The sequence below is a fragment of the Zosterops lateralis genome (assembly GCF_965231275.1).
Source record: "Zosterops lateralis genome assembly, chromosome: W".
Classification (NCBI taxonomy): Eukaryota; Metazoa; Chordata; class Aves; order Passeriformes; family Zosteropidae; genus Zosterops; species Zosterops lateralis.
Window position 1 is genome coordinate 20,884,474 of NC_139801.1, and position 69,862 is coordinate 20,954,335.

Below are 69,862 nucleotides of genomic sequence, written 5' to 3' on the forward strand. Positions count from 1 at the left end.
GCATTTGTAGTTTGTGTATTCAATACTCCTGTACATAAAAGACCCTGTGATGATCTGTAAATTGCGCGTGTGTTTTTGGGAGCAATCCCACACGCTGCCCGGCGTCGTAATAAACATACACTTTCTAACTTTAAACTGTTAGAGAGTCTTTGTCCCTCATAGTTGGATATTGGTATTAGATCAATATCCATAGTTTTTTAATAAATCATTTGGCGAGCCAGCCAGGAGAACTGCTCTCTCTGTCCGTGGGGCCGGTGGGGTCTAGGACCCCCTCGAGGCGCCTGCCCGAAGTTTTCGGGGTGAGGGCTCCTAAGACCTTATCGTCCACCCGGGGAAAGACCAGAACCTCCTGGAACTACGGACAAAAGGTATGTTTAAAGAAAAACTTATTGAATGCAGGTACCTTTGAATAGAAGTGGCTTATAAGTCATAAGAGATGTCTTATGCAAAGCAGAGGCCTGACTGGGTTTTGGAATCTCCGAGGAGTGTTGTATGGTTGTTGTGTTCCAGGTAAAGCTGGTCACTGTTGGCTGCATCCCGAGTGGGGGAGGCAGTGGCGGCACAGAGCTGCTGGTATTGGTTGTAGGAGCGTAGTGGCTCCAATTTTGGCTTGTCCAGGTAAAGCTGGTCACTGTTGGCTGCATCCCGGGGAGGGGAGCAGCGGCGGCACAAAGCTGCCGGTTTTGGTTATAGGAGCAAAGTGGCTCCAATTTGGCTTGTAGTTTAAAGGTGCACTTTGGTAATTCATAATCTGAGAGGCTAGCCTGAATTTTTGAGGTGAACAGGGTCCCGTTCTGAGTTGCGGTCGCGAGCACTGGATGTGTGTGTGTATTCGTGTCTGTTTGGGTTTTCTTTGTGATTGCGTGCTTATGAAGAGAATAATTTGTGTACCGTATGTGTGTGAATTGTGAAAGTTTGTGTTGTAAGTGTTTTTGTTTTTAAAGTGTGCTACTAACCCTTGTAAGTGTTACAAATTTAAAGTTGTAAGAGATTTTAAAACCCCCTGCCGATCCACAGAAAATACCTCTGTTTGAAAAGCGGAGGAATTCGGGGGGATGTGCTTGGGCCGTGACTGGAGGGTGTCACGGAGGGTGCTGTGAGTCCTGACTGCATAACTGATAGTGTGATTTTAATCAGTGTGTTGTTCAGTAAAAAAACATCTGTGGGTGAATAAACTGTTTATTGTTTATAAGAAAAAAAAAACAAGCAAGAGTAAAAGAGTTTTGGGTATTCTTTTGTGCTTTTTGCAAGCCTATTCCTGACATATCACAGTGATCGGGCAGGAATCTGAGTTGCCCTGGTGACCGGCATGGAGCCAGGATTTGTAGCCTCAGGCTGTCTTTGAAATTCTGAAAAATGTTTGATGTGTTTGTTTTAACTGTTGTTTGTTTGTGGAATGCAGTTTTAATTGTAAAAAGAGCCAGAACTGCCTGATCGGGAAACCCCCCCTTTTTTTCCTCAGTGCAGAAAAATTTGTGGAGTGTTTTTGATCGAAGACGCTGTGTTAAAATCTTTAACTAAGTGAGTTTGAAGTCGTCAGAACCCATTGTTTTGTGAGCTTAAAAAAATTGCTATCACACAAACAGGTTTTGGTGAAGGGGGAAAGGACCTAGTCTGGTAGTTTTGTTCAAGAAAAGCAGAGAACCCAGAACTTATGTCTAATGCCGGCAGAAGAAGATGAAAGATTTTTGCTGCTGAGATACACAGGCGAAATAGTTCACGCTGCGTTCTATAACATTAATAACCAGTAATTTGAATTAAGTGTCTGGGTAATTGTGTGGGGTTTTTCTTTTAAATAAAAATAATTTTTCCTTTTTTTATGTAAACATAAATTCTTTCTTCAACAGCTGGTGCTTTGAGCCTTGTTTACATATTGCTAACTTTTTTTAAGATTAACAAGCTGGTTTTTTTCCCCTTTTTCTGGTTAAACTATATGCCCAGGAATAGGAAGCACAAGAATTGAAAAGCTGGTTCAAAGAGTTCCCCTGCCCAGAGACGGAATTTCAGAAACCCTAAAAATTAATAACCAGTAATTTGGATTAAGTGTCTAGGCAATTGTATGGGGTTTTTCTTTTAAGTAAAAAGAATTTTTCCTTTAAAAAAAAAAAATTCTTTCTTCAACAGCTGGTGCTTCGACAAGCAATGACCTCTGATGGAGAGACAAAACTGATTAAGGTCCCCTTTTCCTCAATTGATTTAGAGATTTGGGAAAAGGGTGCTAAAGGCTATCGAAGTGATCCAATAGGGGTTGCTAAGAAAATGAAGTTTATAATCAAGCAGCATTTACCCGATTAGGCAGACCTCCAATTGCTGCTTGATGCCATAACAGAGAAAAAGAAATAGAATTCTTGAAAACCCTAACACCTGTAACCAGTAACTATGTAATAGTAAAAGAAGCGGCTGGCCAAACTAAAAAGGGCTTACTTTTACAAACCACTAAAGTTTAAATTGGGGAAACAATGAAAAATTCACCAATTTCTATATGCCTAAAGCTCCATCTGCACTTTTAGGCAGAGATCTGCTAGAGCAGCTGGAGGCAAAAGTAATATTTAAAAATAGAAAAAATATTTTGGAGGTAAAGAATCAACAATATGTAAAACTGTTAAGTTTAATGTAGATAACAAAAAAATTGAAAAAAAAAATAGATTAGGTGTTTCCTGGAGTGTAGGCTCCTGACATGCCGGCAGGGCAAAGAAAACTTTTTAAAGATAAAACTACTGAAGGAGTGTCAGTTTGATTTCAACACTCCTATCTTGCCAGTGAAGAAGCCTGACAAGTCATACAGGCTAGTACAAAACTTAGCTGTTAACAAGATAACTGAAGGCTTGTATTCAGTAGTTGCTAACCCTTATATCTTGTTAACTTATTTACTGTTTTAGATGCGCAGATGCTTTCTTTTGCCTCCCTCTCCATAAAGCCAGCCAGAAAATCTTTTCATTTGAGTCCTTTGAGGTGGTCCTTGCACAGGAGAACCTCAAACTGGATGGAAGAACCAGCTCACATAGTGTGTGCTTCGCCAAAATTATATTTGGGGAGCAGCTTGCAAACAGTTGCTCCAGTATGCAGAAGACCTCCTAATAGCTACCCAGATCCAGGGAACATGAGTGGACCGGACGGTAAGCCTCCTAAACTTTTTGGGCTTGCAGATCCCAGAAGAAAGCCCAGCTGATGAGGCAAACAGTCATTTACCTGGGTTAAGAAAGCTATTCAGGCCTTTGACCAGCTAAAGAAGGCCGTCATGTCAGCTCCAGCCCTCGGACTTCCAGACGTGAGTACACGGCTCCTAAAGGATGGCCAGAGTGCCTCAGAATTCACTCTAGGCCAGAAGATGCCTGTGCTAGTGTCCCATACAATGTCTGCAGTCCTTAAAGAAAAGGAGGACATTAGATCTCCCCACAGAGATTCCTAATGTACCAAGCTATACTGGTAGAACAAGACGATGTTAAGATTGTGGTAACTAACATTGTGAACCCAGCTTCCTTCCTCAGCGGGAGTATAGGAAAACCAGTGATCCACGACTGCCTGGAGACCATCAAAACCACCTACTCCAGTCACCTGGATCTGAAGGACACTCCGATTGAGGATGCTGAGACCTGGTTTACTGACAGAAGCAGCTATGTTGTCAGTAGAAAGAGGCATGCTGGGTATGCAGTTACCATCAACAGAGAGGTAATAGAGTCCGGACCATTGCCCACCAACACCTCTGCACAGAAGGCTGAACATCTACTCAAGGTATGCCTTTGAGGTAGTCCTTGCACACGGAGCCATTTGGAAAAAATCCTAAAGCTGCTAGATGCTGTGCAGCTACTTGAGAGAATGGCACAGATCGCATCAAAAAGTGAGCTCTAATTGGAAGAAGAGAATATGCTGGCGGACAGAGAGGCAAAAGACACAGCTAAAGGTGAGGTACTCGATGAGACAATTAAGGCAGCACTTATCCAGATGAAAAAAAATTTCAATTAAAGGTAAGCCAGTATATAATATGAAGGGTAAGAAACTTATTAAAGCAGAAAAAGCAAATTATAATCAGGAAGGGTGGGCCATGACAGAGAAAGAGAAGCTTGTAGCACCCTCCTATTTGTTATGGTCATTAGTGCAAAGAGAACATGAGAAAACACACTGGGGAATAGACATCTTGTATAGTTATTTGAAGGAAAGAATTGTGGCCAGAAAGTTACAAGGTACAGTAATACAGGTAACCCGTCAGTGTAGTCTTTGCCTCCAAACTAATTCCAAAAATACACCAAAGCCTAAATGGGACAAATTGGGAAAGGCTGTGGACCTGGGCAACAATAACAAATTGATTTTACAGAGCTGCCCAGGAAGGGAGGATATCGTTACCTATTGGTGTTAACTGATGCCTTTTCAGGATGGCCAGAAGCCTTGCCTACTAGAATGGCTAAAGCCCGAGAGGTGACCAAAGCACGGTTGCAAAAATAATACCGGGGGTAGAGTTCCAGCCACCATATCCCTAGATAGAGGGCCACAAGTATATGGTGGCCCTAAATAGACAACTTAGAGAAATTAAGAAATATGTGGCTGGAGCTCAAAACAAAAATTAGACAACCTAGAAATTAAGTCTTTTGCAGAAAGGTTCTTGGAACCACAGTGAGAAGGAGCATTCCAGATGCTTCTTACTACTTTCACTACAATCAAGATCAAAGAACAGAAGGCCTGGATCCATCACTCTCGAGTGAAGAACGCTCCAGAAGGAATCTGGAAGATCACACCAGGCGACGATGAACTAAAACTGAAACTCACTCGGAACCACAAATAGATGGACTAATAGTTATTATAGACACTATGTGGAAAGTTGTAATTATTGCAGTAATAAGCTTAACCATAACAAGGGTCAACACAATACTGCGTAGGTACAATGTGACTGAGATAAACAGGTGCCAAAGAAAAGCTTATGATGCTTACTCTCGTAAGGCTTTAAATAAGATGCTAAGGGTTACAAATGCAAGCTTATGAGAAGGAAATGTCTTCCATTTAGACTCAAAATAGAGGGGTGTGCAATAAAAAAAGTATGAACACCTGTAATAGAAAGGCTGTGATCCCCAGGTGCCATCTATCTCTCACTGGGGTGCTAGAAACAGGGTTGAGAGTATTTCACCTATAACCCTGTGACTAGTACAGTGACAGCCTTTGTTTTAACTCCACATGCCAATAGTCCCCTAAAGATTAAATCATGAGGGAACTGTATTGTACCCTTCTGAACACCGGATGTGAGCACAAGAAATTGAAGGAAAATGGCAAACTGTTAATCTAGAGCCCTGTACTGCAAGAAGACAGTTAGGATCTGTTACTTTGAAACAAACAAAACAACTTCACTGGTGTATACAGGGCAAGGTTGTGTCTGTCCAAAGACAGCATGCCGTATCATAGAAATAGACAACCAAGTTGTAACCCAATACAATTTGTGTGTTTGCAATTTTGTTAGAATTAAGGGATGTGATTTTTCCTATTGGGCACCTGTAAGATACTGCCTGTACCCATAGGAACATTCCAGATTGAAAGAAATCTTAAAGGAAATTAAAGAAAGGGGAAGAAGGACATTAATTACAATTCACCATGACACAGAGACCATCAAAAGAGTATTTAAGAGGCTTGAGGAACATTTGGTGGGATGTGCTTTTGGGTGGTCTCCAACAGCAACCGGTATACTAAATGCTTTAGTCCACCCTATAGTTGTGTTGCTTATTTTGGTTAGTATAAGTTTAGTTTTATCTGTTGTGATGCTTGTTTGGAATTGGAGGATGCTACGACAAATAGCAGCCTTAACCTCATTATCAAAAGCGTGTGGCTTGGTCTTGAGAGACACTAGCTGTACAGCTTGGATAGATGAGGAAGACTCTTTTGAGTAAAAGAATTTACTCACTTAAAAAAAAAGAAGTGGGAAATGAAGCATTGATTTAGAAGAATTAAAGACTTTAGTCAAAATAGATAGTGCTGAGGTAATATAGCTAGACTTCCCATTTTGTTAACAGAAGCCAGACTGAAGGAACTGATAAATCATGGAAGGAACTGATAAATCATGGAAGCTGTCAAACCAGGCTTTTGCATCCTGAATAATCAATAGACCCCATGAATACAACACAATCATAAATCAAACAGTCCTGGAAAACAGGATTCAGCTGTCAAAGGTTAAAAAGTCAAAGAGAGGAAGACCCATCTTTCTTCATCATTTTGGGACCCCACCCTATAAAAAAGACCCCCGACCCATTTTAAAGAACAAACTACGCATGCTTGATGGCTTTTTGGGCTAATTACCATACGAAGCGGGGAATGGGATGTACCAGAGTTATGAATATGCATTTGTGTTTTGTGTATTCAATACTCCTGTACATAAAAGACCCTGTGATCATCTGTAAATTGCGCATGTGTATTTGGGAGTGATCCCACACGCTGCCCGGCATAATAATAAACATACACTTTCTAACTTTCAACTGTTAGAGAGTCTTTGTCTGTCATAGTTGGATATTGGTATTAGATCAATATCCATAGTTTTTTAATAATTCACCACCATGAGGCCTGAAGTATAGAATTCCATTTTTGGACAGGCACATGGACTACCTTTTTAATCTTGGCTGCCAATCCCCTTATCATTTCTCCATAGTCATCAATTTCAATGCAACATTCCGATTCATTGAATTTCCCGCAGACTCCCCCTTCCTCTGCTAATAAGTAATCGAGGGCCAGTCGATTTTGGTAAACAAATGCCCTCATCTGGGAGTGTTGTTTAGCCAGTAATTGGTGTGGTTGGAGACTATTTCTACCAGTGCCTGTAGTCTTATTAGTCTGCTTAAAAGATAGATGGAGGTTCGATACCCCCAACTCCCATCATTGGCCCAGGTTGCAGGACCATAGTAATCTATTATTCTTTCGGCAGGCCATTCCTCGCTTCCCCATTTCTGACTTCCCCCTGCCAAAGGCAATTCCTTTTTCAAATCTCTTTTCTGTCTGTCCAAGGTTTCATATAGCGGGGCCCCCAACAAATTACTTTCTGTCCTGGGTAAAGTATAAAAGAAAGGCCTAATCATTCCCAAAGTGCAAGACCCTTTCCACTTTTGAGGTAGCTCACTGTAGGCTTTCTTTCCACAAACCCAATAGATACCATCAGGGGCTTTCCATTTTATGTTTACCTTTTCAGGCTCTTTCCAATACTCTCACAAACCTTCAAGGGACTGGTAGGGGTTAGCTCCGGGACTCTTATACCAACACAATCCAATTGATTCAAACCACTCACAATCATCCTTTTTCTCTTGGCTCCAGAATCCAGCTGGGGGTTCAGGCTGCCAGACTTTTGAATTATTATTTGAATTTATTGCCAGTGTGGATATGCAGGGAGTATAGCCTACCAACTCAGTGTATTCCTTACCTTCCCTGCTGATACAAATGGTTCCAATGATCCTTTTGTCCAGAATCCACCCCTCGGGTCCCTGAATAGTCTTTGAGATCCGAGTATTATCCCATTTTAAGAGTTGTTCCATAGTTAACCGTTCACCTTCCCATGGTCATTTCTCTGCTGACTTCAATCCTCTGCAAATCCAGCAACTGGACAGACCTAATTCAGTGGCAATTTCCTGCATCAGATCTATAAACAGATTTTTATTTGGGGCAGGCAATCCCCAGTCCTTATATTGTTTTTCCAATTGCTCATAGTGTTCACTTAATGTTTTTAATCTTTCCTGTTCAATTCTTTTTCTCTTTGCTTCTGCTTCCTGTCTCCTCAATTCTTGTGTTAAAATCTGCATCTTACTTTCAGGGTCTAGTCCTTATTCTTTGAAAAACAGAAGGTCTCATCAAATTGCAAACATGTTCTATCATCATGTCTGAGGAGATCCAATACTATGGGTTCATTTCCTGAAAGAATTTTACCCTCATGTTTTAGGTTCTTTCCTACCCAATACATTTTCCCACCCATAGTACACATTTCTAATTTGTTTTTATCATAACACAATCTATTGATTTGGTAATACCCCAGAAAAGTGGATTTCTTTCTCCCACCTATCCACACAGTCCTGTTATATCGGTCACAGACAGGGATAGTTGGCATTTTTCCTGTCTCCCATTTGTGGATCTCATGTGCTTTAGACTGCTCGGTTTTAGTAATTGCCTTTGGGTCATAGTGATAAAAATAAAATTTAAAATGTTTATCCTATAATGTAACAGTAAAAAGCCACCTCAGTGGCACCTTTCCTCCCAGACCACCTTAAAAACAAAAGGAACCCGTTCCCTTCAAAGACGCCGGGCACCGCGCCCCCCCACCCCAGGTCGGAGACGGGGCGAGGGAGCCGCCTGCCTCAATGAGGCTCAGCACAAAGAGTTCCAGCCGCGGAGCCGCCGGCTCTGCCACCGGCGGAGAGAAAAGAAAGAGCCGGCCGCCCGCCCCCCCCCCCGGTTCGGCACGGAAAAACCCCGTCCGCCCCCCCGGTTCGCTGCGGAAAAGCCCCTCCCCAGCCCCGTCCGCGGCCGGGAGCCGGCGGGGGAAAACTAAAAGTCTGCGAAGCCTCCCGCCCCGGCCGTCCAGCCGCCATGCAGCCCGCCCGCAGTCAGCCGCCGCCGGTTCGGCGTGGAGAAACCCCGGCCGCGCCCCCCCGGTTCGGCGCGGAGAAGAGCCCCGGCCGCCCCGTCCGCCCGCAGCCGCCATGCGGTCAGCCGCCGCGGCCAGATGGCGCGTCCCCGAGCCGGCCGGACCGCTGCCCCGTTTCAAGAGAAAAAAAACCCCACACCCGCCACGTTCCACCTCCCACCGCACAAGCCCCGGCCCAAACCCCCACAACGTTGCCGCCGCTGTGAAGCAGCGTGAGACCGAAACGCCATGGCTGCGGCAGGACCACCACGTGGCCACAAAAGCTCCAACCGCCCGCCCCGGCTGATCCCGCATGCAAATTAAGGACTCCAAGAGGGTCTCGGGATAAAGTTTAACATCAAAAAAACCCTTATCAAATAAAAACCAAGTAAAATTAAAACGGATAAGAACTAATGCTCAGCCATGTGGACCCTGGGGAATCAGAAGAGCTAATTTCTCCGGTTTTGCTTACTAGCCGTAAGTTAAAAAGACCAAACCAGAGATGAGACCACAGGAGAAAACAAAGAACTGTCAGGACTCTGAGGTTGCTCCAGCGAGGGCCAGTCCTCCAGCTCTGTTGAATTGCCTGCAGCAGAGCTGATAAGACCCTCCTCCTCCACGGCGACCACGGGCAGCCAAAAACCCCTCGGGCAAATATTGAAAGAGCTGATCAATAAAGGCGTTTATGGAGATTAATATTTTCTCCGCCCATTTTTATTCATAACAATAGCACGCCACCCCTTGGTCTGATTCACAAATTTGATATTGAGTGCCATTAAAGAAACAGTATCCCCTTTTCTTATCCTCTTGGCAATCATAATGTGTTTGATACTTCAGGTTCCTTGTTGTTGCTTGTACCTTTGGTGTAATCTCCAGGCATGGTTCACACTCTATCATAGGGGTCAGCCTCTGCGGGTTCTCAGGATGGAATCCCCCCACTTGGCTCAGGACTATGAGGACTTTTCACCAGAATGCTCCTCTGCCTTTCCCTTTGCCCACGGGGTAGCAATTCGCGGCGGGGTAGCTCATCTTCTTGGCAGCAGGCGTATGGTTCTCAGGTCCTGTTGGTCTTAGCCGCAAACCTCCTTTTAAAGACACCCCACTGGGACAGCCTGACCGTATCTAAGTAGCAAGGTACTTTGATTGCCCTCCGGCACTCAACATCGAGCACTTCTGCCTTTGCATCCAATTGCCCTTTTATTCCCTGTTTGTATATTGAATACCACTCTGGAGAATCTAACTCCAGTAGACCCAAGTTAGAGGCAATTACCAAGAAACAGCCAGTCTCTTTCTGTTCTTCCTCCAAACAATCGGTACACAGCCCGCTTGGCCAACGCCCCCCTCTACAATGAGCTACCCAAATCAGTTTACAGTATGCACACTTAAAATAAACAAAGGGAAAACATTCACAATCCGGCTTTATACAACTTATCTGATCCCCTCCGTTCATTTACGGTGGTGCTGTAATCTGATCTTCAAGTCTCCTGGAGACAGAGCACTCTCCACTTCAGGACAGTGCCTTGGGGCTCAACCTTCTTTACTCTTGAAGCATGCGTCCAACCTTTTTCTGCAGTCCTCATTACTGTATCTATGGTGAGAAGGACAGTGAAAGGACCTTCCCAATGAGGTGCCAGAGGGACTTCCCTCCAGGTTTTCACCAAGACCTCATCTCTGGGATTTATTTTTTGGATGGCAAATCCCAAAGGGACGCTTTGAGGAATGAGTTCCTTTCTTCGTAGGTCCTGCAAATTCTTGTTTACGGCAATTAAATATGGTTGAATCTGGGTATCCTCTATTTGAGGGTGCCCAACCGGCATTCCGTGCTTGTAAGGCATCCCATAGAGCATTTCGAATGGCAACAATCCTGTTTCTGAATGGGGCATAGTTCTTATGTTCAAAAGAGCTAGAGGAAGGCATTTTACCCACAACATTTTTGTTTCTATCATTAATTTGGATAGCTGGGCTTTTAGTGTCTGATTCATTCTTTCCACCTGCCCCAAACTTTGAGGGTGCCATGGGGTGTGATATTGCCATCGGATACATAAGGCTTCTGCAGTTTGATAATTTTGGAAGTGAAATGTGTTCCCTAATCAGAATCAATATGATCCACTATCCCATAGTGAGGGATAATTTCTTCCAGTAACACTTTTGACACTGTCTGAGCCATAGCTCTTGCCCTGCGGTAGGCTTCCACCAAGTGAGTCAATTTGTCCACAATTACCAATAAAAATTTGTACCTCCCTACCTTAGGCAAATCAGTGAAATCCACCTGAAAACTGAGTGGACCCTTAAAATAAATGAGAAGCTGGACGGGAGCAAACGCAGATCAAATCACTATGATTAATGCTACGTTCTCCCTTTATTTCATCTAAAGTTGCAGGTTATATACTCTTCTAGATAGTTTACAAATGCAGACACATTTCCATTGGCACACAGCACAGAAAGAATGTAAATAGATATTGTTTCACTTGTTTCTTAAGGTGGCTAAAGGATTCACACTAATAACTATACCTATTAACACCTAGAAAACCCACTATCTCCCACTAACACCTTAATACCTAATTTTAACTGCGTCACCACTTCACAAACTAATTTCTAAGTACGCCACAGGCTTCACAGGCCTCTGAGTGAGGCCCAGGATGGGTAGTTCAAACCTAATTCCAAAATATCTACACACCTGGATCCTTTCAAACGGGCGATAGGCGACTGGGGTCCCCCTAAAGCTGTTTGTCTGGATCTAGCTCGATTGACCCTCTGGCAGATCATACACTCATGCACTTCCCGTTTAGCCAATTCATAAATTCCTTTACATCTGAAAATTTTTAGAAAATGTTCTTCTAGAGCCTGTGCTCCCCAATGTGTTTGCTGATGCAATCTTTTCAAAATTTTCCTGGTATAATCTTTTGATACCAGTTCTCTTCCATCAGGTAATTTCCATCTCCCTTCCTCTAGTTTACCCCCTATTTTCTCAAACTCCTCAATTTCCTTCTGAGAAGGGTACGGGGGATATTCCAGAGTCCCCTCTTCCCTGACCACAGGTATACTTACTGTGAGCAATGCTGCTCTTTTTGCCTCCTTGTCTGCCAAATTATTATCTCTGGTCTGGAATTGCATACCAACCTGATGCCCTTTGACATGGACAATGGAGATTTCCTTGGGTTCCCTGATTGCCTCCAGGATTTGCTTTATTATTTCCCCATGAATTAACCTTCGTCCTTGAGTGTTAATTAAACCTCTCTCTTCCCATATTTTACCAAAAGTGTGTGCAATCCTGTAAGCATATTTTGAATCGGTGAACAGTGCCTCTTCTTCCTTTTAACCTTTTGAGTGCCCTCAGCATTGCATATAACTCACAGGCTTGGGCACACCAATTTGCATTCAGAGGCCCTGACTCCACTACTTCCCCAGATTTGTCATCTACTATGGCATATCCTGATTTCCTTTTTCCCTCTATTACACTTGCTGATCCGTCTACAAACCATTTTTCTCCTTCTTCCAATTCTTCCTCTCCCAGGTCTGGTCTTACCTTTGTTTGCAGTTCCACCATTTCCGTGCAGTTGTGGGAGGTTTCTCCCAGTGCCTCTCCAAACCAAAACTGGGCCAGATTCTGAGCAGCTGTTGTCCTAAGTTCCAAACCATGTGAGTGCACCAAGATAGCCTCATATTTCAGGAGCCTGGCATCTGTGAGCCATTTATCTGCCTTCTGTTGCAGAATGCTCCTCACATTGTGTGGTGAGTATACTACCAGGGGAGCCCTAAATGTCATCTTTTTGGCCTCTTCCATCAGCAGAGCCACTGCTACAATGGCCTGCAAGCAAGTGGGCCATCCCCTGCTCACTGGATCCAAAAGCTTAGAAACATAATCTACAGGTTTCTTGGCCCCTGCCCAATCCTGGGTCAAAACACCACGAGCAGTGTGATTGCTAACATCCACAAACAACTGAAACCGCCTTGTCACATCTGGCAAACTCAACACAGGAGCAGTTATCAATGCCTCCTTTAATCTCTTAAATTCCAATTCATCCTGTTCAGTCCATTTCACCCTGTCTGTGTTCAGTCTCTCATAAAGAAACTTCACCTTTTCACTATATCTTTCGATCCATTGTCTGCAGTATCACAACAGTCCCAACATTTGCCTGATTTCCCTCTTCGTTCGTGGAGGGGGCAGAGCTATAATTCCTGCCACCCTCTCAGGATCTAATTTCTTTTTACCCTTTGATATCCAGTGTCCTAGATACCTTACCTCTATCTCAGCAAATTGTAACTTTGATTTGGAAACCTTTAATCCCTTTTCTCCCAGAAAGTTCAACAATGAGATGGTACATTCTCTCACCTCTTCTTCTCTTGGGCCAGCCACCAGCAAATCATCAACATATTATAACAACTTAGTTCCCTCCACTGGCACAAATTGACTTAATAACTGTTTAAGAGCCTGACCAAAGAGGTTAGGAGAGTCCACAAATCCCTGAGGCAAAGATGTCCATCTAAGTTGCTGTTTTCTATTTGTTTCAGGATCCTCCCATTGAAAAGCAAAATAATCCCAACTTTCCTTGGCCAGAGGACAAGTCCAAAAAGCATCCTTTAGGTCTATTACCCTATACCACACATCCTCCGGGGAGACCCTATTCAGAAGGGTATAGGGATTGGCTACCACGGGAAACCTTGTTCTTGTTCTTTCATTTACTGCTCGGAGGTCTTGTACCAACCGGTAGCTCTCATCTGTTTTACTGACTGCCAGGATGGGTGTGTTGTGCCTTGACATACAAGGTTCCAAGGTTCCCTTTTTGATTAAATCATCGATGACTTGTTTCAGCCCCATCCTCCCTTCCATGGATATAGGGTATTGCTTAATTCTAATAGGTTCTTCGGGTTTTTCTATCTCAATTGAAATTGGTTCGATTTCCAACCTCCCCACCTCCCCTTGAGAATACCAAACCTTTGGATCAATTTTGCCTTCATCCTTTGTAGTTAGCTTGTATAAGCTTACCACCAATCGTGAGTCTTTTACAGTCAGATTTATTCCTAGAGCTATAATCATGTCTCTTCCCAACAAATTGTAATCCTCTTCTTCCACCAGAAGCAAATTCCCTAAACAAATTTTATTATCTGATTCTATTTCCACATTTTTAATCACGGGTACCTTGAACGGGTCCCCTTTTGCACCTATGACCAACATCTTCTCCTGGCTTTTAAAACAACCTGGAGGCAGCTTTTGCACTGTGCTCCATTCTGCCCCCATATCCACCAAAAATGTTACTATTTTCCTTTGGGGACCTACCTTTAGCTTTACCAAGGGCTCATTTGATGTTCTGGCCCCCAAAATAAAAAGTCTCCGACACCCCTAGTCCTCCTGAAAAATCTTTTCATCCCTTATTCTTTTTCTACAATCCTTCTTCATGTGCCCTTTCTTTTTGCAGTAGAAACACTCGGGGGGTTCCTTTTTAGATCCTGAGTTCCTTTTTTACGGATCTATTTGTTTTCTCTGCATTGTTTTTACCTGGTCCCGGTAGCGTACCTGCTTTTGCACCTCTTTTACAGCTTCAACCAGTACTGTGGCCTGTATCTTTTGATTTTCCTCATCCCTCCTCATGTATACCTTTTGAGCCTCCCTTAGTAGCTCCTGCAAGCTTTTCTCTTGCCAGATCTCCATTTTCTCCAGTTTTCTCCTTATGCCCTCCCAAGATTTTGCGACAAATTGTGTTTTTAACAACACTTCCCTGATTCCAGAATAAACCTGCAAACTTTTCCAGAGTCGATCCAGCCATTCCGAGGGAGATTCCTCTTTCCTCTGGCATTCCCCAAACACTCGGCCGATGTTTTGCCCCCTCGGTACTGCCTCCCGTATACCTTGGATTATGATATTCCTAAGACCTATCATATTTCTCCTACCTTCCTCAGTCTGGGAATTCCACCCTGGACTCTGGCTAGGCCATTTCTGGTCTCCAGGTGTACCCTGGGGGTTGCGGTGTTCCCAGTCTTGGATCCCTGCCTGTTGGATCATGCCCCTTTCCTCTGTGTTAAATAGTGACCTCAAGATGGACGTAAGGTCCTCAAAAGTGTAAATGCTACCTCCCAAAAAGTCATCCAGCCTCTCTGCCACCCTGAACGGATCATCTAACAGTTGACCCATTTCCTTTGTGAAAGCTCTTACATCCCCAGTATTAATTGGAACATTTATGAATCTAATAATTCTGGGTGCTGTAGGCACTTCCTGTAAAGGGAAGAGATTGTGTTTATCATCCTCATTCTCACTCCCCTCCTCTCTCATCTGTTTCATCTTTCCCCTGGTTCGGCTTGCTGGAGGGCAACTCACCGGGGCTGGTTTTCTGGCTCCTGTGGTTTGTGGGACTGGCGGGGGCAGAGGAAAAAGCGGCTGAGGGGTAATCAGGGTTTGTGCCAAGGGAGGGGATACCTCCGATAATTGAGAGGAAAACAAAGATGGGGTTTGCATGGAGGCTTGCGGGATTTGTAGTCCCAAAGCTTGCAAATGCGGTGCCTCTGGAATTTGAAAAGGCAGCGCCAAGGATTTTGATGGGACTGCAAGGGGCGTGAGGAGAGGCGTCTGGTCTGAAGGCCCATCCGGGGGTAGGGGTAGAAGTGGGGGAGTCAAATGAGGTGTCACCTTGGAACTCGGGGAAGGGAGGGATGCGGAGGCTTGGTCCGATCCCATGATCGGAGCCCCGGTCGAAGAACCCTGTGCCGGTATGGACTGATTCAAGGGTCCCGGGGGTGCAGACAGAGGCACCTGAGCCCGTATAGGTGGCGGCGCAGTTACGAGATATGGGGGAGGGAGATAGTCAAGAGGATCCCATTCGTCACTCTGAGCCGAGATCCCCTTCTTAGTTTTCATGGCAAACAACCCAATCCCAGATCCTATCCATAATTGAGCATATTCTTTCTCCTCATAGTCCTGTGGTTTCTTATTATTCACGTAACTGCACAATGCCTTGCAGGTCCATTTCTCAAATGTGCCGAATGTAGGCCAAATTACATGACTTGTTATTTCCTTGCCTCCCCAAACCTCTATACAGTAGTAAATCATTTTTTCCTTGGACTTACCTCTTCTCCTGGAACACTCCTCCCAGTGTTCCAGCATCCATCCCAATGGACTATCTCGTGGGATCTCAAGGGCACCGCTCTCTTTTTCGAGGGTGTGCTTTTCTTTGGGCTCTTTTTGGTGCTTGCTTTTTCCCTGCCCCATTGTATTCTAAATCTTAAAAACTTGCTTACCTTTTGTGGGTTTCGGCTGAGTCCCTTCTTAGCTTCCGCTAACAATCGGGATCCTTTTGATTTATTAAAAAACTATGGACATTGATCTAATACCAATATCCAACTATGACAGACAAAGACTCTCTAACAGTTTAAAGTTAGAAAGTGTATGTTTATTACGACGCCGGGCAGCGTGCGGGATAGCTCCCAGAAACACACGCGCAATTTACAGATCATCACAGGGTCTTTTATCTACAGAAGTATTGAATACACAAACTACAAATGCATATTCATAGCTCTGATACCTCCCATTCCCCGCTTCGTATGGTAATTAGCCCAAAAAGCCATCAAGCATGCGTAGTTTGTTCTTTGAAATGGGTCGGTGGTCTTTTTAATGGGGTGGGGTCCCAAAATGATGAAGTAAGATTGTCTTGCTCAGCTCTGACTTTTTAACCTTTAGTGTTCGTGACAGCTAAATCCTGTTTTTCCCAGGACTGTTTGGTTTATGATTGTATTGTGTTCATAGGGCCTATTGATTATTCAGCATGCAGAAGCCTACTTTGACAGCTCCTCTGATTGATCGGTTCCTTCCAAGGATTATCAGTTCTTTCAGTCTGGCTTCTGTTAGCAAAAAGGGAAGTCCTAGCTACATTATCTCAGCACTATCTATTTTGACTACAGTCTTTAATTCTTCTAAATCAATGCCTCACTTTCCCAAACTGTTTTGTCACAAACCGGGTTCCGCTTTTGCTGGATCACTCACCCTTTCAGTGAGCTGAGCTGCGGGTTTTTTGGCCAGCGATGGATCTCCGTTTTGCGTCCTGGGCTCTCACCAAGCCCGTAGCTAAAAGGTTTACCAATTTCCCGAACTCAAAGGAATGTATCCTTCCCTTTTAGCTTTCCCGTGATTGGTCCCCAAGACTCCCCCGAGTCTGGGCTTTACGAGCGAAATGAGTTTTCTCCGACTCTCCTCCCCGTCGGCCAACCAAATCCCTCGTGGGAGTTTGGAACTGCAGCATTCAGATCCACACTCGAGGCGTGGCCAGGTCATGCCTCATCCACTCACCCAATCACATTCACTCAAACAGCAATACTTACAGCTATTTCTTGCATGGAATCTTCGTGCACAGAGAAATTTTACGAGTGAAAGTTTTAGCCGCAGCTCCGAAAGACCCTCCTAGGTATTTCTTGAGTTCCTTGCTGTTTCTTGGATCCAGAACCTCCCTTTTATTGTGGCGCTTGACCTAGATTTGTTCATGATACAATAGGTGGCATGGGGTTTCCTGCTTTGCTGGGCCGCCGAAAATCAGCGGGGCGCCTCCCGTACAAAGGGGTCCCGCAGCACCAATATTGCATCCGAGTCACGGCACCAATCTGTTATAAATTATTAGAAGCCAATCCAAATTAAAAGAATTTATTTAGCAATTTTTCCAAGATCAAATTAAAAGGCCACGATAAAATCGGACATCGATCAAATGCTGGGTGGACAGGGTGCCATCCAACCTTGCCCACAAATGATGGGTCTTGGTGTACAGCTTTTATACAGTTTTTCTGTCTGGAGTCTACGTCTATTGAAAGTCTGAATATTCATGCATTTCTTTATTCCCAAGTAAGGTTTTGAAAGGGTTTCCCCTAAGTATGAAAGAAGTCTCAAGAGTCTTCCCAGACTCCTCCTTTGGGGTGCTGATTTGATCATCCTCTGGATCCTCCACCAAGATTGATATCAGGTCTTGAGTAGCTGTGAAGTAGAAGTCCATCCTTGATGAATGGGCCATCTCCAGTCAGGCCCTGTCGTTTCTGTTGCAAATTTTGGGGTTTCACAGCTGCACAATGGGCCTTGGAATCCACGTGTTCCACCCAGCTATGCTGGCCCAGCAGCAGGGTGACACTGGGGGTCCACATCCCATCCGGCATCACCCGTCCTCGCCTGGCCACCCACCTTGCCCCCAAAGCGCCAAGCCTGCAATACGCCATCCCGGGAGATTTGGGCAATGAAGGCAGCTCGGCGGGCAGGACCGGGGCGGGCAGGCCCTGCTCGCCCTTACCCAGCCTCTCCCAGGGCGCAGCCTTGAAGCTGTCCTCGCTCAGCAGCACCAGATCCCCATGCCTCTGCCAGGCGTGCGGCACATCCCGCTCCAGCTCCTCTGACCAGCTCGCACCCAGCAGCCGCCGCAGCTCATCCCGCAGCTTCTGGGCAGGCGTGCACCGGCGGGCGGCCCTGGAGAGGACAGGGTCCTGCAGCAGGGACGTGGCAGTGGGGCTCAGTGCCCACCACCCCACGCAGGGCTCAGGGCAAGGCAGCTCGGGCCACCTGGATCCGGACCAGCTCACAGGGCATCTCCGGGGACAGGCAGAGCTGGGAAAGCTTCTCCTCCAGCACGGGCAGGGCCACGCGGCCCCCTGGCACCCGCTGCAGCTGGTAACGCCCGTCTGAGAGCCGCTCCTCTTCCAGGCGTTCCCTGCGAGGCAAGGCATGGCCAGGCCTCTCACAACCTCGCAGACCCTCCTGCTGCAGGGCTGGCCCTGTGACCATCCTGCCGGAGCAGCACAGGGCTCCCATTCCCCCTCGTTCCCACTGCCCCTCACTTGAGGCGCTGGGGCTGCCCGGAGGCCGGCTCTCGGTGCCAAGGGAGCCCCGAGCCCGCAGCACCCCCGTTCAGGGGTCCCGGGGAGTCCCGGCACCCCTGCCCCGCTCCCACAGGTGCCACGTTTCCCGCCGGAGCGCTTTTTAAGTGCGCCGCTGCTGTGCTTGTTGCAGGCGCGGGCGGAAGCGGGGAGACGCTTGGCGCGCGGACCGGAAGCGGCGCGGGTGGTGCGATGGCGGGGCTGTCGGTACGGGACCCCGCCGTGGATCGGTCTCTGCGCTCCGTGTTCGGTGAGGCCGCGGGGGCGGGACCGCGACCTGCAAAGGGAAAGGGGCATGGACGGGCAGGGGCAGAGGCAGGCGGGGGAAGGCGGGTTTTCCTCCCATCGCCGTCGGGGCTGGTACCTGCCGCGCTGACCGGCGGCACCGTCTGTCTCCGCAGTGGGGAACATCCCGTATGAGGCCACGGAAGAACAGCTGAAGGACATTTTCTCGGAGGTTGGGCCCGTGGTCAGCTTTAGGTGAGAGCGGCCACAGGCCTCCCCACGGGTCCCCGTGCTCGGTGCAGACCGAGCCCCGCGGGCTCCGTGGAGCCGGACTTGGAACCGTGGAATCGTAAATCCTTAACGTTGGGAAAGGCCTCTAAAACCATTCAGCCCAACCGTTCCCTCAGCACTGCCAAGCCCACCGTGTCTCCAAGTGCCACGTGCACACTCCTTTTGACCACTTCCAGGGATGGTGACTCTGCCACTGCCTTGGGCTGCTTGTTCTAATGCTTGACAACCGCTTTGGCGAAGAAACTTTGCCTAATATCCCATCTAAACCACCCCGCCCCCCCCCCCCCCCGAGGCTATTTCCTCATGCAGAGCATGAGGAAACACAACCCCAGCATCTGTGGGGGTTGTGAGGATGGGCCAGCTGTGCTCAGGGCAGAGGGACCGAGTGGCTGTGCCAGGGTCACCTGGAGATGGAGCACAATGTCCCGAGCACAGCAGATGGACATGGGCACACAGTTCTGGGCTGAAGGAGCCACCCTACTGTGGCTGATAAGTGCTCAGGTCCTGGTCAGGTTCTGTACTTCTCATTCCCATCCCTGTGCCTCTCAGAGGTGTTTTCCACGCTTGGCACCAAACCCTGAAGAGCTCTCAGTTAAGGTTTTGGGAGCTGGGGAACAGCCAGTCCCATCCTGTGCCTCGTGGGGTCATGGCAGGCACAGAGCTGGCACTTGTGGGCTTCCTGCACACCACAGCTTTGGGAACACCCATGCCAGGAGCCAGCAGGCCCTTTGGCTTTGGCATAGGCCCGACTGCTGTGTGCCTTGGCCTGGCTCAAGAGCCTTCATTCTGCTCCCAGCACTCCTGCGGGCTCTAGCCCCGTATCCCCTCTGGAGCCGTGGGAGCCGTGGGCACAGTGGGATGCCCACACTGCCCTCAGCAGTGACATTGCTCACCGTGCAGGCTGGTGTACGACAGGGAGACGGGGAAGCCCAAGGGCTATGGCTTCTGCGAGTACCAGGACCAGGAGACGGCACTCAGTGCCATGCGCAACCTCAACGGGCGCGAGTTCAGCGGCAGGGCCCTGCGCGTCGACAACGCTGCCAGCGAAAAGAACAAGGAGGAGCTCAAGAGTGAGTTGGGCTTTTGGGATTTCATGCTGGGCCTGGCCTTGGCAGCGCTGCAGGGCATGTCTCTTCTGCCAGGCTGACAAAGCTGACCTGCTCTGAGAGGTGTTGCAAGTAGTTTCCCAGAAGGATGCATGGGCTCAGCTCTGTGTTTTTGCTCCCAGATGATCACAGAATCACAGAATTATTTAGGTTGGAAAAGGTTTCTAAAGGTCATGGTGCAACCTTTGACCAAACACCGCTGCATCAACTAGACTGGAGCACTAAATGCCACATCCAGTCTTTAACGCTTCCAGGAACAGTGACTCCACAACCTCCCTGAGCAGCCTGTTCTGATGCCTAATCACCCTTTCTGTGAAGAAATTCTTCCTAACATCTCCCTGTTTTCACTGCCTCCTTTTCCCCCGATGGGCTAGTGTTCCCCTCCTGATGAGCCCGTTACATGCACTGTTTGTGTTGCAGTACGAAGTCACCAACTGTATTGCAGGCTTGGGCACAGGTGCACCCATCATAGAGTCACCCTATGGGGACCCTGTCAACCCAGAGGATGCCCCTGAGTCCATCAGCCGGGCAGTGGCCAGCCTGCCACCTGAGCAGATGTTTGAGCTGATGAAGCAGATGAAGGTGAGTGCAGGAGGGCCATGCTCCCTGTGTGAGCACAGCTCCTCCCACCACCGCCCACCCCCTCCCAGCCCGTCACACCTTGTCAGAGCTCTGATCAGTGCCTATCTTCTCAGCTGTGTATCCAGAACAGCCCCCAGGAAGCCAGGAACATGCTGCTCCAGAACCCACAGCTGGCTTATGCGCTGCTGCAGGCCCAGGTGGTCATGAGGATCGTCGACCCGGAGATTGCGCTGGTTTGTCCCTTGCTGCTCATTCGGGGTTGGGAGGATATTGGTAGTAGCCTTTGTGGTGTGGCAGTGGAAAAGAACTCCTTTCTTCTTCTTCCCCTAGAAAATCCTGCATCGCCAGACCAGTGTTCCTCCTCTGATCCCAGGCAACCAGCAGCCAGGGCCAGTGCCTGGGCCTGGGCCCAACGCGCAGCTGAACCCGCAGAATACCCCGTCGTCCCAGCCACAGCCCATAGTAAGAGCCTGCACAACACGAGCTGTGTAGGAGAAATAGGCAGTGCCAGCTGCAGCTCTCCCAGCTGGGCACGTGCCTGGGTTTCGGGGTGTCCCTGAGATTCAGTGTCTCTCCTGGGCAGGGTGGGATGCATGTCAATGGCACTCCTCCTCTGATGCAGCCACCCATGCAGGGAGGAGTGCCAGCCCCAGGACAGATGGCAGCCCCTATGCAGGGCCCAGGCCCTGGCCCCATGGCTCCAGGAGGTGAGTTTGGGCTGAGCTGCCCCATCCGTGAGCACACGGGTCCTGCAGACACCCCCCTCTGCCTTTCCCCTAACCAGAGGGCTCGGCTCTGTGAGCACACGTAATCCTGTACTGTACATTGTGGTTGTGCTGCTGCCAGAGGTGGGCTACAAAGTTGGATTATCCCTGGGGGGAAGCAACACCAAGGGAATAAACCTCCAGATACTCCCCCAGGAGCTGGGAGTGAGAAGGCATTTAGGGGCAAAGGAATGAGTTAGTCATCAGGGATGGCTGAGGAGGGGTCTGATCTCTGCCTGTCCCCTCTCAGGTGGGATGCAGCCACAGGTTGGGATGCCAGGTGCAGGGCCTGTCCCCTTGGAGTGCGGACAAGGTAAAGCAGACGTGTAGTGTTGTGTGTGGTGTGAGCCTCGCTCCAGTGAGCAGTGCTGTGCCCCAGCTGTCTGCAGCCTTGCTGTGCCCAGCCCCGGGCTGTGCCTGGGTTTGTTCACTGAGGCACAAGGCTGTGGTAGCAGCTCTCTGGCTTCCGGGGCTCAGCCCATGTCCCAATTGGCTCCCAGCTCGTTCTGTGCCATGTTGTGCAGTCATGCCCTGGAAGCCAGGAGAGCTGCCTGTCCTCAAAGAGCAGGATGTGCCTGTGTTTTCCACCTCTGTGAGTCCATGTCTGTCCCTGTGCTTGTGTGAGCAGGCAGAGCTTGCTCTTCTCTGGTCCTTGTCCTGCTCCTTTGCTGCCTGGGTGCTGGGAAGCAGCTGGTGCAGCCACCACGTCCTCCTGCACCGTGCCCAGCAGAGGAAGCTGGGTCTCTGTTTTGGCTTGAGGCTTGGCAGGGACTTTCCAGAGAGTGAAGGCTGGGCTTTCCCTCCGCAGGCACAGTCTGTATAGCCCAGCCCTGGGGCCCGATTCCTTATGGGTTACATGTTGCCATATGTAGGTTAGTACGACCCAGGTGTTCCTGTTCTCCCAGGAACAACACATGCAGACACTTGTCACCTCTGTTGCCTTGACTTCTATCCTAGGCCTTGTTTCAGCAACATGGCAAACCTAGTCTGAGACCCTTTGGCCTTATGGGCAGCTGACTCTCATTTTCTTTGGGGTGGGCACTGTCTTCCTGAAAGATACATGATAGTTCTTGGCACTCAAAAGGTTTTGGAGAGCAGAAGCTGGGTGTGTGTTATGGGGCCAGCGTGGCCCCACAGAATGCCGCATCTCTCAGCAGGATGTCTTCTCTCCCTGCCTCTCTCCCTGAGTGAGGGAAGGACTGTGCCACGCTGGCTGTCCTGCCTGTGGTGACAAAGGTGGTGTTAACAGAAGAGGTTGATAAAGCCAGACTTGCAACATTTTCTCTGTAGATTTTCCTGGGGACTTCAGGGAGCATGATCCTGCAGGCAGCACTGTCCCCAAAGCTGGTCGGTGCATGCGTACATACACTATTTTACGTGTCTGCTCTTTCCCTCTTTTCCTGCTGCTTGCCCAGGGAACCTGCAGCTCTCGCCCGTGGGACCTGCCAGGCCCGCATCTATTGAATGCGTTCAAGGTATCCCGGCACCCGCCAGCTCCCTCTTCCCATGGAGCTTGTTGTGGACTGTGCAGAGAGCAGCTCTCACCCTGCTGCCATCAGGGCCAGGGACTGGCATGTCACTCCTTGTAGCCTGACAGCAGTAAGAGGAGATGGAGGTGGCAGGATTTCCTCTAGGGCTACAGGAGAGAACAGGCTACAACCATGCACAGAGCCTCCAGTGGAAAAGGAGAGCCTGTTTAGAAAGGGCTTTTGCCTAAGATCCAGCCCCCTTTGACACTGTGCTTCCAGGAGCCTTCCAGGTCTTGCTTTGCTCCTGGCCCCACATCAGCAGGGTGTTGATGCCCACGCTTGTAGGGATTGCCATGGGGCACCCATGCTTGGTTTGGCCCCTGGTGCCATAAGGAACCTGAGATAAAACCAGAGAAGAAAAAGAAAGGAATAAAATTGGCAGCCAGGGAAGGGGCTTTGATGTGCTCCAGCCTCGTATGTGGGGCTGCGTCCCCAGCAGACAGCACAGCTCAGGGGAGCAGCGTGACTGCCCCACACTCAGCCTGAGAGTGCCAGGCAGTCTTGGCACGGCACTGGTCATGCAGATCCTCACGAGTTCTTGTGTGTCTCCCTGGCAGTGCCCATGCCAGACCTGAGGGCCCCTATGCAGCGTGGACCTCTACCTGCTAGTGGCCTGCCGGCCCGAGGCCTTTTGGGAGATGCCCCGAATGACCCTCGCGGAGGGACCCTGCTCTCAGTCACTGGAGAAGTGGAGCCCAGGTGAGGGGAGAGGGAAGGAGAGGAGCCCTTGGCACTGTCCCCTGCCCAAGGGTAACCTCTTGCTGAGGACAGGGACGGCACCAGCCTTCCAGGAGTCACTGCTGCCTGGTCAGAGGCCTGTGTGCTGCCAACGATGGGGGCTGGCCCATTTCCCCGGGGAAGGGATATCCCCGGGGTGATGGCAGCTGCCCTGTGGCATGGGGCCACCAGCACCCAGCCCTGTGCCAGCCTCACCCTCCTCCCCTGCGGCTTTGGGGGCAGTCCCAGCACTCTGCCCAGACCATGCCAAGCCAGTGTCTGATTCACACTCTCGCTTTTTCTCCTCCTCCTGCTTTGCTCTCCTCGTCTCTCTGCATCAGAGGTTACCTTGGGCCACCCCACCAGGGAGCCCCTATGCACCATATGCCTGGTCATGACGGCCGTGGCCCCCCCCATGAGATTAGGGGGGGACCCATGGGAGAACCCCGACCACTGATGGGAGAGCCACGGGGGCCCTTGATGGATGCTCGAGGTGAGAGAGGGGGCATGAAATACTGGGTGGCTTGGATTGTACAGGCAAGAAGTCAGAGTGGAGCTGGCTGCCCCAACCCAAGGCATAGAAAAGGGATTTGGGCAGTGAAATGACTGACTCCAGACTAGGAGGGACAGTCCCAGGGTGCAAGGGACTTTCTCCAGGCATGTCCCCTCTGCCCCCAGCCCTGCACCTCTTGGATGCTTGCTGGCTCCCAGACAAAGGAGGCGGCAGGCTCACTCCCACACTCCCTGCAGCGCTGCTTCCTTCAGGAGCTTACCTTATGTTTCCTCTGCAGTTGGAAGAGATCCACGAGGGCTGGAGCCGCGCGGGCTGGAGCCCCGGGTGATGGAGGCGCGAGGCCTGGAGCCGCGAGTGCTGGAAGCCAGGGCCATGGAGGCCAGGGTCCTGGAGCCTCGAGGGCCTGGTCCCAACCCACGTGGCCCAATGCCTGGTGGGATACAGGGTCCTGGGCCACTTAACATGGGAGCCAGTGGCCCGCAGGGGCCCCGCCAGGTACACACGTCTCTGCTCAGCTGGTCGGGCACCGACAGCATCCTGTGGGCTGGGTGTGGGGTGTCCCACAGAGCAGCAGCTCTGGGAAGCACCAGACTGTCACTGGTTCTGAGCAGTCATGGCATCTGTCCCATTTCCCCAGGCTCTGCCCATCAGCTGGGGACAGGACAAGGTTCAGACCTCTCTCCACCTCTTCCTGAGATGCAGGAAGGAGCACAGGAGTTGGGAGAGGAGAGCACATAAAATACACTCTCTCTTTGTGCTTGGGCATCTTCAAGGAGTCTGTGAGGGCATCCATCTGATCATCTGTTTTACCTTCCTGGATTTGTATGGCTGAGTCCAGAGACCCCTCAGTTCTTAACTCCTCTTTTACTCCCCCAGGTTCCTAACATGGCTGGGGCAGGCATGCAGGGAGGGGGCATTCCTGGGACAGGAGTTCAAGGAGCTGGTCAGCCTGGCGGCTTTAGCCCTGGACAGAGCCAGGTCACCCCCCAGGATCACGAGAAGGTGAGAGAACAAAAGGGAAAGGGTGTGAGACAGTAGGAGCAGCACTTCCTGTGTCCCTTTCTGTGATGAGGTCAGCCCCTCCCTGGCTCTGGTATGCTGTGGTAGGGAGAGCAGCCTGGTCTCTGTCCCCTCTTTCCCCACAGGCAGCACTGATCATGCAGGTCCTGCAGCTGACAGCAGACCAGATCGCCATGCTGCCCCCAGAACAGCGGCAGAGCATCCTCATTCTGAAGGAGCAAATCCAGAAATCCACGGCGGCACCCTGACAGGTAATGTCCTTAACCTGATCTCACGCTGTGGCTGTTCCCCTCCAGTAAAACAGCTGCCTAGGATGGGACTGTGCCTTGCTTCCCTCTGTGCTGGGCTTACACTCCTCCCCTTCTTTCTGGCAGGCACAAGATGGAGATGCCATGTGCCTGGATAGAGGTGATGCTCCCTGGCAGCTGCTTCCCATTGCTATTCTGAGCTGATGGTGCATTTGGGGAGAGGTTGTGTCACCCTCAAGAGGTTTTTCCCTCCAGTTAATCCTTTTTTTTTTTCTGTGTATATTTTATGATGTTTGAAATAAAGTGGGAGGACAGTTTGAGTAAATCCATGTCCCTGACTGCCTTGTTTGGTCTCTCATGGAGGCCAGGATGGGAGTGTTTGGTTCTGGGAGCAGTGTGGCCTGGCTCCAGTCTTGTCCAAACCACTTGCCATCCTCCCTCCTCCCCATACCAGGGCAAGAACTAGTAATGAAATTTCTTGTGCCGTGCTGTTTACAGGGGTGTAGGGGAAGGGCAGGACAGAGAGCTTGGGTTTCTGTCCCTGCTGGCGGGGCAGGAAGGGGTCTGGATCCGACTGCAGTATCACTTACCACGCCAGCCTGCTCAGGGTTTCTGTCTTTATGTACACTGGAGCAGAACCTGGTGTGAGCTGCAGTGGGAGCTGAGCTGTGTGCTGGGTGCAGGCTGGCTCTGGGGGTGCCAGGGTGGCAGCGAGCCCCTGCAGAGGGGTGTCTGATCCTGCACCCCAGAGGGTTTGCTAGTGGCCAGCTCTTCTATTGCAGCCCTACAAGGGGGCAGAGCATGGGTTCCTTTGTACCTGCACAGCTGAATCACCATGGAGGCTTTCATTACAAAGAAAAGGAAATTTAATTTATTCTTATACAAAAGACTGTTTAGACCCTGAGGGGCATGTTTGGCCCCTGACACCTGCGTGGATGCCCTTGTCCCATCCCCATCCCATGGTTCTGCCCAACCTGCTGGGCTCCCACTGCTTTCCGCTGCTCCAGCAGCATCACAGAATGAGCCTCTGGTTTCCCAGTGAGGGGAGTGAGTGGAGCTACAGGCCCACTTGCTCCATGAGGACCCATTGTACACCAGGACAGGCAGGCAGCAGTTTTTGAACCTGAAATTTCTCATGGAGACAGAGTACCTTGCTGTGTCTTGCCTGGCTTCAGTGCATGCACAGATGCTTATCCCTGGCCTTGCTTTGGAAAAGGCTTGAGGCAATACAGTCAGGGTCCCTGCCTGCTGGGGCACCAACCTCACTGCCACTTAAAAGTTTTCCTTGTTGAAGTAGAATTTGACCTTCCTGGGGTCCAGGCTGGAGTGTTGGTGACAAGACTTCTGCAGGCTTTTTGCCAGAGCCTCTGGCCCACAGAGGAACACACCGACCACTGACCTGCAAACAGCACGGGGAGGTCAATGCCAGGTGGGCAACTCGGGGAAAAGTGATTCAAAAGCTTTTTGGGCTCCCTGCAGGGAATAGCACACCTCTCCCAAAGGCCAGCCCAGTGCTGAGTGCCAGGGTGGTTTTCCCTGCTCAGCTCTCACCTGGGGTGGGCTGCAGCCAACGCTGCAAACTCCATGTTCCACATGGGCTGCCCAAAGATGGTTTTGTGCCTGAGGCCCGTCACTGTGTCTGTAGTGGTGTCGAAGTGGAACGCCACATTGTTGGCCTGGGCAGGCAGGGATGGTGAGAACTCCAGGCACCACCCATGAGCCCCCCTCCAGTCCCTCACCACAGAGGAGCATCCATTGTTGATCCCACCAAACACTATGCCTGGACTTTGTGCCTAAAAGCCATTGTCATGCTGCCCTTCCTGCCCAGCTTGGCTACCCTGTGTCCCCCTCTTGCAGCCATGCCAGCCTATGGTTGACTCACAATGCTGGTGTTCCAGCCAGTGAGGAAGAGATGGTAGGTGAGGAAATCTGCCTTGCCCTACTCACCCATCTTCTGCTCCAGTGAAGCAAGCAGGTCATAGAACCAGGCAAAGGCTACTGTATCCCGGCAGAGCCAGTAGAAGTAGATCTGGGATGCAGGGGGAGAGGGATTGCTCAAGGTGGAGCAGAGCCAGAGGGAGAAACCCACAGCTGTTCCCATGGGACACTCCGTACCTTCTTGGTCTTGAGGGTCTGGTCAGCCTACTGGAATTTGTACCAGATGGACTTGAGGATGGAGGCGAAGGGGGTGACACCGATGCCTGCTCCAACCAGCATGACCACCTCGTACTGGAATATGTCTTTGCTGGCTGTGCCAAAGGAACCATCCACCTCGATCCTGGCCAAAGCAGGGCCTAGGTGAGAGGTACAGCCTCCCCAAATCCCTGGCATGACCTGTTGGGCCCTCCCCAGCCTACCTAGGTGTTTCCAATTGGAAGGTGTCAATGAGATGCTCTGTCCAGTTGCCAGCCACCTGGATGTGGATGGAGAAGTCCTCCTCGGGTGCAGAGGTGAGGGTGAAGGGGTGCCACTCCAGCAGGGAGATGGTGGGGCAGTTGACAAAGATGTACTGCCCCACCTCCATGCAGAAGCCCTTCTGCATCTGCAGCTCCAGCATGCAGGCAAGGTGTATGACCACCTGGAGGCACAGGCAGAGCTCAGTGCCCAGCCTGACCCCTGTCCCTAGGAAGGGGCCATGGCTGTGGCCCCTGCCTGTCTCCCCATGGCCACCACAGTGAAGAGCTGTGGCACTGGTGACTCCAAGGGTAGGAGCTGGCAGAGGAACAGGCTCCTGCACCACCCACCTTGGTGACAACCACCTTCTGCTGCGCATGCCAGATCCGCAGGATCCACTCAAAGACATAGAGGATCATGGGGGCAAGAACCCACTTCCAGGACTGTGAAGATGGAGGAGAGAAAAGATTTGGGAAGGGCCAGGGCCAGAGCATCCCAAGGGCAAGGAAAGAGCTTCTCCCCCACAGCCATCCCACCACTGCCCTACCTTGGCAGGGATTCTCCCAAACTCGAGATCTTTGTAGCAGTTGTGGGTGCAGTTCTGGTCCCGCTGTGTGAGGTACTTGGTGCAATGATGGGGGTGCACCTCTGCCATGCTCTGCTCTGTCTGCCCACACACCAGTCCACTGCAGGGAGGTGAGAGATGAGCCCAGGGACCAGCTTCTGCCCCCAGCCAGGGCTGAGCCACACTGCGTGAGGCCAGCTGAGCTAGCCCGCCCTGGGAATGGCAGTTCACAGCCCCACTGGACTCTGCCTGCGGCTGCTCCACCAGAGGTCTGTGTCCACTGCCCCTCACTGTCCTGCCCTGGGGAGTGGTGAGGAGCCTTACGTGATGCCGTTGATGACGAGACCAGCGAAGTAGACGAGGAAGAGGTGGTGTGTGTACCAGAAGAGCTCAAAGTGGTTCCTGCGGATGAACTCAGTGGAGGATGTAACCACGAGGATGAGTGCCAGTGTGATGATCAGCCCCGGGATGGTTGTGAAAGCCACATACTTGACGGTCTGCAGGGGCAGCAGGGTGGGTTAGGGGAGCAGGGGACAGGTTATGGTGGGTTGCTGGATGCCAAGGCCACACTCACAGTCTGGTTGGAGTGGATGGGGTTCAGCCACTTGCTGCCCTGCAGGTGCATCTTGGAGAGGACAGCAGGGAGGCTGCCATTGGTGGCTTGATGGCTCTGGTTGTAGTGTTCCAGGTTAAAGAGGTGGGCGATAGTATGCATAGCTGGACAGGGGACAGACAGTCACCCACCAGGCAGCTCCCAGTCCCCACTGTTGCCCCATCCCAGTCCAGGGGGTACCTGTGAGCAGGGCCAGTGCGTAGGCCACCAGCTTGTGGAAGGTGAGGTTGTGGTCTGGCTGCTTCTACAACATCTGCCTGCAGCACTGCAGGGAGAGGCAGCGGTGTCAGGATGGGGACAGGGATGGGGACACTGGCTGTACCACCACAGGACACTCACCAAGCAGGACCCACAGAGAAAGGAGAGCAGGTTGCAGCAGACGGGCAGCGGGATCAGCATGCTGTTGAAGTTGAAGCACTTGACTGATGCTCGAGCCCATGCCAAGGCAGACTGGAAAGAAGAGAGAGGTGAGCACCACTGTCCTGTTGTGCTGTGCCAGGACTGGGTCAGGATGGGGCCAATCAGTGCTGAGCTGGGACTGAGTGATGCTAGGCTGGGAACTGGGATGGAGAGATGCTGGGCTGGTATGGGGACTGGGAGGGGTGATGCTAGGCTGGGCTGGGATGCTGTTGGGCTAAGACCAGACAGGGATCAAGACAGGGAATAACATGGTGCAATGCCAGGCTGTGAAGTGGGATGGAATGATGGTGGGCTGGAAGAGGACAGAACGTGAAAAGGGCATGGGATGTTGCAGCCCCCATCCCACTGCATCTGGGCCCTGAGGGACTTGTCTGCCTGGGCAGGCAGGGTGCCGTGGAGGAGCACCTTACCCCAAGGATGGCCCTGGTGTAGAAATACCGCTCATCCCGGTCAAAGAACAGAAAGTAGTAGGTGAAGAGGAAGATGATGCCCAGCCAGGCTGCCTGTGGGGGAAAGTCACAGCTTCATGAGGGACCCTGTCCCGGGGGCCTCTCACTCTGCAGCACTCAGAGCCAGGTGCAGCCAGAGGGTGTCAGGACAGCGTATCCGGCTCTGTTTCCTTATGAGCTGCCCTGTCACACACAGAGCTGGGACACAGGGCCAAAGGTGGGGAGAGGTGTGGAAGTCTTGCAGAATTGCCATCTTGTCACACACTGCCCTGTGCATCACCCATGCATGAGGAAGGAGGAAAGGCAGGAGCAGGAAACTCCTGTGTAACGGGAGGGAAAGCAGATCCAGGGGGTGGTCAGGATTGTGTGGGAAATTCTGGGAGAAGGAAGTTTCACAGGGAGCTGGCTCACCTGGTTCCACTGTGCTGCTGTCCCCTGACTAACCCCACTGCACCCCACACTGCTGCCTCTCACAGCCACTGAATTTTTGCAGAGGTCCCAAAAAAACCACCCTGCTGTGTATTTGGGTTTTGGCTGTTTTCTTTTTAAAGCAACTTAAAAAATTAAAATAGCCCAGCTGTCTGTAAACCCCCAAGTTCCCATGCATTCACAGCTCCTCACACAGTGCTGAATGGCTGATGGGTGCTGGCCAGGCAAGCTCTGTTGCACCAGAGATGCTGCAGCATGGCAGTGGCAGATGGTCCCTTCGGTGCCAGCTCCTCACCCTGCCACGAGTTCTCACAGGATCCTCCTCCTCTCACAAGGGGAGAAGAGGCACATGAGAGGCTCCCAGCCAAAATGGCTGAGCAAAGCAGCAGCATTTTTAAGTTTTCCAGGACCCCCTTTCTTGTGAGCTGTTTTCCCCAAGACTTCAGTTTTCCAGAGCCCATTTCTCCCCTGGCTACTGGGGTACGCAGGTTGGCGAAGCAGAGGGGATGCTTGTCTCTCTCCACAGCCCAGCCCCAGGGCAGCTCATCAGTCCCCATCTCCCCCATGAGCCCCTCCAGGTCCTGTAGCCCCCAGAGTCCCCCCGCATCACGCTATCCCACTGAGCCCCCAGCTCCACACACTCATGAGGACAGCGGCTGAGAATCAGTGGTTGATCAGCCAGTTGCCCATGGTGCAATGTCCCCACGCCTGCAGCTGCCTGCCTGCACCTGCCCATGTCTGCCCGAAGTTTTATGGAGGCAGCAGGCAGTGCGACAGTCCTGGCTGTGGGAACGGCACCACAGGGACTTTCCCCTGAGAAGACTTTAAGGAAATGATGGTGGTTTCAAAGGCCATCTTCCAGGAAGGCAGGGCTGACCCAATTGGCCAACACCAAAATGAGCCCCTTGTGCTGGCCAGAGATGGCCCCCTGCTGAGAGATCCCCCGTGGCCCCACAGCTGGGTGACACAGGGCGTCTGTCTGCTCTCCTGGGGTTTTGCAACCTCTGAGGACAAAACCGGACTTTTTTTGTAAGGTAGGAATTTCCTGAGAAGTTGCAGAAGATCTGTCCTGTGCCTGGCTCAACAGGTCTGTTTTCCCTGGCCTCCCTCACCAGCCTCCACTGCCCATTTTGCAGGGAAACCACCAAAGGAAGAGAAGCATCCTGGGGTCACGGTGCTGCACCGGTGCCAGGATCCAGCCTGGGCATCCATTACAGGGCAGGTGATTTAAGACCAAGCACCACTTGTGGTGTACCTCTATGGGCCTCCCAGGGCTGATGAGCATCCTCAGTCCAGCACCCAAACAGAGGTGATCCCAAAAATAGGTGCTGGGGCGGGGCATGTCACACTCCTGGTTTGGAGCCAGGATGCCTGGGTCCCATCAGCACCCACTGCCACTGCTGTGCCAGCCACCCTTCCCCTCCTGCCTGCCCTCCATTGCCTGCCCTGAGCTCTAGGATGTCTAGTGCTCCAGCTGGGAACAGCAGCCTGTTCTGGGCCCCTGAGCCTAGAGGAACAGGTCAGACAGGCTTGCTCCTTGCTGGCGTGCTGCTCTCTCCTGGCCTGCAGCCATGGCCTTGCTGACAGAAGCACAGGATGAGGCCAGCCCCCATCCTGCCATGCTCCTGGATATTATGGGTGGGCTCCATGGAGGGGCTCCCCTCATCCCCACTTCCCACTGGCACAGCCCCATTTTGGTGCCTGTAAACGAGAGGGTTACATGGACAGCAGGTGTGTGTGCCTGTGCCAGCCCCAGTGGGACAGTCTCCACCCTCCGCGTGAGTCACTGCCAGTGCCCAGACATGCAGCCACAGCAAAGTTTCTTTACTGCTTAAAATAGTCCCAGTGGCACCCATGGTCTGAGGTCACTGTATGTGCCATAGCAGCAGGTGGGGGGTGTCGGGGCACCCCAGGGGCTGTGCACCATGTGGCAGCCAGCTTGCAGGAGCAACTGGTTTGGGCACCCCATAAGTCATAGAATTGTAGAATAGTTTGGGTTGGAAGGGACCTCTAAAGGCCATCTAGTTCAACTCCAGAGATGGGCAGGGACATCTTCAACTAGGCCAGGTTTCTCAGAGCCTATTCAACCTTTGCCTTGAATGACATCCACCATCTCTCTGGGCAACATGTGCCAGTCCCTCACTATTCTCATTTTAAAAAACTTCCTTATGTCCAATCCAAATCAACCCTTCTTCATGTTCATATGAGTGGTCCTGAGCGGGCAAGCACACTCCTGTCCCCCTGCCACCATGGGGATACACTGGGACCTGCTGCCATTGCAGGACCAGGCAGCACTTGGACTGTGCCACAAGCATCCTCTGGCTTCTGGCGCAGCCCTGTGCTGCCCATCCTCATGTCCGTAGCTGACTGGAGGAGCCAGGTGCTCAGACAATGCTGTGCCTCGCGCTGGGCTCGAAGGGAGCCTCGAGGCACAGAGGGGTCCCTGCTGGGTGCCAGTGGCAGCACACACAGTACAGGAAGTCAGCGACATTGTGCTGGAAGAGCTGGCGGCAGGGGTGCAGGTACTGGAAGAAGAGGAGCATGAAGTAGATTCCCAGGCAGTAGCCGAGGAGCAACTGCAACACCAGCAGTGCAGTGCAGATGTTCTCATAGACATCAGTCTTGAAGAAGTACCAGAGGATGACAAGGGCTGTGTTCTCCACCAGCCAGGCCACGTAGTACATGGCCAGGTGGCCCCAGTTCTGTGACTTGTTGATGAGGTCCCGGTCAGCCAGCTTGAGCTGCACAGCCGACCAGCAGAACGTGTTGATGCTGGAGTAGAGGAGGGTGAAGGCACAGAGCACCACCACCGTGCCCAGGCAGCTGAAGTTCTTCTCGATGTTGTCAGGCAAGCGGTTGCCGCTGCACCAGAACTGCACCCAGGGCAAGAAGAAGACCACCAGGAGGTTGGCCAGGGCAATAAGGATGATCCAGTGCTTGAAGACAGTGCTGAAGAGCACGAGGACGGCAATGCGGGTGGAAATCTCCAGGCTGCACCACAGCACAATGCAGAGGAAGGCCAGTGGCCGCATCTGGACCTTGTAGTCATCGTACTTGACCTGGATGGCCAGGATGTTGCAGACGAGTGCTCCGTAGGTAACTGACACCAGGCAGCTGGCCATGAGGATGGCTGCAGAGGGAGAGAGCAGGGGAGTCAGGTAGTGTTGGAGACCAGGTTGTGTCCAGCCTCTCCACTGCCTAGGATGCAAAGTGTGGGGTGACAATCCCAGGTGGGAAACATATGGAGTGCCATTCCTGGGTGAGAAGTACAGGGTGCCAAACGCCTGGACTCACAGCAGAAGGCTCAGCATGAGCACTGCCGGAACAGCTCATTGGGTGGTGGTGACAGTCCCCATGATGAGGTGGCTGTGGGGGAAGTTGCTGGCAGCAGGAGGCTCAGAACCCAAAGGTTCTCCCTACACCAATAAAACACAAGCCTTGGCCAAACCAGAGCCATTTCTGTGGTTGGACCATGCCCCAACACCCCTGCCCTGTGCAGGAAATGCTGCTCAAGGGTAAGTGGGGCACAGTCTGTGCTGCGAGGGCCCCTCTGCCTTCATCCCAGCCAAGAGCCGCACCACTGTAGCCCGAGGCATCCCAAGAGCCAGCCCTATCCAAGGGCTGCGAAGCCAAGGTCATTTGTAGGGAATGCTGGCAGCTGCTCACATTCAGCATAGCCAGGAATACCATGGAGAAAAATAGAAGAGTGCAACTGATCTGATCCATGGTGGCTGCCAGCTGCAGGGCTGAGCTGACACTCCAGCTGCAAGGGAATCACCCGAAACACATCATTTGATATTTACTTCCCACATCTACTGCTAGAGGAGCACAGGCACTCATTCTTCCTGTGCATCTGCAACTCCCCAAAATGCCTTTTCAGAGGGCTGTGGCAAATTAGGGGGTTTCTATGGGACATCTCCTGTGCTTCCCTTTTCATGCACTTGCTGTGGGCACAGACGACAAGGTCTGGGCTCCCAGCACTGCTGGGAGAGCAGGTGGGTGAGGGCAGCTCCTTCACCCAGCACTGTAGTTGGAATGGTGCAGGAGCACGCCTGTGTGCCCAGCTCAGTGCCAAGCCAAAATGGGAATTACAAATTTTCTCTGGCATATCCACCCCCAAGCACATAAACATCCTGGGAGCAGGCAAGGGAGCATCGGAGTGGGAGTGCTGGTCTGGGAGCTCTGGCTGCTGGAAAATGTGCAGAAATAAATACAGTGGAGGGACTTGAGGGAAGCAAGAGCCTGTAGCTAGATGGGAAAAAAAATGAATGAAGACTGGAGCAGGCTAGGGCAGGGACCTGACCCTCTTATGAGACATGGCACTGGGTGGATGGCTTGGTTCTTGAGGGCAGATACTCACAAGCACGGGGCTGGGAGCAGAGCCTGGCACCTCAGTCATGCCTGCTCTTTCCCACTTTGCATCACTGCAAGCAGGAAAGAAGAGAGCTGATAGCCTCCTAACTTCTGTGGGTTGTGCTCCACATTTAGGGGAGTCCAGTGGAAGCTGTGTTCCCAGGAACGACTTTTTGGATTGCCTGGATGTCACACCAGCACAAGCAGCTAAGGAGCTGCCACCGTGCCCTGGTGGGGTTCCTGGGGAGCCCACATGCCAGGCGCCCTTACCTCGGGCAACAAGGACGTACTTCTCCAAGACGCTGATGTAGAGCTGGAGAGTGAGCTGCGGGGTGGAGCCCAGGAAGGCCTGGATGACTGCCATGCGCTTGAAGGCATTGCGGTGCGTGGCCAGGCGGCGCTCTGAGTGCCCCACCTCCTGCTCCATCTCCACCTCGTACCCTTTCCGCAGCTGCCGCTTGCGGGTGATAGTGACGTAGGGCTCCTCCTCCCTCCCTGACCAGCAGTACACCAGCAAGGCCTCCACACACCTGTGGGGACACAGGAGCTGTCACCCTGCCAACCTTCCTGCTGTCCCCCACTGCCAGCACCTCCAGCCCCACCTTGCCTAGTGCTGGCCAGATCCCACTCCTGCTGAGTGCAGTCCAACTGTTTTGGGCAACTGTCCAGCAGTGCTGTGGTCAGTTCCTGACTGGTCACACCAGGACCATGGGGATGCCCAGTGGCTGCTCCTCTGCTTCAGCATTCAGGGTGAATCATGTGTAGCAGGGGGGCAACAACTGCTCCAGCAAGGGGTGAAACAGCTGCTGGAAGAGGTGCAGCATCCAGGGTACAAAGCAGTGACTCCGCTGGGAGCTACAGCTACAGGAAGGTGTTAATCACCCTTGGGTTCTGTTTTCCCAACTGGCAAAAACCTCTTCCTCTAAGCAGAGGCAAAAGAAACTCTGAAATATCAGAGTTGAATATCAGTTTTATAAGGCAGCACTTCCGCAGCCCCTTCTCTGCGGGCCCTCACGTGTGGGCAGGGGTGTGACTTTCTGCCATGCCTGCAAGGATGGGGCACCCCCAGCGCCTCCACACAGCCATGGGGTGGGTGTGTGTGGCCAGAGGGGATGAGCTTGGCTCCTGCCTGGGGACCAGCTGGCTCTGAGACCAGCAGGACATCATTATTTATAAGTGCTTATCGGGACAGCACAAATTGCTGTGTATCAAACCCAAAAGGAGTGAGGGTTTAGAATAAATTCTCTCAACAGATCAAGCCAGCACTCATGGCTCATTGCAAACTCTAACGGGAAAATAGTTTCATCCCAAAGGCCCAGATTGAAGGGTAGTCCCAGCTGGCTCCCAGTGCCTTGCCAGACCTTCTCAGCAGGCTGGGCTCCATCTCCAGCCTGAGCAGACGGCTGAAGCAGCCTTCCCTGGGCAGCCCCAGCTGGCTCTTACAAGCAACTGAGCAGCACTGTACCCGTCTCAGCCTTAGTTGGTGTGGTGAGAGTCACGACACTCCTGTGGGCCAACACAGGCTGGCAGCACCAAGGCAAGGCTCCCCAGGTGGCTCTGAAGGTAAGACATGGTGACAGGGACACATCTGGCACATTGCTTGTTTCTGGTGACAGAGGAAGTGTGGAGCAGGCATCAGTGGTTTTGGAGCCCTGTGGGTAGAGCGAGTTCCAAAGCATGGCTGCTGGCCTGCCCTTGGGGAAGGAGCCCCATGGAGATGGTGGCTTTGTGTTGTGGTTTGAAAGCAAAACGAGTGAGAGGCTCCAAGTCAGAAATACAATTTAATAAGAAGAAAGGTAAAAAGGTAAAAAATAAAATAAAATAAATGCAATAACACAAAGGACCACTGACAGAGTCAGAATACAACCTGAGCAGGATGGTGGAAGCAGTCCAGATGAGGTGGTCTTCCTGAAGCAGTGATCCTGTAGAAAGGTCTGGTAGCTCTGCTCCTCTGGGAATCCAGTGGGTAAGGGCTGCTTGCACTGTCCCAAATACCAGCTTATATCCAGGTGAGAATGCTTGGCTCCTCCCCCTGGGCAGAGCATCTCACAATGGGATGATGAGTTGTGAAGTGGGTCCTTGATGGCCCATTAAACAGAGATAACTCCTGGAGGGAGTTACCTGTGAGTCATGGGCCAGGCATTAATGGGCTATTAGCAGAAGAGCCCAAAAGACTGAGGCCTGGGAAAACACTGCCCCACCTGGTTCCAACAGCTCATGGAGATGGTGATAGAATAAATACTTTTGTACATCCTACACTGCAACTCAGGACACTTTGCCATGCCTCCTGCAGTGCATTCTCACAGAGCAGGCTGCCCAGGGTGATGACAGCCCAGGAGGCACTGCAGCATCCCCAAGGAATGAGGGATCAGCTTGTGCAACATCCATCCACCCCCTCACTGTCCTCGTCCCAGCACAGTCCAGTGGCCCCACAGTTCACATGCCAGCCCCACTCCTGCACCTAGCTCTTCTCTATGTCCCATAACCCCCACTGAGTGCCACTCCTGGTCCTATGCAGGACACCCTGAAGCATTGATTTAGAAGAATTAAAGACTTTGGTCAAAATAGATAGTGCTGAGATAATGTAGCTAGGACTTCCCTTTTTGTTAACAGAAGCCAGACTGAAGGAACTGATAAATCATGGAAGGAACTGATAAATCATGGAAGCTGTCAAACTAGGCTTTTGCATCCTGAATAATCAATAGACCCCATGAATACAATACAATCATAAATCAAACAGTCCTGGAAAAACAGGATTTAGCTGTCACGAACACTAAAGGCTAAAAAGTCGAGGGAGGAAGACCCATCTTACTTCATCATCTTGGGACCCCACCCTATAAAAAAGACCACTGACCCATTTCAAAGAACAAACTACGCATGCTTGATGGCTTTTTGGCTAATTACCATACGAAGCGGGGAATGGGATGTACCAGAGTTATGAATATGCATTTGTGTTTTGTGTATTCAATACTCCTGTACATAAAAGATCCTGTGATCATCTGTAAATTGCGCGTGTGTATTTGGGAGCGATCCCGCACGCTGCCCGGTGTCGTAATAAACATACACTTTCTAACTTTAAACTGTTAGAGAGTCTTTGTCCGTCATAGTTGGATATTGGTATTCGATCAATATCCATATTTTTTTAATAATTCATTTGGCGAGCCAGCCAGGAGAACTGCTCTCTCTGGCCGTGGGGCCGGTGGGGTCTGGGACCCCTGAGGAGCCTGCCCGAAGTTTTTGGGAAGAGATCTCCTAAGACCCTACCATCTACCCGGGGAAAGACCAGAACCTCCTGGAACTACGGAAAAAAGGTATGTTTAAAGAAAAAAAAATATTGAATACAGGTGCGACAGGAGATCCCTGTTCCACACGTCCGGTGTCCCCAGATGCGACAGGAGACCCCGTTCTCACACGTCTGGGGTCACCAGATGTTACCCAGCTGCAGTCCAGGCACGGAGGGGTCACCAGATGTTACCCCTGCCCTTAGAGGGGCAACACATTGCGACGTGGGAGCAGACCTTCACAGAGGACAGCAGGCAGCAGCTTGGTGAAACATGGAAGGCTCTTTTATTATCTGACTCCAAAAGCTTATATACATTTTGTACAGAGGGCCAAGATTGGCCCAAAGAGGTTACAACCTCCTGACTCCATTGGTCAATATGACCATCAGTCAAGTTCTCTCTCAGAGAACAAGAATGCAAAATATACTGATAAATTCTAAGAATACAATATTGTTTACATGAAGCAGCGTGAGAAGCTGCTGCAAAGACTCAAACACTTGAAACCAAGAAATGCAGGGACGACATCTCACCCTTTTTACCTTTAAAAAAAGAAAAAAGGAAAAAAGAAAATGAACTACAGTTCAATTTCTGTTCCCATGGGAGGACCAGTGGTTCCTCCTCTGTTGACCTTCATTCGGTCACGGTTTCTTGCTTTTCACATTGCAGGGTTAGTGAAATTCTGTGGCACCTGTAAGGTGCTCAATGGCATGCAAAGCCTTTGCCAATTAAATTTGCGGGGTTTCACCCTGCGTTCCCCATTTTGTTTTTGAAGAACCAGGCCTCTGTGGCACAACAAAAGGTTCTTCAGCAAATGGAACAAACAACATTGCTGACTCCTTTTAAATTGAACAACCCATCTGTGTGCCATGTCGACCACAGAAGTTGAATCCGTGACTAAATGAAAAAGTTTCTGGGAAAACTGTGGAAATGCCATGACAGCAGCCCCAAACAACCAAATGGGCTGCCCATCCTCAGGGGCTTCCAAAACTTGCCCTCAAAATCATCCTTCCAAGCAACACTGGCCTACCTCGTCCTCCCAAATCGTCTGTAAAGACAGTGGGCCCTTGCACTAAATTTCTGAATATTTTTGGGCCGCAAAAAAGAAATCCAAAGGATTCTTGCCACTCGCAACAGCTCATGGTTCCAGAGCATTTGGCAGAAAAACACTGCTTGCAAAGCTCCATTCAAATTCCTCCCATAATACTGAGAGTATGAATTTTACAAAAATCTGCACCCATCAAATTCGCAAGCATTGTTGCCTGCATTTATCAATCGAGCAATGAGCTCATACAAAAATGATTGATTGCCATTTTTGCGGCTGAAATCGAGCAATAATTAGCTCAAACAAAAAAATGATTTTTTGTTTATTTTTTCAAACAATATTTTGCCGCCTTGTGGCAGATGGGGCAAAAATGACCCATTCCAGAACGTGCAAGAAATTGGACATTCATCAGCCAGTGATACCTGCAGGATACAAATGAATCACAGAAAACAATCATTCAGATTCACAATTGAGGATTGGCTTTTTGGAGGTGTTATAAAAACCTCCAGTCCCCAGAGTTCTGTTTTGATGCAGAACACAGGAACGTCCCAGGACTGGTTGAAGATTCTCAGATGATCCTGTTCCAACAGCTCCCAAACCAAGTCACGAAGGGCGACGAATGGATCTTGAAAGACAGTCCATTCCAGCTGCCAAACAGCAAAGGAAAAAATCGCAATGTCCGTTCCAAATTGTTCCAGGACAGTCTCTGATCAGAGCAACAGTCCAGTGAAATCCAGGCAGCTCAGTACTTCAGAGCAACTGCCTTCTCACCACCGACTCTTTGTCCTGTGAACAGAAAACTCAAACACAAATTAAACAATTTTGGTCCCTTCAGGGACATTGACAGGGAGAGGTGGGCGTGGGACTAAACCTTCCCAACAAACCTCCATCGGCTGTGGGGACTGGGAAGACACTTCTGTCCGAGCACGCTTCCTCTTTGCACCCCACTGCTCATTTGACAGAGGTTGGCCTTTCACATGGCTTGCCTTGCAAACTTCTGCCATGTGATTTGGCCGTCCACACCTCCCACAAAGAAACAAAGGAGTGACTCCTCTTTTTTGCACTCTCTTTCTTTGTTTCTTGTTGGCCTTAGCATTAGTCTTGCTGGCCTGAGCATTAGGTGAGGCATCATCCACCTCTGATTCCTGTCCCGTGTGTTTCACAGAGACAGGGGTGAGAGCTTTTCTCACCACACCCGCAGAACGAGGGAATCCATCCCTGCCCTGCAGGGGGCGCCGTGCTGACCCACGGCCGCCCACAGCATCAGCCTCGGTTGGGACATCACCCGAGACTGAGGGGAATCCGGCACCCCTGGAATCCTCTGCAGCGGGGAAACACCCGCTTGTGGCCGCGCTGTCCCTTTAAAATGAACAGATCGGCCAAAGCTGCCTCCGCCGTGCTGCTCCTGCTCGGCGCGGGGGGAGATTGCAGCGCTGCAGGAGGCGTGTCTCGCTTGCCAAGCGCTGCCCTCACAGGTGCGGGGGGAGTGCCCTGATCAGCACAGGGAGGAGCGGGGGGGCTGGGAGGGTGTCCCAGCCCTGCATTCCCAAGCGGAGCTGCGGCTGCCAAGCTGCCCGGCCCATCCTTTCTCAAGGGTGGCACCGGCCGCTGCGGGACGGTTTCTTCTCGCTTCGGGGCCGTGCGGGGTGGCCCTGGGCTGGCCCCTTCACTCCTTGGGGCCGCCCCCCCCCACGGGGGCTGGGCAGGCTGCATTGCCCGCCCCGGGCCAGCCCCGTTGCTTCTCGGAGCCGTCCCGCCGCTGACGGGCCGGGCGGGCCCCCACCCCCGCTCCGGCGGGGCACTTGGCTTGTCGCCAAACTGCATGGACCTGTGTGTCCCGTGCAAGTCCCCGCCGCGGGGGCGCAGGGCCGCCTTGCCCGGCGCCCCGGGACGGCGCAATCCCGCGCTGCCCCGCTGCACGGAACATTCCACCAACACCCCACAGTGCGGACAGTCCACGAAAAACACCCCGCCCCCCCGATCCAAGAGCGCTCCCGGCGCTTCCAAGGCCAGGAAAGCACGGGGGGGGAGGGAAGTGGGGGAGGCGATCTTTGGCCTCCGCCGCCGTTTTTTCGGCACGGGGCTTGGGAGCGCTGATCTCTCCAGTCCCACAGGGCTTTCACAAGCCCCAAGGTTTTCCACACTCCAGCGCCGATACGGCGTGGGTGCAGAAGGGGTCTGCTCTGCAGGAGACCCCGTGCCCGCCTCAGCTGGTGCGCTGAGGACGGGCAGGCTTCCCGCCAAGCTGCTGTGAGGAAGGGGGGTCGGCTGTTCCGCCCATCTCCGAGGGGCAGGAACAGGAGGAATGACTCCACCGTCTTCCCTGGCACCCAGCCTGATGGGGCTGGAGCTGTCCTCAGCGCTGGAAGGCTGTACTTTAGGCAGCACTTTCTCCAGCCTGCTCCAGGTGGCTATCAGTTTCAAAAGCTTCCCACTGCGATCTGCAAAGAAAACCTGGAACAAATAGTCACCCAAAGACTTCCACTCTGCTGTAGAAAAAAACTTCTTCAAGGCTGCAAAAAAACCCATGAGTTCTAGCATAATAGAACAATTTCTGGAGAGCATCTCCAGGAAAGGAGACTTCTTCTCTCCGCAGGACCTCAAGGCAAAGGTCCACCATGAGGGTTTCCTCATCTGAGGAGGGTTTAGAGACCATTATCTCTTACCATGATTGCCTCAGGCAGAGCAGGTACAGTCTCTCACTGGGCACAGTGGTCCACCAACGTGCAGTCTCTCTCGCAGTTGGAGGTCACCAGTGTGACCTGTTCTCCCACGTTAAGAGTCCGTTCAGACACGGACAGTGTCCAGATGTGCCGTTCAGACACGAAGGGTCAGCAGATGTGACCCAGCTGCAGTCCAGACACGGAGGGGTCACCAGATGCGACAGGAGATCCCGTTCTCACACATCTGGGGTCACCAGATGTTACCCCTGCCCTTAGAGGGGCAACACATTGCGACGTGGGAGCAGACCTTCACAGAGGACAGCAGGCAGCAGCTTGGTGAAACATGGAAGGCTCTTTTATTATCTGACTCCAAAAGCTTATATACATTTTGTACAGAGGGCCAAGATTGGCCCAAAGAGGTTACAACCTCCTGACTCCATTGGTCAATATGACCATCAGTCAAGTTCTCTCTCAGAGAACAAGAATGCAAAACATACTGATAAATTCTGAGAATACAATATTGTTTACATGAAGCAGCGTGAGAAGGTGCTGCAAAGACTCAAACACTTGAAACCAAGAAATGCAGGGACGACATACAGGTACCTTTGAATACAGGCGGGTTATAAGTCATAAGAGACGTCTTATGCAAAGCAGAAGCCTGACTGAGTTTTGAAGTCTCTGCAGAGTGTTGTATGGTTGTTGTGTATCAGGTTAAGCTGGTCACTGTTGGCTGCATCCCGGGGGGGGGGGGGGGGGGTGGCAGCGGCGGCACAGAGCTGCTGGTTTTGGTTATAGGAGTGAAGTGGCTCCAATTTCGGCTTGTAGTTTAAAGGTGCACTTTAGTAATTCATAATCTGAGAGGCTAGCCTGAATTTTGAGGTGAACAGGGTCCCGTTCTGAGTTGCGGTCTCGAGCGCTGGATGTGTGTGTGTATTCGTGTCTGTTTGGGTTTTCTTTGTGATTGCGTGCTTACGAAGAGAATAATTTGTGTATCATATGTGTGTGGATTGTGAAAGCTTGTGTTGTAAGCGTTTTGGTTTGTTTGACTTTAAAACTTGTTACTAATCCTTGTGTTGTTTAAAGTTGTGAGAGATTTTTAACCCCCCCGCCGATCCACAGAAAATACCTCTGTCTGAAAAGCGGAGGAATTCGGGGGGGGATGTGCTTGGGCCGTGACTGGAGGGTGTCACGGAGGGTGCTGTGAGTCCTGACTGTATAAATGATAGTGTGATTTTAATCAGTGTGTTGTTCAGTAAAAAACATCTGTGGGTGAATAAACTGTTTATTGTTTATAAGAAAAAAACAAGAGTAAAGAGTTTTGAGGAGTTTTGTTTTGGGGTTTTTTTGTTTTTTTTGTTATTTTTTGCAAACTTATGCCCAACATACCACAGAGATAAGAGTTGTCCTGGTAACTGGCAGGGAGCCAGAATTTATAGCCTCAGGCTGTGTCTTTGAAATTCTGAAAAAACTGAGGTGTTGTTTGTTAGGGGAATGCAGTTTTAATTGTAAAAAAGAGATCGGGGACCACCCCCCTCCTTTTTTTCTCTTTCCTCAGTGCAAGAGGATTTGTGGAGTGTTTTAGTCGGGATCTGTGAGATTCTCAGAGACGCTGTGTTAAGATCTTTAACTGAGTGGGTTTGAAGTTGTCAGAACCCATTGGTTTGTGAGCTTAAAAATTGCTATTACACAAACAGGTTTTGGTGAGGGAGGAAAGGACCTAGTCTGGTAGTTTTGTGCAAGAAAAGCAGAGAACCCAGAACTTATGCCTAATGCCGGCAGAAGAGGCTGAAGGATTTTTGCTGCTGAGATACGCAGGCGAAATAGTTCACGCTGCGTTCTGTAACATTCCGAGTGGGGTAGCAGAGACCTGTCCAATAATCCGAAAAGCTTTAAGACAAGTTGTAACTGCAGTTTACACAGTTTTTAGCATAGCATAGAATTGTAAAATCTCTGCTGAAACTCAGCCACTACTTTGCAGAATTTCCATTTGTCTCTAAATTACAACATGGCGTAAAATATGACTAGTTCTCGGCTACACCTTGCTACAGTGTATAAGAAGTTGATTGCAATTTTCAAACGTATTTTGGTAGTAATGTACCCAGAGCAAAACATAACAAAAAATTTAGTTCAATGAGTGATTAATAACCAGCAATTTAGATTAAGTGTCTGGGGTTTTTCTTTTAAATAAAAAGAATTTTTCCTTTTTAAAAATTCTTTCTTCAACAGCTGGTGCTTCGAGCCTTGTTTTAAAGAATACATATTGCTAACTTTTTCTTTTAAGATTAACAAGCTGTTCTTTCCCTTTTTCTGGTTAAACTATATGCCCAGGAATAGGAGGCACAAGAATTGAAAAGTTGGTTCAGAAGAGCTCCCCCTGCCCAGGGACAGAATTTCAGAAACTTAAAAAAAAAAAAAACAACAACAAAAAAACCCACACTCTAAGCATGGGGGCGAATAAGAGTAGAGAGGTCCCTAAAGGGAGCCCTTTGGGGTGCATTTTAACACACTAGAAAGAGCTGGTGGGCTATGATGGTGCAGAAACCAAGAGAGAGCTGGTTAAGTTATGTACACAGTGGTGGCCACTTTATAAACTTGATGAGAGAGTGAAGTGGCCAGTGAATGGTACACTGGACTATGAGACACTATTACAGTTAATGCTTTTCCTGCGGTAGGAACAAAAGTGGTCACAGGTGACTTATGCAGATATGTTTTGCAGCCTCCGAAATCACCCTGGGTGGCAAAGGGATTGTGGAATGAGAAATGTTGTTGCAGCACCTGCTCAATAAATCAGAGGTGCACACATCCTGACAAGGTATACCAAGTAGAGGCTTTGGAACAAGAGACAGCAGACATACTTAAACCACCCCCAAAAAAGACAGGAAAGGAGGATGGTGGTGGAAAATGCAGACAACCTCCCCCACTTCCTCTTCCATTAACTATATCCACCACTACCTAGTAGTGACAGTGAGTGGAATAAACCTGAACCTCCCCCGTCAGCCCCCAAACTTCCCCCACAAGGGCCTATAGCATCAAAGACCTGAAAACAAACCAGAGGAGTCATACAAGCACCTCTAAGATAAGCAATGACCTCTGATAAGAAAGACAAAACTGATTAAAGTTCCCTTTTCCTCAATTGATTTAGAGATTTGGGAAAAGGGTGCTAAGGGCTATTGAAGTGATCCAATAGAGGTTGCTAAGAAAATGAAGTTTATAATCAAGCAGCATTTACCTGATTGGGCAGACCTCCAATTGCTGCTTGATGCCATAACAGAGAAAAAGAAATAGAATTCTTAATAGACACAGGGGCAATAAAACCCTAACACCTGTAACCAGTAACTATGTGATAGTAAAAGAAGCGGCTGGCCAAACTAAAAAGGGCTTACTTTTACAAACCATTGAAGTTTAAATTGGGGAAACAATGAAAAATTCACCAATTTTTATATGCCTAAAGCTCCATCTGCACTTTTGGGAAGAGATCTGCTAGAGCAGCTGGAGGCAAAAGTAATATTTAAGAATGGGAAAATTATTTTGGAGGTAAAGAATCAACAATATGTAGAACTGTTAAGTTTAATGTAGATAACCAAAGAAATTGAAGTTGTAAATGAAAAAGAGAATTATAGAAAAATAATAGATTAAGTGTTTCCTGGAGTGTGGGCTCCTGACATGCCAGGCAGGGCAAAGAAAACTTTTTAAAGATAAAACTACTGAAGGAGTGTCAGTCTGATTTCAACACTCCTATCTTGCCAGTGAAGAAGCCTGACAAGTCATACAGGCTAGTACAGAACTTAGCTGTTAACAAGATAACTGAAGGCTTGTATTTAGTAGTTGCTAACCCTTATATCTTGTTAACTCATTTACTGTTTTAGGTGTGACAGATGCTTTCTTTTGCCTCCCTCTCCATAAAGCCAGCCAGAAAATCTTTTCATTTGAGTAGGAGAACCTCAAACTGGATAGAAGAACCAGCTCACATAGTGTGTGCTTCCCCAAAAGTATATTTGGGGAGCAGCTTGCAAACAGTTGCTCCAGTATGCAGAAGACCTCCTAATAGCTACCCAGATCCAGGGAACATGAGTGGACCGGACGATAAGCCTCCTAAACTTTTTGGGCTTGCAGAGGTATCGAGTATCCCAGAAGAAAGCCCAACTGGTGATGCAAACAGTCATTTACCAGCTAAAGAAGGCCGTCACGTCAGCTCCAGCCCTGGGACTTCCTGACGTGAATACATGGCTGCTAAAGGATGGCCAGGGTTCCTCAGAGCTGTTGAATTCACTCTAGGCCAGAAGATGCCTGTGCTATAAGTCCCATACAATGTCTGCAGTCCTTGAAGAAAAAGAGGACATTGGCTCTCCCCACAGAGATTCCTAAAGTATGTTGATGAAGACAGGGTCCTGATAAGAGAGGGTTGGACTAGACAAACGCAGATACGACCAGTATGGTTAATTCTATGAAGTCCGTTTATTACGTGCAGTGCGGCTACTTTTATACTATTCTACATTGTTTATACGTGTAACAACTTTTTCATTGGCACACAAGAGAAGAAAGAATGTAAACATACATTGTTTAGTTTACCCTTAAGGTGGCTTACACCTGCATGCTAACAATTCTATTCAGTGACCTTCAACACCCTATTATCTTTCCCAAATGCCTTAATACTTAATTCTAACTGCGCCACAACTAGCTAAGAAATTTTTGCTGTGTCATAGGCCTTGGGCCCCAACTAGGCCCCAGCTAGTCCTCAACTAGGCCTCAGTTAGGGTAGTTTAAGGTCTAAATACACATCATGCCCTCCTTTCCTGAGGAAATCCATAACAAATCCCCCTTTTTCTTTTTGAACTACCCAAACTGAGTCAATGGCATGACTAATTGCTTTTTGCACACACTTTAACACACAAGGTACAACAACTAGTATGATTAAAATGACAATAAAAACAAGAATTCCAAAACGGATCAAATCTTTGATCCAACCAGCAAATCCAAGTGAACTGATCCAGTTGTCAAATGGAGTATTAGTAACAACAATTTCTCCCATGTTACTTCTCAGCTGTTTAAGCTGTCTATAAATTGAATGAGAGTGATCTGACAAATTCATGCAGCACATGCCTTCAAATTCCTCACACCCATGCCCTTGAGCAAGGAGCAGGAAGTCAATGGCAGCTCTGTTCTGAAGCACTGCCTGGCGGGTAGCAGCATCTGCAGCAAGTTCACTCAACACGTCAGATGTTATGTTAATTTGTTTTGATGTCCAACAAGCTAGGGTTCGTAACTGGGTGAGAGCTTGATCTCCACAAATGAGAAAAACTCCAGGTGGCAATTTTCTTGCAACATTTTGTGATGGCGTTACAAGTTGTGTCCAATTGTTGCAGTCCTCTGTATTGTTATAATACAATGGGGATTTAGGAAACAACCAAGTGTTGCCAACTTTGGATTGTTGTACATGACCAAATGTCAAGCAATAATTGCTTGGTACAGAACCAAGGAGATCGAATTCTTGTGGCTCAGTACTTACTACTTTGAGATTTTGCGCAATTGCAACAGCTTGTGCTCCTAAATCATTTCTTGGGATTTCATGGATTTCACACCAAGTTTCAGACTGTGTGCGAGTGGACTTAACAGGTTGGTGGCACCATGCGTTCCAAGCTTCCGTTAAATTAGGATATATTTTAGCTTGAGTCCAGCTTTTGAACTCTGTCATCGAAAGCAATGGAACTCCAATTAAACAGGTGCGAAAAGGACTGGAGGGTGTTGCTAAAGACAAACAGAATGAATCTTGTCCAGTTCGATTGGCCCATGTGACCCACATGTTTTCTCATTTGTCAATGTCAAGCACTCCAACCACACTTCCTGTTAAAACAATTTGAAAAACAAACAGTTCAATCCACAACATTTTGCTGGTACTTTTGGCCCTTACCTTCAATATTCTATTACAAACACTTCTAATTTCTAACTTCTGTAACTATAACTATACAAACTGCTAATTTCACACACTTAAAGTTAATTTCAGTTAAGTTCAGGATCGTCAGAAGGTGTTCCAGGCAGATTGTTGTCGTCCGGGTTGTCTTTGCTGTCTGATGGTATTCTTTCCGGAGGACATGCACGGGTAAATCAACTCAGCACCCAGACAGGACCAGCGTCTGTGGACACACACACGTATCCTCGATCATTAAACAACACTTGACTCGGTCCTTGCCACTCACCCATACATATGTTTTTATGATAAACATAAAGTCCTGGAATTGCCTACAGCCTTCCCTCTTTTACTGTGTGATGATGTATCACAACCGCAGGTTCTTCTCAACCTTCTGCCAAACATAAGTAATTTAAAGTGAACAATACTTTTGATAGTCTACAAACTACATCAATGCCATCGGTCTGTTTTTGTTTTGCAAGATAGTCTTTCAGGGTGCAGTTTGCTCTTTCTACAATAGCTTGACCTGTGGGAGAGTGAGGAATCCCTGTGGTATGTTTCACTCCCCATTTTTGCATAAATTTTGCAACTCGCTGACCGACATAGGCTGGGCCGTTGTCAGTTTTGATTTCCACAGGCACACCCATGACTGCAAAACAAACAGACAGATGTCTTTCTACATGCAAAGCTTTTTCTCCTGGCTGTGCTGTTGCCCAAATGAATTTAGAATAAGTATCAATTGTGACATGGACATATTTCAATCTGCCAAACTCTGGAAAATGAGTCACATCCATTTGCCACAGTTCTAAAGCTTTCAGTCCCTTTGGGTTTGTACCTAGCCCCAGTCCGGGCCCATGATGACTGCATTGAGGGCAGGCATGCACAATTCTTTGTGCATCGCTCAAAGGAATCTGAAATTGTCTGTGCAAGGCTCGTGCATTTTGATGAAATGTTTCATGACTGTTGCGAGCCTTTTCAAACTTGTTTTGAGGGGGAACATGGACAACACAGCTGACTGCAGCATCAGCTCGTGCGTTGCCTTCTCCCAAACCTCTGTTGCACTGATGGCTTCAGATGTGCATCACACAGAAGACATGATGGCGTTGGTTCAACACACTTCTCAGCTGTAAAAACAGTTCTCCAAGACGCTGATTTTAGGTTTGCCTGAGGAGTGCATCTTCAATTCTCTGCACAACTCCAACTACGTACAAAGAATCTGACACAACATTGAGTGGTTCTTTGTTCCAAGTCTGCAAAGCCCAACACACGGCTTTCAGCTCAAGGGTTTGAAGTGTATCTTCTGCTTCCCCTTTAATTACATGTTGCAGCCATTCCCCTTGTTGCTGCCAGACACATGCAGCCTTTTTTGTTTTTCGACCAGCATCTGTAAACACTGTTCTGCCTTCCACTGGTTTCAGTGAACACAAAGGCCTCTCCAACCATCGATGACATGTGATCAGATGCCACATTGGACCTTTTGGCTGCTTGTTGTGAACCACACCTGCAAAACCCAACAACGCCTCTTGCAATGCAACTGAGTGTCTCAACAGCCATTCCAAGTCCTCATCTTTCACAGGAATGCTGATGTCTGCTGGTTCTCTTCCATCTATTTCTACAATTCTGTCTCTGCCTTTTCTTATCAGTGTCGCAAAAGCGTCCGTTCTGCTCATGACATGACATTTTGGCTGCACAGGCAAAAACACCCACTCAATGACAACTGCTGTAGAATCAAATTTTTGATCAGATTGGTTTTCCCCCTTTTTCTTTTGCCATTGAAAGACAATGGCAAGTGGGCAAGCTTCAGCGTTGGAAAGGAAGAGTGACAATGGAAGATGTTCTACACAACGGGCACTCCATCCATTCTGAAGTTTTTCACTCACATGCATCAAAGGTTTTTGTTGTTTGGGAGTACAAACCCGTGAACTGTTGGCATCACTGCCGCGAAGCCATGGCAGGAATGGTACCAAGTCATCATTGGTAATGCCTACAATGGTTCGAACCCATTTCAGGTCTCCAAAAAGTTTCTGAGCATCATGCAAAGTGGTGATGTTGTCATGCAAGGTAACTTTCTGGGGACGGATCTGCGCATCTGTGATCAGCCAACCTAAGTATTTCCAAGGGGCTGATTGCTGTATCTTTTCTGGTGCAACTGTCAACCCTTGATGCTCTAGTTGTGAAATCAGCCAGTCAATTTTTGTCTTTGGAAGCGGCCTCCATGTGGCAATGAGGACGTCGTCCATGTAATGATAGATCAGAGCGTCGGAAAAGCGTTGACGAATTGGTTGCAAGGCCCAGTCAACAAACAACTGACACATACATGGTGAATTTCTCATGCCTTGTGGTAAAACAACCCATTCATATCTTTTTGTTGGAGCAGCTCTATTAATTGATGGCAGTGTGAAAGCAAAGCGCTGAGTGTCCTGTGGGTGGAGTGGAATGGTAAAGAAACAGTCTTTTAAATCAATGACAACGATGCTCCACCCTTGCGGTATCATGGTTGGTGCTGGCAGGCCAGGTTGCAAGGCAGTCATGGCCTGCATATGCTCATTGACTTTTCGCAGGTCATGCAACAGTCTCCATTTGCCTGATTTTTTTGGGATGACAAAAATCGGAGTGTTCCATGGGCTAACAGATGGTTGAATGTGTCCAGCATCAAGTTGTTCCTGAATCAGTTGATTTGCAATTTGCAGCCTTCTCTCAGTCATGGGCCACTGCTTGACCCGTACAGGGTTATCGGTTAACCAAGTGATTTTTAAAATGGGTGGCTGCTCTGCAGTGGCCATTAGTAAAAATGTTGATCTGTGGTTAAAACGAAGCCAAGCTGGGACAACACATCTCTGCCCAACAGTCCTGCAAGCTTGACAGGCAAAGGCATGACGTACAGTCGTGCTGTAACAAGTGGACTGTCTTCAAGAGTAATACAAATTGGATCTGCGCTGATTGCAGAAATTCTGATTCCACCAACTCCGATGACGTGGCTGGTTGGAGCCTGCAAAGGCCAGTCTGAAGGCCAAAACTGCTGGTTCAGAATCGAGACATTGGATCCTGTGTCTAGGAGTAGCCTTAACTTGAATTAATGAGATCCACGCTGCAAACACACAGTTTTGAATAGACAATCTTTCAAGTCCAAAGTGAAGAAAACCTCATGGTCAGTAAAGTCAAGGCTTCTGTTCATTCTGTAATTTTCATGTGGTTCTTTTGGACGTTGGCGATGTGGCAGAACATTTTCAAAAGCTATGATTTGAGCAATTTTGCTGCCTTTTGGAATTGTCACAGGTGGTTGTAAAGCATAAACTAAAATTTGAACTTGTCCAGTAAAATCTGCATCGATGATTCCTGGGATTACAATCACACCCTGTTTGCTCATGGAAGATCTGCCAAGGAGCAAACCTCCAATGAGAGACATGAGACGGTACATTGGGCCACAAACATTGGTAGGAATCATTGCAACTTCTTTATCTTGTAAAGTGACTTCTGCAGTTGTTTCTACATCCACAACAAGACTTCCCCATGTGGCAGGTTTGTTTTTAACTAAAAACCCATTGGCGGGGTCCTCTGGGTCAGGGCATCGACTTGTGTCTTCACATGGTGCCATGACGCGCTGTGCTTGAAGTTTCCCGACTTCCGACAAACCTCAGTGGCATGGTTGTCACGGTGACACTGATGGCACCACACAGACCTTTTGCATGACTGTCTAACATGACCGGTTCCGCCGCATCGGTAACAAGTTACATTATTTGATTTGCCATGATTTGAAGCCTTGTTCTTGGATTTATTACTTGTCAGAGCAGCAGCAATAACGTTTCCCTGATGTTTGATTGCATCGCTCATGGTTGCCATGAATGCTGCATTTTGATTATTTTGTTCTGCTCGAGTTGCTCTTACTAACATTTCATCAACAGGACTTCCTTGAGGAAGTGTAGCTAAAATGGTTCTGGTGTGTGAATTGGCATTTTCAAAAGCCAAGGTACGAAACAGTTGGTCTTGCAAACTTGTTGTCAGCTCTGTTGCATCTTTCAAAGCAGTTGCCAATCTATCTATAAATTGTCCATAGGGTTCAGTGGCTCCCTGTTTTACAGTAAAGTGGTGATTTCTTCTTATCTGGAACAAGCAACATGGCTTTGAGAGCCAGTGACTGAGCCAATTGATGCATTTCAATAGGATAGGTGAGCTGCACAGCAGATGAAGCGTATGGTCCATGCCCAGTTAACATGTCGACCTGGACTGCATAAAGTGGATCACCTACTTGTCGATGTTTGCTGGCTTCTTCTGCAGCGAGGCGTTTCCATTCTCGCTCAAAAATGAGAAGCTGCGATGGTGTGAGAAGCAATGATGCAATGCCAGAACAGTCAGCTGGGCAAAGAAGGTCAGCAGTGTAAACGTACTGAATTATGTTTTTTGCTGCTTCTGATCTGAGTCCATATGTTGTGACAGTCTCTTTGGCTCTTTGTAAAATTTTCCACTCACAAGGTTCCCACCTGGCCTGTCCATTTGCAATTAAAACAGGACAGGACAAGGCATTTGCAGCCTCCCAATCTCCATCCTTGAGTGCTGCCTTTGCGAGAGCAGCTCGGCGTTCATCAATCGGATTTGATGTCAAAGCTGGCATTGAGACTGTAGAGACAGGTGCTGATGGAGATGGAAGGTCTTTCTGGGCTTTAATTTGAACGTTTGCAGCTGTTTGTTGTTCTTGTTGGTTTTGGTGAAGTGACAATTGAGTGAATTTAAAAATGGTTTGGTGCAATTCAGATGAATGCTGTTCAGGTTGGACGGGAGTGGCACGCTGTTTGTCATGAACTGCAAAAGCAGCAGCTTGATTGTTTGCAGTTTCTGAGTCCGAAATAGAATCAGGAGGGAGAGGATATTTTGCTGGATCGGGGCTGCACAAACACGCTGGTGTCTCTGCGGGCGCAGCCATTGCTGCTGTCTTTGCCATGGACGCTGTGGTTGCCAGGCGCTGTGGAGCCTGCGTCTCTCCTGCGGGGAGGGGCAAGGGGCCAGCATCGCTGCGCTCCTTTTGTTCTGGGTCAGTCTGCGCCCGTGCACGCTGACACTGGATCTGCTCCACCTGCACCGCCACGTCACCCTGGTCCCCACCTTGCGCTCCGCCTCGTGTTCCGCCCCTGTGCTGCGTCACTTGGGACTGCCCATCTCCGCCCTCAGCCCCGCCTGAGTCCCCGCCTGTCTCCACGCCCACAGACTTGGGTGGCCAAGCTATTTCCGGTTTGTTCTCAGTTTGTCTCGGCGGCTGAGGAGATAAGTCCTCCACCTGGGTCACTTGATCTAAAATGTCTTGCGGGGTGGGGCTGATGGGTGCACTCAAGCCACGAATTGGGTGATTGCCAATGCCGAAAAATCTCGCAACTCGGGCGGGTTTTTGGGATGGAAGAGACGGATTTTCTGGATTTGCCTGTTCTGCCCCTTCTAAAGCCTCGATTGCTGCCAAAGCTGCCTTTTTCTCAGCTGTTACAACTTGCAAGGTATGAGTTACTTTTTGCCACACAACCCCGAGGTCGCGGGCAATTTTTCCGTCTTTCCCTCCGGAAATGGTCGCTTCCCAAAGTGAATTTCCAACTTCTTTCCATTCCGCGGCACTGAACAGCAAAGACAGCTTATTTAACTTCCCTTTTTTCCGAGCCCATAGGGTCAACTGCTCTATTTCACTTTCTTTTAATTTCTCTCCTCTCTTAGAGAGGATACTGCAAAGAAGCCGCACAGCCGCACTAAAATCGGCATCCATCTTTTGTCTTTGTGCTGTTTCTGAGCTGTTTCCCCACTGCAGCTTACCTTCGCCCACGAGATGGCACTGACGCTTTTCAAGTCCGGTCCCGTGGCTCCAACCCTCTGCTCCTTTCGCTCGGTCCGCTCGGTCCGTCCGGTCCGTCCGATCTCAGCTCAGTCCGCTTCCGAACCGGTTCTGTTTTTGTTTCCAAGCAAGGAGGCTTAATGAGCCCTTAACGCATCAAAGCTAGGACTCGTGCGGGTTCTTTCCTGCATGTAAGGTAGAATCCGCCCAAGAACTCTCACCACAATTAAAGAGAGCTCACGTAACACGTCTAGACAAATTTTCTGCATTCAAGCAAACAAAACGCATTAAAGCAAGACGCATCTAAGTGAAAAAACGCATCGAAGCGAAGGGTCCCTGTTCGGGCACCATTGAAGTCAGGGTCCTGGTAAGAGAGGGTTAGACTAGACAAACGCAGATACGACCAGTATGGTTAATTCTATGAAGTCCGTTTATTACGTGCAGTGCGGCTACTTTTATACTATTCTACATTGTTTATACATGTAACAGCTTTTTCATTGGCACACAAGAAAGAATGTAAACATACATTGTTTAGTTTACCCTTAAGGTGGCTTTCAACAGTGGCTTACACCTGCATGCTAACAATTCTATTCAGTGACCTTCAACACCCTATTATCTTTCCCAAATGCCTTAATACTTAATTCTAACTGCGCCACAACTAGCTAAGAAATTTTTGCTGTGTCATAGGCCTTGGGCCCCAACTAGGCCCCAGCTAGGCCTCAACTAGGCCTCAGCTAGGCCTCAGTTAGGGTAGTTCAAGAAGGTCTAAATACACATCATGCCCTCCTTTCCTGAGGAAATCCGTAACATGTTAAGATTGTGGTAACTAACATTGTGAACCCAGCTTCCTTCCTCAGTGGGAGTATAAGAGAACCAGTGATCCACGACTGCCTGGAGACCATCGAAACCACCTACTCCAGTCACCTGGATCTGAAGGACACTCCGATTGAGGATGCTGAGACCTGGTTTACTGATGGAAGCAGCTATGTTGTCAGTGGAAAGCGGCATGCTGGGTATGCAGTTACCATCAGCAGAGAGGTAATAGAGTCTGGACCATTGCCCACCAACACCTCTGCACAGAAGGCTGAACATCTACTCAAGGTATGCCTTTGAGGTAGTCCTTGCACACGGAGCCATTTGGAAAGAGAGAGGACTACTAAATTCACAAGAGAAACATTCACAAGAAATCCTAAAGCTGCTAGATGCTGTGTAGCTATCTGAGAGGGTAGCAATCATGCACATCAGATCGCATCAAAAAGTGAGCTCTGAATTAGAAGAAGAGAATATGCTGGCAGACAGAGAGGCAAAAGACGCAGCTAAAGGTGAGGTACTCGATGAGACAATTAAGGCAGCACTTATCCCAGATGGAAAAATTTCAATTAAAGGTAAACCAGTATACAATAAGAAGTTTAAGAAACTTATTAAATCAGAGAAACTTATTAAATCAAGCAGAGAAAGCAAATTATAATCAGGAAGGGTGGGCCATGACAGAAAAAGAGAAGCTTGTAGTACCCTCCTATTTGTTATGGTCATTACTGCAAGGGGAACATGAGAAAACACACTGGGGAATAGACATCTTGTATAGTTATTTGAAGGAAAGAATTGTGGCCAGAAAGTTACAAGGTACAGTGATACAGGTAACCCGTCAGTGTAGTCTTTGCCTCCAAACTAATTCCAAAAATACACCAAAGCCTAAATGGGACAAATTGGGAAAGGCTGTGGACCTGGGCAACAATAACAAATTGATTTTACAGAGCTGCCCAGGAAGGGAGGATATCGTTACCTATTGGTGTTAACTGATGCCTTTTCAGGATGGCCAGAAGCCTTTCCCGCCAGGATGGCTAAAGCCCGAGGAGTAACCAAAGCCCAGTTGCAAGAAATAATACCGGGGTTTGGAGTTCCAGCCACCATATCCCCAGATAGAGGGCCACAAGTATATGGTGGCCCTAAATAGACAACTTAGAGAAATTGAGAAATATGTGGCTGGAGCTCAAAACAAAAATTAGACAACCTAGAAATTAAGTCTTTTGCAGAAAAGTTCTTGGAACCACAGTGAGAAGGAGCATTCCAGATGCTTCTTACTATTTTCACTGCAATTAAGATCAAAGAACAGAAAGCCTGGATCCATCACTCCCGAGTGAAGAAAGCCCTAGAAGGAATCTGGAAGATCACACCAGGCGATGATGAACTAAAACTGAAACTCACTTGGAACCACGAATAGATGGACTAATAGTTATTATGGACACTATGTGGAAAGTTGTAATTATTGCAGTAATAATCTTAACCATAGCAAGGGTACTGTGTAGATACAATGTGACTGAGATAAACAGGTGCCAAGGAAAAGCTTATGATGCTTACTCTCGTAAGGCTTTAAATAAGATGCTAAGGGTTACGAATGCAAGCTTATGGGAAGGAAATGTCCTCCATTTAGACTCAAAATAGAGGGGTGTGCAATAAAAGGGTATGACTCAAATATGTCCATCCTATTGAACACCTGTAATAGAAAGGCTGTGATCCCCAGGTGCCATCTATCCGAGATCTCTCACTGGGGTGCTAAGAACAGGGTTGGGACTATTTCACCCATAATCCTGTGACTAGTACAGTGACAGCCTTTGTTTTAACTATACATGCCAATAGTCCCCTAAACATTAAATCATGAAAGAACTGTATTATACCCTTCTGAACACAAGATGTGAGCACAAGAAATTGAAAGAAAATGGCAAACTGTTAATCTAGAGCCCTGTACTGCAAGAAGACAGTTAGGATACATATGTGAAGGGACATTAGAAGGTGACAAAGACACTTGCTTGGATACAGACCAGAATATCTGTCACTTTGAAATGCATCCAGGCAAACAGAAAACTTCACTGGTGTATACAGGACAAGGTTGTGTCTGTCTAAGGACAGCATGCCGCATCATAAAAATAGACAACCAAATTGTAAATGAGACCCAATTCAATTTGTGTGTTTTCAATTTTGTTAGAATTAAGAGATGTGATTTTTCCTATTGGGCACCTGTAATATATCGCCTGTACCCACAGGAATGAATTTGACTTTAGTCGCTCAATTGAAAAAAAAAAAATTAAAAAAAAAATAGAGAACTAGAGAAGAAAAGACATTACACAGAGACCATCAAAGGAGTATTTAAGAGGCTTGAGGAACATTTGTCCCATCATTGGTGGGATGTGCTTTTTGGGTGGTCTCCAACAGCAACCGGTATACTAGATGCCTTAGCCCACCCTATAGTTGTGTTGCTTATTCTGGTTAGTATGAGTTTAGTTTTATCTGTTGTGATGCTTGTTTGGAATTGGAGGATGCTACGACGAATAGCAGCCTTAACCTCATTATCAAAGGCGTATGGCTTGGTCTTGAGAGACACTAGCTGTACAGATTGGATTGATAAGGAAGACTCTTTTGAGTAAAAGAATTTACTCACTTAAAAAAAGAGAAGTGGGAAATGAAGCATTGATTTAGAAGAATCAAAGACTGTAGTCAAAATAGATAGTGCTGAGATAATGTAGCTAGGACTTCCCTTTTTGTTAACAGAAGCCAGACTGAAGGAACTGATAAATCATGGAAGGAACTGATAAATCATGGAAGCTGTCAAACTAGGCTTTTGCATCCTGAATAATCAATAGACTCCATGAATACAATACAATCATAAATCAAACAGTCCTGGAAAAAACAGGATTCAGCTGTCACTAACACTAAAGGTTAAAAAGTCAAGGGAGGAAGACCCATCTTACTTCATCATCTTAGGACCCCACCCTATAAAAAAGACCCCCGACCCATTTTAAAGAACAAACTACGCATGCTTGATGGCTTTTTGGGCTAATTACCATATGAAGCGGGGAATGGCATGTACCAGAGTTATGAATATGCATTTGTGTTTTGGGTATTCAATACTCCTGTACATAAAAGATCCTGTGATCATCTGTAAATTGCGCGTGTGTTTTTGGGAGCGATCCCGCACGCTGCCCGGCGTCGTAATAAACATACACTTTCTAACTTTAAACTGTTAGAGAGTCTTTGTCCGTCATAGTTGGATATTGGTATTAGATCAATATCCATAGTTTTTTAATAAATCAACCCCAAGAATCCCACTATGTGCTCGAGAGTGTTGTCCAAAGGTTTGCTGAACTCAGGCCAGGTGTTGTGACCACTCCCATGGGGAGCCTGTTCCAGAGCTCCACCACTCTCTCTCTGGGTGTAAAACCTTTTCCTGATATCTAATCTAAACCTCCCCTGACTCAGCTCCATCCCACGTTGGTATTCACCCTCGAGCACTCACCGGAGATTCCCATCTGTGCTCTCAGCATAAGCACGGTGATGGCAAAAACACGAAGCTGAGTGGATTGCTGGCTGCCTCCCGGACCTTGGGCAGAGCTTTCCCAGCAGCTGGGATACAACAGGCTGGCACAGCCGCGTCCTGCCCGGAGCAGGCTCCAGCAGCAGGAACACCCGTGGCTCCACCGACAAACAAGGGGCCCCCGCGGGCCGGGAGCAGCAGTGCCGGGGAGGAGGGACGGAGAGACGGCAGGAGCAGCTCCAGGCAGATGGCCGCTGACAGACGGTCCCGGGGTGCTGGTCCTGCCCGGCAACGCTCCCTGCTCTCACCCGATGCCCGCGCCCCTGCCGGGCTCCGCGCATTGGTGCCGGGAGTGCCCAGGGTCCCGGCGCCCCCGCCGCGCTCACCTGATGATGGGCCCGAGCTGCAGCAGGTGCATGAGCAGGACGAGCGGGCGGTCGCGGCTGAGGTCGCGGTGCACGAAGATGAAGGACGGAGAGGCAGAGCACGAAGAAGATGGTGAGCGCCAGCCAGAAGCGGTGGTCGGAGTGCCCGTAGAAGAGGCAGAGCACGGCGGCCGCCGCCCCCTCCCTGCAGAACAGCGCCGTGGAGAAGACGATGCCGAGCAGCAGCTTCGCCCGCGACGGGGCGGCGGCGGGCGGGCAGCCCCCGCTCGGACCGCCCATGGCGGCCCCGGCCCAGCCCGGCCCGGCGCCACGGCGCCATCCCGGGCTGCAGCGGAGAGAAGAGCCGCGCTGCGGGGCGGGCCGGGGCGGGGCTCCCCCGCCGCACTGAGCCCCGACGGGCGGCCCTGCACCGGCCCCGCCGAGCTCCGCGGTCTCGGCACCGCTCCGGGACCGCCCCGACCCCTCAGCACGGCCAGGCATCCTCACTGGGTCCATATCCTCCAGCCCGGGGCCCCAGGCTCCCGGTACCCCAGCCCTGCCCTGTCCACCACCCTCCTGCTCTGGCATCCCCCTCGCTACTGTGCCCTGGTCCCTGCCTCAGGACAGCCCCACCTGCACCTCTGCCCCAACACCCCTGTCCTGGACCAGGATCTAATACCGAGGGCTCCCCATCTCTGTAGGGGACTACATCCCCAGGGCAGCCCCAACAAGGCCAGGACCCACAGTCCCGCAGCCCCCCGCAGCCCCCACCTTGGGACTCCCACTCCCCAGATACAGTGCTGATGATCCCCATGCTACCCCTTGTGTGTGCCCTTGAGACTTTGGAGACCTCCCCAGGACTCCCTGTCAAGTCCAGGCCCAATCAATTCCTGGCAGTTACCAACAACCCAAGGTGCAGCAACATATGGAGGGTCTCTCCAGGGGAGAATTGTTAGGTAGTCCCAGGGACACTGGGGTCCCATCATGGGGCAGGAAGGATGCCAGTGTGGGTGCCAGCCTTGCCTGAATCAGACAGCTGCCAGAGAGCTGCCTGCACCCACCAGCACCTCAGATCTGGGGCCTGACCTCAGCTCTAGACCCAGAAATGGGCCCACATGGCCCTGCGCTCGATGGGGCAGCATGTGGGAGAGAGGGTGTTGTCAAGGCAGGGAGCATATTAGTATCTTGCAAGACAAGCTGCGTCAGGGACACCCCTTCAGGTCCTGTGAGTGCCTGGTGTGTGTAGCAAGATTTGGGAACTGTTACACGGGATATGTGTCTCCTATTGAATTATTAAAAAAATATGGATATTGATCTAATACCAATATCCAACTATGATGGACAAAGACTCTCTAACAGTTTAAAGTTAGAAAGTGTATGTCTATTACGACGCCGGGCAGCGTGCGGGATCGCTCCCAAAGACACACGTGCAATTTACAGATGATCACAGGGTCTTTTATGTACAGGAGTATTGAATACACAAACTACAAATGCATATTCATAACTCTGGTACATCCCATTCCCCGCTTCGTATGGTAATTAGCCAAAAAGCCATTAAGCATGCGTAGTTTGTTCTTTGAAATGGGTCAGTGGTCTTTTTTATGGGATGGGGTCCCAAAATGATGATGATTGTCTTCCTCAGCCCTGACTTTTTAACCTTTAGTGTTACATGACAACTGAATCCTGTTTTTCCAGGACTGTTTGATTTATGATTGTATTGTATTCATGGAGTCTATTGATTATTCAGGATGTAAAAGCCTAGTTTGACAGGTTCCATGATTTATCGGTTCCTTCAATCCAGCTTCTGTTAACAAAAGGGAAGCTTAGCTACCTTACCTCAGCAATATCTATTTTAACTAAAGTCCTTAATTCTTCTAAATCAATGCTTCACTATATCTTGGATATTCCTACTTCCAGGTAGGACCTTGTGCTACAGCTGAGCAAGAGGGCTTTTCCCATCACCTTCAAGGACCCACCCTCAAGATTATGGGATATGTGGACTCGCTGACAGAGCCAAACCTCCCAGCGCTCAGCCCCACATCCCTCCTGTCTGTCTCACCTTGATCACCCATCCAGTGGTGGGAGCACAAGGCTGTCTGGGCTGCTCCCCACCTCCATGACCATGGGGGTCTCTGCTCTTCCTGGCACACGCTGCCTCCAGCACCAGCCCTGCCCATCTTTCCCCATGAGTGGTGGTGTGGGCACAGGTGGGATGAACACACGCTCTCTTGCCTGAGCACCCACAGCCTGCCAGATCACTCAGTCCAGCCTGGGCACTCGCTGCCTGGCTGGGACAGATGGGACAAGTCAAAAAGTGTTTGACATTGGTTAATTTTCTCCAGTTTAGGCAGACCAGGAATTTTTAGGTCACTTTTAAAAGGCTCTCAGTACTCAACCCTCAGCAGCTAGGCCAGCTCACAAGGAGGTGCCCACGCTAGCAAGAGACACTGTCCATTCACCTGCCCCATGCAAGCCAAAAGCACAAAACCTCCCAAATCACATGCACAAGAGTTTTCCCCATTTCACCAGACTGGAAGCATTACCAGGGCTATTGAGCTTATCAGCAGAAGAGCTGAAAATAAAACTGCCTGAGACTTTGGAGGCCATATCTCCCCCAGCAACAGCTCCCACACAGAAACAATCCCTGTCCCTGCAGCTGCTCAGAGCTTTTACTTCCAAGCTAAACAGCTGCTGTGGGAAACCACAAACCCCACAAGCTCATGGGGACTGGCCTGACTGGTGGGGACAGGAGATCTATGTGTGACCACTCAGCTCTGGTATGATAGTTGCATATTTTCAAGCTGTTTTTGGAAAACAGCCTCTCCAAAAAAAAACTGGCAGGGCAGAGGGTGAAGGCAGCAGTGTCCAGGCTGACTGGTGACAGTGGCCAGCTGGGGTGGGAGCTGTGCACCGGAGCAGCTGTGCCTGGCTGGGTGCTCAGGCAGAGACAACACATCCTGTGGCACTGCCAACTGCACTCACGGTTCTGTATGAGCAGCAAGAGCAGTGTGCCATTTGTACCATTTACGCAACTTCCATTTATCCAAATTAAAAGCATTCCCCAGGAGCCTGGCAGGTCACCAAACCCTCAGCTGAGCAATGCCTGGGCTTCAACTCATCATATTTTTAATTTAATCTTCCCCTGCTTCATGATGAAATACTTAAGAGCAATTGTTTCAGCGAGCAAGAATTCCAGTCCTGTATCCATAAGCCCCAGCAGCCATCAAGAGGAATGGAGAGACAAAGCCCCACAGCATTTCCCACACCAGTTATTATCCAATTTTCTGTCCCAAGCATGGAGAGGCAGTGAGCTGTTCATGCTATGAGTCACCTCTACAGCCTGACCCCTACCTGTCCTCAGCTCAGCGCTGTAAACAGCAGACAGATCATAAAAGTGATGTGGGTCATAGATAGCATCAGCCAGAGCTCCTGTCCAACTGCCCTGCCACTCCCTGTCCCTGCCAACTGAGCACCCACATCTCTGCCTGCGAGCCCAGCACAACTGGGGCTGCACAGACACCCTGGGACGCCACTGCCACAGAGAAACTGCCTTAACCAGAGCTGCCACAGGCCAGCAGACATGGGCCAGGCACCAGGGACATCCTACTCAGGTGTCCCCACTCTACAGTGGCTGCATTCTGGACCAGCAGAGCTGGTGGCTGCTGACTGGCCCTCACTCTGGAACCTCCCAAAAGCAGAACAGCCCCTGGGCTGGTGGATGTGAAGTGACATGGAATCACAGAATCTCCTGAGCTGGAAGGGACCCACAAGCATCATTGGAGATGCCCAAAGTACCAGCTTGAGTCTCACTACCACGTGTGGATATCAATTTTCATGTCTCCACAAGTGCCTGCCCTGCCCTGGACAGCATCCCAGCTTCATTAATTTCTTAACCCCAGCCTCCATAATTTTTTTTTAATCCCAGTGTTCATACAACACACTGCACAAAGGGCAGTGGTGGCTGCCCACTGTGTGAAACCACAGGGTTTGATGTGCAGCTTTTCCAGCCCCTTGGATGCGCCAGGGAATTTGTGTGTGGCAGCCTGGGCTGGGGTGGGAGCAAGCTTCCTCACCGGCTCTCAGTCTCAAAATAACCCTGCCTGCTTTACACATACCTGCCTGGCGACTCAGCTCCTGTAAAAGGAGAAGAGAAAATTGTTTGGAAAAGACAGGGAGCTCTGAGCCAGACTCTTAAAGAGTCCAGGTGGGGAGAACGGCCAGCATGCTCCCCCAGCTCTCCTCTCTAGGACCCAGAGCAGACGCCGCTCCCAGGGTGCTCATTGGAACAAGCCAAGAGCACTCTGCTGCCTTCCCAAATATAGCCCTGCACACGGAGGTGGAGGCAGCTGCTCAGGGTGTGGGGATGGCCAAGCTCCCTGACTTCAGACCTGAAAGCTCCTCAGGAACACAATCTGTGCTGAGGATTAAACATTCAGCTGGTGCCGCAGGGAGCGACAGTGGGGATGTGTCGATTGGCAAAATGCCCCATGTGCTGGATGAAGTGGAAATCACAGTGTCCCCCAGCTTGACGGCTATGTGAGAAGGGGACACAGTTTTGTCCCCTCAGTGCAGCCACGCTTCCCTACTGGCAGGGCTGGGATGTTCCCAGGAATCTGTGAGCTGGGAATTTTTTACTTAGTTTGGAAATAGCTTTGCAAATGACTTGTTTCCATGGGCTAAACTGTTTGGATTTTGCATTGCTTTCACAGTAACTCAGCTGTAATTTTTCCTGCCCCAGCAGTCTGTGGAATAGTTTCTGGTTGGGGAAATATTTATTCCTTTTGCTTCATCATGCCACTGCTTTTACCACTCCAGTTCCTCATCCAGCTTCACTCTGACCCTGCTGGGAGAGAATCTGGTATCTGTGTTGAGGATCTCATCCCTCTAAATCTCACTGGAGGCTGTGCTGAGCCCACTGGGATCTGGGCACAGGGCTCAGTGCAGCCAGAGCCAGGATGCTTGCAGGCAAAGCACAGGCCATGTCAGTGCTGCCTCACACTTCAGTTCTTTAACAAGAAAGCAGAGTTGCCTTTGGGTGCATTTATAGGTCTTTGCGATAATTACACATTTTGAAGTCATGCCTCCTTGGCTACAGTCCCAGCACAGGCAGTGGGTGGTGCTGTAACACTAAACCAGGCAGGAAGGGTTTAAATTACCTTTAATTAACTGATTCCCCTGGTCCCACCTGTGGTAAGAGTATACAGCCCTGGCAGAGTGCTAACCCAGCCAGGCTGTGTCTGCATATGCCCTGGGCATCCTGGCAGGCAGGAGAAATAGTTTATACTCTCCCCCATGCAGGAAAGCAGCAGGAGCACCATAATGCTCTTAACAAAACTACTGTAGGAGCCTGGCTAGGGCTTGTAGCCATTGCAGGGGCTTCCCAGAGCTGTGTGCATGGTGCAAGGAACAAGGAGGCAGCTTGTCCTGCAGCAGGGAGCAGAGCAAACAGAGCATTCAGATCCAAGCCTCTCCTAGAAATTTGTGTGTGCTTTGGCTGGGAAGCACCCTGCCAGGAACTGGGTGAAAAGCTAACAGCTTGCTTCCTGCCTGCTTCTGCATCCAACACAGGGTGATGGTGCCGGTGTGGGGGAGCAAAGAACACTCTGGAAAAACCACCTCCCTTACCCAAAAGAGCTTGGGGAATGGTTGCCCACAATGATTGCATGGCAATGGGGTGCAAACCATCCACTCTTCCCAGTGCCATGCCAGCTAACCACCATGGTGCCCCAATTCCTCACCAACAGGTCTCGACGTCACAGGCTGTAAATATCCTGTGCTCCCAGCCTGACTGCAGGGCGTTTGCCTGCAATTAGCTCTTGGGATTTGGGAGTGTTGTGGTTTTGAAAGCAAAATGAATGAGAGGCTCCAAGTCAGAGATATAATTTAATAAGAAGAAAGGTAAAAAGGTAAAAGTAAAATAAAATAAATACAATAACACAAAGGATCACTGACAGAGTCAGAATACAACCTGAGCAGGATGGTGGAAGCAGTCCAGGTGAGGTGCTCTTCCTGAAGCAGTGATCCTGTAGAGAGGTCTGGGAGCTCTGGTCCTCTGAGAATCCAGTGGATAAGTGCTACTTGCACTGTCCCAAATCCCAGCTTATATCCAGGTGAGAATGCTTGGCTCCTCCCCCTGGGCAGAGCATCTCACAATAGCATGAGAAGTGTGAAGTGGGTCCTTGATGGCCCATTAACAGAGATAACCCCTGGAGGGAGTTACCTGTGACTCATGGGTCGTTAGCAGAAGACACCCCAAAAGTCATTAGCAGAAAACACCCCAAAGGCGTTAATGGGCCATTAGCAGAAAAGGCAGGGGGCTTGGGAAAACACTAGCCCACCTGGTTTCAACAGTTCATGAAGATGGTGATAGAATAAATACTTTGTGTACATCCTACACTGCAACCCAGGACATAATCCACCCCTTATTCTATTACCATCTACATCATATCCAAATCAATACATTCTTACAAAAATATGCATACATATAGAGAATAAAATGTTACGCACTGTTCTCACTTAAAATTAGGTCTCCCTGTGGTACACAATGGGTTTCCCCATCCTTTTGCATTACCCACCAAGTGTGACCAGGTCCTTGAGCAAAGACAATCCCACGGATGGGTCTGCCTTTTCCTGAGGCGGGATTAATCCAAACAGTCTTCCCTAAAATGCCTTTCATATGCACTGCAGGGACTTTATCTCCATCCACTGTGTGCAAGGGTTCAGACTGGGCAGGACCACCTCGATTAATAGACCCTCGGGTGTTGACCATCCAGGTCGCTTTGGCTAAGTTCATTTCCCAATTCTTGAAGGTTCCCCCGCCAAATGCTTTCAGGGTAGTCTTTAGTAGTCCATTGCACCGTTCAACTTTTCTGGCAGCTGGTGCGTGATAAGGAATGTGATATATCCATTCAATACCATGTTCTCTGGCCCAGGTGTTTATAAGGCTGTTTTTGAAATGGGTCCCATTGTCCGACTCAATTCTCTCAGGGGTGCCGTGTCTCCACAGGACTTGTTTTTCCAGGCCCAGGATGGTGTTCCGGGCAGTGGCATGAGGCACAGGGTAGGTTTCCAGCCATCCAGTGGTGGCTTCCACCATGGTCAGCACGTAGCGCTTTCCTTGGCGGGTTTGGGGAAGGGTGATGTAGTCAATTTGCCAGGCTTCCCCATACCTGTACTTCAGCCATCGTCCACCATACCACAGAGGCTTCACTCGCTTGGCCTGTTTGATTGCAGTGCAGGTCTCACAGTTGTGGATGACCTGGGAGATGCTGTCCATAGTAAGGTCCACGCCTCGGTCACGGGCCCATCGGTATGTCGCATCTCTTCCTTGATGACCAGAGGCATCATGGGCCCAACGAGCTAAGAACAGTTCTCCTTTGTGCTGCCAGTCTAGATCCACCTGTGATACTTTCACCTTGGCAGCTTTGTCCACCTGCTCATTGTTGCGATGCTCCTCATTAGCCCGGCTCTTGGGTACATGTGCGTCCACGTGTCGAACCTTCATGGTCAGTCTCTCTACTCAGGCAGCGATGTCCTGCCAAATGTCAGTGGCCCAGATGGGTTTTCCTCTGCGCTGCCAGTTGGCTTTTTTCCAGCGATTCAGCCATCCCCACAGAGCATTAGCTACCATCCATGAGTCAGTGTAGAGATAGAGCCTCGGCCATTTCTCTCGTTCAGCAATATCCAAAGCCAGCTGGACAGCTTTAAGCTCTGCAACCTGACTCGACCCACCTTGTCCCTCAGTAGCCTGTGCAACTTGTCGTGTGGGGCTCCAAACTGCAGCCTTCCATTTCCGGTTAGCGCCTACAATTCAGCAGGAGCCATCAGTGAAGAGAGCATATCGTCTTTCAGTCTCCGGTAGCTCATTGTATGGTGGGGCTTCCTCGGCACGCGTTACTTGCTTTTCTTCTTCTTCAGACGATAATCCAAAATTCTCACCTTCTGGCCAGTTTCTTATAACTTCCAGAATCCCAGGGCGATTTGGGTTTCCAATACGGGCGCGCTGTGTGATGAGAACAATCCATTTGCTCTATGTGGTGTCAGTGGCGTGATGCGTGGAGGGAACCTTTCCTTTAAAGATCCACCCCAGCACTGGTAATCGGGGTGCCAGAAGCAGCTGTGTTTCAGTACCAATCACTTCTGAGGCATCTTGAACTCCTTCATAGGCAGCCAAGATCTCCTTCTCTGTGGGAATGTAGTTGGCTTCAGAGCCTCTGTAACTTCGGCTCCAGAATCCCAATGGTCGGCCTCGAGTCTCCCCAGGCACCTTCTGCCACAGGCTCCAGGACAGACCGTTGTTCCCGGCTGCAGAGTAAAGCACATTCTTCACATCTGGTCCCGTCCTGACTGGGCCAAGGGCTACTGCGTGAGCAATCTCTTGTTTGATCTGAACAAAGGCTTGTTGCTGTTCAGGGCCCCAGTGGAAATCGTTCTTCTTGCGAGTAACCAGATAGAGAGGGCTCATGATCTGACTGTACTCAGGAATGTGCATCCTCCAGAAGCCTATGACACCTAGGAAAGCTTGTGTTTCCTTCTTGTTGGTAGGCAGGGACATGGCAGTGATCTTGTTTATTATCTCTGTGGGAATTTGGCGACGTCCATCTTGCCACTTGACTCCCAGGAACTGGATTTCTTGAGCCGGCCCCTTAACCTTACTTCGTTTAATGGCAAAACCAGCTTTCAACAGAATTTGGATAATCTTCTCTCCTTTCTCAAAGACCTCCCCTGGGGCGTTTCCCCATACGATGATGTCGTCGATGTACTGCAGATGTTCCGGAGCCTCACCTTTCTCCAGTGCAGCCTGGATCAGCCCATGGCAGATGGTGGGGCTGTGTTTCCACCCCTGGGGCAGTCGGTTCCAGGTGTACTGCACGCCCCTCCAGGTGAAAGCAAACTGAGGTCTGCACTGTGCTGCCAAAGGGATGGAGAAGAAGGCATTGGCAATATCAATGGTCGCATACCACTTTGCTGCCTTGGACTCCAGCTCATATTGAAGCTCTAACATGTCTGGCACAGCAGCGCTCAGTGGTGGCGTGACTTCATTCAGAGCACGGTAATCCACTGTCAGTCTCCATTCTCCCCTGGACTTATGCACAGGCCATATTGGGCTGTTGAAAGGTGAATGAGTCTTACTGACCACCCCTTGGCTCTCCAGTTTACGAATTATCTCATGTATGGGAATCACAGAGTCTCTGTTAGTGCGGTATTGGCGGCGGTGTACTGTTGTTGTGGCAGTTGGTACCTGTTGTTCTTCGATTCTCAGCAGTCCCACAGCAGAGGGGTCATCTGAGAGACCAGGCAAAGTATTCAACTGTCTGATGTTTTCTTTCTCAACTGCAGCTATTCCAAAAGCCCAACGATATCCTTTCGGGTCTTTGAAATATCCATTTCTGAGATAGTCTATGCCGAGAATGCATGGGGCCTCTGGGCCAGTTGCGATGGGGTGTTTTTGCCACTCGTTTCCAGTTAAACTCACTTCAGCCTCTAATACAGTCAGTTCCTGGGACCCTCCTGCCACCCCAGAAATACAGATGGATTCTGTTCCTACATACCTTGATGGCATCATGGTACATTGGGCCCCAGTGTCAACCAACGCCGTATATTATTGTGGGTCAGATGTGCCAGGCCATCGGATCCACACAGTCCAGTAGATCCGATTATCCCTTTCCTCTTCCTGGCTAGAGGCAGGGCCTCCCTATTCCTGGTCATGGCATACATTGTTCTCCTCCTGTACGTATGTTTCTGAGGTCCCTTCCAGAGGATCAGTCATATCATCATTCCTGTACCGTCTGGAGTTCTGAGAGACTGGGGCAACCTTGATTCTAGATGGGCTTCTTGTGGTAGGTGTTCCTCTTTTCAGTTCACGTACCCGGGCTGCTAAGGCGGAGGTGGGTTTTCCATCCCACTTCTTCATATCTTCTCCATGCTCTCTAAGAAAAGACCAGAGGTTACCCTGTGGTGTGTATCCTCTCTCCCTGGCTGGGGGACGCCTGCTCCTAATGGCAGAGACTCTCATCGGCTCTGGTGAGATATGGTAAATTTCTTCCTTAAGTTCTTTTAATTTCTGATGGCCTTCTTCAATCAAGCTCCGGACTTGCTCAGCCAGTCTTGTTTCCACAGACGAGACATGGGTGTGAACTGGGGCGATGACAGTGTTCTCGTAAATTCTTAATTTATTAGCCAAGACACCCACCTTGTCCTCACCTTCCCTCCATTGCAGTGTTGCCAGGTAACGTGAGTGCATCTCTGGTCCAAGCCGTGCAAGTCTCAGCCACATCCATGATGTGCACTGGACATCATCTGGGTTTTTAGGAAATCTCTCGTTTTCTGAAAAAATGATCTCCGGCACAGCCAATTCCCTCAGGCGTTGGATACCTTGTTCTATTGTGCTCCATTTTCCTTGGTGCACTTGGAGGTCTTCTTTACAAAGGTATCTGTCTTTCACACTTGTCAGCAGTCGCTGCCAGAGGCTGAGAGGTTCTTGGGTTTTCCCGATCCCCTGGTCAATGACCACATCCCGGGACAGCGATCCCAGTTGCCTGGCCTCAATTCCATCCAGAATGGTGTCATTGGCTGCAGCGTCTCAGATGCGGAGCAGCCAGGTCAGGATGGACTCGTTGGTCTGGCGGGTGAATTCCCTTCATAGGTCACGCAACTCACCCAGGGATAGAGAGCGAGTAATAATCTCTATCTCTGTCTCCTCTGCTGGCTGCGAAGGTCCTGCTGCATCTTCATCAGTCACTACGTGGACTGATTTGCTCCTTGACTTCTTTTTCTGAGTGGTAACAACTGCTACTGGTTTAGGTGGTTCCAGTTCAGTAACGGTTTGTGTGGAGATGCTGACGGCACCTTTGGTTCCTTTCTCCTCTGTGACAGTCTGTGTAGATGTGGACACCGTTGCCTCACTTTTGGCTTCTTTCTCCTCTGTGGTGGTCTGTGTACATGAGGACACTGTTGCCTTGTCTTTGGTTCCCTTTTCCTCTATGACAGTCTGTGTAGACACGGACACTGTTGATTCATTTTTGGCTTCTTTCTCCTCTGCGATGGTCTGTGTAGATGCTGATGATGTTGCTTTGCTTCTCTTTCCCTCTTCCTCTTCCTTAGGAACACGCTGTATCACACCAGGTAGTGTTTTGTTCCTAAGCATGGTGCAGAAAAAACAAAGGGCTGTGCAGAGAAGAGAAAGCAGGGATGACAATAACATAATACTGTCCTTGGCATCCAGAGGGTACTCAATATTTTCAAAAACTGCTGTGTGGTGCCTAAAAAGCTGGAAGAAATCATTCTTTACTCCTCCCCACAGGGGCTGAGTGAGATTGTTGAGGCCCCAGATGTAGCATCCTAGACCAGGACACGAATCCAAAACTGGGTATATATTCTGAATGCTGTTCATTGCCTCGGAGTTTATCAAGCAATGGACATAGAAGACCAATAAGGCAATTTTAGTACCATACCCTGGTCTACGCAGGAGCATTACGACCGGCAGATAGTACCCCATGTGTGGAAAAATATAGAGAGATAGGTATAAGACACATGTAAGCATGTTGAGCATCATAGCAAACAGGTGTCTTCTCAAATACAAAACTGTAGTTCTGACTTTTCTCAGTGCCTCTGCCCCACGTTGGGCGCCAAAAAAAAATGTTGTGGTTTTGAAAGCAAAATGAATGAGAGCCTCCAAGTCAGAGATGCAATTTGATAAGAAGAAAGGTAAAAAGGTAAAAGTAAAATAAAATAAATACAATAACACAAAGGATCACTGACAGAGTCAGAATACAACCTGAGCAGGATGGTGGAAGCAGTCCAGGTGAGGTGCTCTTCCTGAAGCAGTGATCCTGTAGAGAGGTCTGGGAGCTCTGGTCCTCTG

At 49.7% G+C, this 69,862-nt stretch overlaps 3 protein-coding genes and 1 pseudogene across 7 annotated transcripts; 2 read left to right on the top strand and 2 right to left on the bottom strand.

The window, feature by feature from the left end:
* Positions 1-18,579: 18,579 nt before the first annotated feature.
* Positions 18,580-25,672, top strand: LOC310922027 (cleavage stimulation factor subunit 2-like). Of its 2 annotated transcripts, XM_083882312.1 has the most exons (14): positions 18,580-18,659; positions 18,811-18,889; positions 19,826-19,995; positions 20,477-20,613; positions 20,727-20,846; positions 20,944-21,075; positions 21,197-21,320; positions 21,628-21,690; positions 23,464-23,605; positions 23,965-24,116; positions 24,415-24,632; positions 25,014-25,139; positions 25,283-25,408; positions 25,532-25,672. In XM_083882312.1, the coding sequence occupies exons 1-13, from the start codon at positions 18,602-18,604 to the stop codon at positions 25,403-25,405; spliced, it is 1,644 nt and encodes a 547-aa protein (XP_083738438.1). In that variant the 5' UTR covers positions 18,580-18,601; the 3' UTR covers positions 25,406-25,408; positions 25,532-25,672. The 2 variants fall into 2 exon arrangements, with proteins under 2 accessions (XP_083738438.1, XP_083738439.1); XM_083882313.1 differs by lacking the exon at positions 21,628-21,690.
* A 1,005-nt stretch (positions 25,673-26,677) lies between these two features.
* LOC310922032 (NADPH oxidase 1-like) lies at positions 26,678-30,965 on the bottom strand (annotated as a pseudogene). Its single transcript has 13 exons — positions 30,917-30,965; positions 29,808-29,896; positions 29,317-29,427; positions 29,158-29,242; positions 28,939-29,081; positions 28,689-28,861; positions 28,347-28,485; positions 28,150-28,242; positions 27,763-27,983; positions 27,521-27,683; positions 27,288-27,434; positions 26,957-27,081; positions 26,678-26,804 (listed from the first exon to the last, which is right to left on the bottom strand). The product of its transcript is annotated as an NADPH oxidase 1-like (transcript).
* Positions 30,966-32,659: 1,694 nt separating this feature from the next.
* On the bottom strand, positions 32,660-58,299 carry LOC310922048 (XK-related protein 2-like; the record flags this gene model as incomplete). The annotated part of the gene is given in 4 exon segments (XM_083882347.1): positions 32,660-33,405; positions 34,899-35,158; positions 58,021-58,101; positions 58,103-58,299. Coding segments are annotated over 4 exon segments (1,284 nt in total).
* On the top strand, positions 52,556-56,426 carry LOC310922050 (uncharacterized protein). 3 transcript variants are annotated; one of them, XM_083882351.1, is made up of 3 exons: positions 52,683-52,999; positions 54,183-54,426; positions 55,137-56,426. In XM_083882351.1, exons 1-3 carry the CDS (start codon positions 52,902-52,904, stop codon positions 55,182-55,184), a joined length of 390 nt encoding a protein of 129 aa, XP_083738477.1. In that variant the 5' UTR covers positions 52,683-52,901; the 3' UTR covers positions 55,185-56,426. The 3 variants fall into 3 exon arrangements, 1 of the variants encoding a protein (XP_083738477.1); XR_014592282.1 differs by having other exon boundaries at positions 52,706-52,999; positions 54,170-54,647; XR_014592281.1 differs by having other exon boundaries at positions 52,556-52,999; positions 54,170-56,426.
* Positions 58,300-69,862: the final 11,563 nt, after the last annotated feature.

Coding starts and splice junctions, on each gene's coding strand:
- LOC310922027 (XM_083882312.1), top strand. CDS start 18,602: ATGGCGGGGCTGTCGGTACGGGACCCCGCCGTGGATCGGTCTCTGCGC. Junction 20,847..20,943: donor TCGACCCGGAGATTGCGCTG/GTTTGTCCCTTG, acceptor TTCTTCCCCTAG/AAAATCCTGCATCGCCAGAC. Junction 21,691..23,463: donor CCCCTTGGAGTGCGGACAAG/GTAAAGCAGACG, acceptor TCTCCCTGGCAG/TGCCCATGCCAGACCTGAGG.
- LOC310922050 (XM_083882351.1), top strand. CDS start 52,902: ATGGAAGAGACGGATTTTCTGGATTTGCCTGTTCTGCCCCTTCTAAAG. Junction 53,000..54,182: donor CAGCTGTTACAACTTGCAAG/GTATGAGTTACT, acceptor TTCCTTCCTCAG/TGGGAGTATAAGAGAACCAG. Junction 54,427..55,136: donor AGGCTGAACATCTACTCAAG/GTATGCCTTTGA, acceptor ATGCCTTTTCAG/GATGGCCAGAAGCCTTTCCC.